The sequence below is a fragment of the Notamacropus eugenii genome, chromosome 6 (assembly GCF_028372415.1).
Source record: "Notamacropus eugenii isolate mMacEug1 chromosome 6, mMacEug1.pri_v2, whole genome shotgun sequence".
NCBI lineage: Eukaryota > Metazoa > Chordata > Mammalia > Diprotodontia > Macropodidae > Notamacropus > Notamacropus eugenii.
This window is the reverse complement of record NC_092877.1, coordinates 71,911,645-71,983,733: the sequence shown is the minus strand read 5'-3', so window position 1 is coordinate 71,983,733 and position 72,089 is coordinate 71,911,645. Positions and strand designations below refer to the sequence as shown.

Below are 72,089 nucleotides of genomic sequence, written 5' to 3'. Positions count from 1 at the left end.
ATTTGCTTTTCTTTTATTTCAAAAATATATTTAGAATCCCCTGGAGCAGACTCTCAACTTCTGGAAAGCAGGAATTGTATCTTTATACCATTTGTATTCCCTACAGCTCATAGAAGATGCTCAAAGAAATTTTGTTTAACTGGACTAAATTTTACTTCTTTTTTCCCCCCAGAAATCGGGCAACCTTGGTATAAAAAAAATCTTTTCACTCCAGTTAAAGTATTTTTGCTTTACTGTTTCCATAGCACAGTTCACATGGATAGATATGGCTTGTTTGAATAGGATTGTCAACTCATATTTGTTACCATGGAATTTCCCCCCTTTCAGCTTACATTTCTTGAACTCTGTGTTTAACTATGAGAGAGTGGGAAGGAACACATTCCACCCTCTTTTGCTTAAAGTGCCTCTTCATTCTTTCAACGTTCCTTTAATCGCAAGTATTGGAGTGCCTATTATTTTTGGCTGGTTCATTAAAGTCCTTTTTACGATGCCTCATTATGACAGAGCTGACCCCAGGTTCTCCAAGGCTTGACCAGTGGAGCTCAAACTCTTGCGGTTCCTCCCACCCTAGAAAACTTTCAAGTAGGGGCTGGGTAAATAACCTATCTATTGTCCAAGAACCAGTCAGGCAGGTTGCAGACTTAGGGGTGTGTGTGTGTGTGTGTGTGTGTGTGTGTGTGTGTGTGTGTGTGTGTGTGTGTGTGTGTGTGTGTGCCACATTGGGCGAGCATCAATTAAATTACAGAAGCCTTGTGATCTGAATTGGTGGAGATGTGCCCCACAATAATGTCATCCTCAAGGCACTGGATCAAAGAGCACTGTGGAGACATTGTGAGAAGCACTGGGAACTGGAAGCAGAGCAACCAGGTTCTGGGCTATCTCTTCTGCTAACTGGGTGATCTTGAGTAAGTGAGTTAAACCCTTCGGCTCTCAGTTTCTTTACCAATAAAATGAGGTAGCTAATTTGATAATCTTTTATTCCTTTTTTTATTTGGTGCTTTAACCTTTTAAAGCATTTTGTATCTAATATTTCTCTGAAGCTCATGATAGAAAACCTATATGGTAGGTTGTATCGGGATTATTAGCACCATTTTATAGATGAGGCTCTGATTTCTCTATGACCACAAGACTAACATCACTGGCAAGATTTGAAGTCACTTTGTCCTGACTCCAGGTCTATCCATTATGCTGTACTGTCTCTCATGGAAGGGGGCCTGCCTTCTTAGCAATTTATTGTGTAGTGGTAGAGACAAGATACAGGCATATGAAGCTGATGAAACAGGACAGGCTCTAATTGAATGATAATATGAATGACACAAGCAATAACTATTTTAAGAGTTTAGAAAAGAAAGCCCTGTAGTGTTCCGAGAATACTACAATCATATCACTGAGAATTAGAAGTGGCATGAGAGATCTAGTCCAAAATCTTTATATTTCACAAGGAAGAAACTGAGATCCAGAAAGTTATGTACAATGTATGGGAAAGTTTCCTTACCACCAGAACTAGGTGACTTTGGCATTGTTTATGTTGGTGGGTAATGAATTCTTCATCATTGGAGATTTTTAATAAAAGCAGAATGATCACTTGCCTCATGTGTTCCAACCAGGAAGAATTTTTCCAGGTGTGGTTGGATTAGTTGACCACTAAGAGCCCTTTCAATTGTGAAAAATCTGGATGGAAATAGTAAAGAAAAAGAAAATGAAATGGGGAGGTGGGTATTGTGGAATGGAGTAGAATGCTTTACAGAGATCATAACCCATGTTACAGATTTGACTTTAAAAGCCAGTGTCAATTCAATACTCCTCCACATAATGCCCATACAAGCAATAACACAATTTGAGGTAGTCTTCATTGTCTATAGTACCCCTATTAAGGGAACCAATTTCTGACCCAGACACATCAGAATTTTGTTATTTCATATATTCTGCGGGGGGGGAGGGGTACAACAGTTCAGAAAAAAAAAAGAAAGAAGAGGAGGGCCTGCTGGCTTCCGAGTGGGGGGCATTGAGCCAAACACAAAAGCATCCATTGCTAGATGTCAAAACATGCAGTTTTACTAGTTGAGACTTTGGATAGTTGTATATCAATGGCAACGAATTATAGGATGTGATTTTGAAATTCTTTGACTATGTGGAGGACTTTGGTACAGCTAAAATCCCTGTAAAGTGCTTCCCCATTGACTAAATCATTTTATAGGCCTTATTAAATATGCATGATTTTATAAAATGTTCTCAACTGGAGAAACTGGAGGCCCAAAAACCACCTAAGCATATTATGACCACCGGGTGGTCCCATGATTAAGTGTGGGTGGCAAAGCCAGCAAGATGGTCCCAAATCCCCCTTAATTGACCAGCTGCCACTGGTTTTGAAGAAGATTAGATATAAAATGGGGGAAAATGTTTAAATAGCAGTCTATGTTTCAGGAAGAGCACTGAAATTACATCCCTTGCTAATTAACTCCTGTAGGAAATAACTACTTGGTTTCCATTTAACAACTGTGTTAAAAGAAGTATCTGCTGGCATTTATCAAAAATGTGCCCTATTGGCTCTTGTGTTCAGGTACATTATGACACTGGAAAATTGACCTCCCATTTTATCTTTCATTTATGAGACTGAAGTTCATTACTTTACAAAGAATCAGTGAAAAAGTAAAAAAAAAATAACAAATATCAATTTAAAACCAATTTTAAAAAATTAAATTGAAAATAAAACCTTGTTGCTGTAGACATACAGTGTGAATAAGAGTTTGAAGTATTACTGTTTTTCACCGAACCACTTACAAAGGCTAAAACCATGTCCAGAGTCAATGACTATTTCATGTGGCTTTGCAGAAAAAAAAATCCCATTTCCAAGTCTCTTGACATAAACCTTATACATTCCAGACTTCTGAAATTTTCCACCTACTTCTATCACTCCCTCTTACACGTATCATTAATCCATCAATAACTCTTGGGATTGCAACAGCTGAATGGAAAAATAGCCAGAGCTCACTGATTTCATAAATCTCAAAGTCCTTGTGATTCTAAAAACTACTACACATATTTTTATTTGCAGTTTCAAACATGATTGAAATAATTTAGAAACAGATACTCTTGACTGGTGAGTGATTTAGTCTGGAGCTAGAATTAGAATTCCATATTTTTCTCCTTTTTGGACAGAGAACTATTTACTAAAAACAGTTCAGCCACAGGGGGATTACTGCCCCCTCTTTATGTTGACTTTAAACCTGAATGTTCAAAAAGAAAGCACATATTGGGGGAAAATATGATTTCATATTTAACCAGTATGGGCCCATATATGTGTAAAGAAAAAAAGTTTTCCCTAGGATAAAATAGCAATGTTGTAAGGGTGTTAAAAGACCGTTACTGTAATGCTGAATATATTTGGCAGTTTCCATACCTAAGATCATATTACAATTGAGTGGTCACTTTACTAATAGAACCAGATACAGAAGAAGAAATAAAACAAATGGCTCAAGACTGTCAAACTGAAAATTGAAATTGATTTGAAAATTGAGGGAGATCTTAAATTATTCTAATGAATCATCAGTTTGAAAGCCTGAAGGCAGAGAATTCCACCCAATGGGAACATGAACAACAAATATCCAGTGTCTGGAGAAAATAATAGAAAGCCACTGCAAGAGGGGAAGGCATTATTATGCCACTGAGGCAAAGACAACTAAATTTTCCCACACTGGGAGAGGAAATTCTCTGGGTCTCAGAGGCGAAGAGTTTAATGTGTAGTATATGAAGAGGGAAGCACATTCATTCTTTGATGCTTAACAGATCCATGATTGTATCAGGGTGGATACTTCATCCCCTGAAGCAGACTCTAAGTGAACCTGAAGTAATTTGTTACCAGATGACCAGAACTTCTCGTTGTAAAAAGTTTCTCCCAAAACTTAAAAAGAATATTCTTGGGAAGACATTCAACCACATAGCAATGCTCTAGTGCTCTGACGTTTATAAAGCACATTACAAATAATCTCTCATTTTACCCTAACAATTATCCTGTAAGACTGGCGCTGTTATTATCTTCATTTTGTTGTTGAGGAAACAGATACAGAAAATTTAACTGACTTCCCCAGGTCAAGCAGTTACAAGTGCCATGGGCATTATTTGAACTCGTCTTCCTGACCCAAGGCCCACCCTATACTCATCATACAAACAAGGTGCTTTAGAAATTCTTACAAAATTAAAAAAGGAAGGGTAGAAAAAAGTGAGAACAATACCAAATTTTATGAACCTGGATCTATCCCAGTTATGCTCTGGGGAAAAGAGGAATTGGGAATTAAAAAGGAGAACCTAGGAGGGATGCTACCACCCAAGCTCCCCCTCTAATTATCCTGCTGATAATTAAGAGCAGCAAATTTGGATAGAGAGAACATGGGATCAAGTCCAGAAATAACATGATGCCAATGCAAATGATTTTGGATCTGTAGCTATAGGACCTAGGCAGCTAGGTGGCAAAATGCATGGTGTGCTAGACCTGGAGTCAGGGAGACCTGAGTTCAAATTCTTCCTCAGATATTTGATATCACTTAACTTCTTTCAAGCCTCAGTTGCCTCATCTATAAAATGGGGATAATAATTAAAATCAGTTTATAAAGGTTGTGTCTAAAATAAAATAAAACATGGAAAGCTCTTTGCAAACCTTCAAATGCTAGACAAATTCTGACTCTTTTCCCAGCGGTACCTCTGCTATTTACTACTTGTAAACATAGTATGGCCTTGTGCAAATCATTTTTCTTCTCCGGTTTTCAGTTTCTTCATCCATAAAGTCAGAGAATTCCATAAAATGACTTCTAACATTCCTTCATGGTTTTAAGTCACAAAGCATGATTTTAAGTAATTTAGCAGATCCGAGCTACAACTTCCTCATATATAAAAGGAGGCTAACATTTTATTACCAGTCTCACAGGGTCATTATTAGGATCAAATAAGATAATTTTATCAATTACTTATTAAATTTGTAAATTGCTGCAAAGGTGAGTTATTGTCAGCTTTATAAGTGCACAAAGCACAATAAGTACATGTCTTCTCAGGCATGGGTTTCTGGGGCACTTGCTTGAAGTTCGTGTTTGCGTTTCCTTGTGTATCCCAAAGGAGACTGATTCACTGTGAATTTCCCAAAGCTCTCTTGTTATAATCAGAATTTCTGATATCAAATGATTCTTCTGCACTACACCCAGTTTTTCTTAAGATCCTTGTGCCCATAATGGAGCTTTGTGATTATTTTTATATTTTGTTTTTGTTATCATTCAGTTGTTTTAGTCATATCTGATTCTTTGTGACCCTCATCTGGGTCATGAAGAAACAGGCACAGAAAACTTTCAATGACTCACCCAGGTCTCACAGTTACAAGTGCCAGAGGCAATATTTGAACTCAGGTCTTCCTGAATCCGAGGTCCACACTATATTCCCTATAACAACAAGCTTTCTCAGAAATATGGACAAATTTTTTAAAAATTAGTATAGAGAAATGAGGCAAAAATGGGTTAGTGACTTGCCCAAGGTCACACGGCTGGTCTAAGACCAGATTTGAATTCAAGAAATGGAGTCTTCCTGACTTCAGGCCCTGTACTCTATCCACTGTACCACCTAGATACCCTACTTTTATGTTAGTTATATAGAACATATATTGTATTGAGTGTTGGGGTTAGACTTAGGAAGGACCTTGGTTCAAATATAATCTCTAATATATACTACCCACATGGCCGTGGGCAAGCTGCTTACCCAATCTAATCCTCCTCTGCAAAATGGGCATGAAACTAGTACCTGTAGAGCCTACCACTCAGGTCTGCTATAATAATCCAATTAGATATTATATGCAAAGCAGCAAATACGTCTTGCACATTTCTTCTTAACATAAGCAGTTCTGACTTCCACTGAGCTTTCTACTCTGTCTTTTTTTCTTATTCTGGCCTTTCTTGCTTTTTCATCTGGCAAATTTACAGTTCCCTTTTCAACCCCCTGGAAATGAGGTCAAATCACCTTTTCATACTGCTAGACCCTCTTGAAGCTCTGTTCATACTAGACAAAGTACAATTGATCTTTCCACATTGTTATTTTCCCCATAAAAATGAAGAGGCAGTTTGTTTTTTATACAGACTTATGATTTTATTGGTTATAGAGAAATTCCAGTGAAGAAAGTCCCTGGGCCCATAACTGGCCAAGATCTGAAATTTATAGTATCAAGAGAGTTGCCAGGGGCACTGACAGATCAAGAGACTTGCCCAGGGTCCCACAGCAAAGAGTGTCAAAGTCAGAACTGGAATCCAGTTTTTCCTGGCTGAAAAGCTAATTCTTTATGCACTGCAGCTCTCTGTCTCTCAAAGGGAAGCCATACTTAGGAAATCAAAGAGGTTGAGTTTGGGTAGTAGTTTCCAACAGAGTTCGTTTTATTATTCTACTGCAGAAATATCCCCAGATAAGTAAATATTGGTGGTTAAAGTAAGAGGAGGTAGTAAAAATATTTAGGTAAAACAATGTTGCTTTGGTATGCAGAAAGAATGCTAAACCCCACAGGAAAGACTCAAACTTCAGAATGAACCAAGACCAAGTTGCAAAGTTTTCTTGTTAAACAAACTTGTATGTGTGTGAACCAATACCTATGCAAACACACATAAACATATGTAAGTGTATATTTGTGTGTACATGTGTATACATATATGCATACATACATATACATACACAAAAATGTATGTGGAAATAGCATATACACGTACACACAGACACATGTGGATACATATATACTTATATGTATATAGAAAAAATACAGATAGTTTATAAGTATGTACATGTAGACATACATGTACACAAATACATTGTGTGCATATACACATAAACACAGGTATGTGCATATGCACACATGTACATACATGTAGATGAATATATACATATACATCCTTGTATATGTATGTGTATGTGTTTTTGTGTGTATATATTTTTAAGGTAGGTCATGTCACCTCTCACTGTCTCAGGTTAAGTCCCGAAGATTACAAGTTACAAAGCAGGTTCTTATTTTCACTGGTTGAAAACAGAAAAAGAAAAAAAGCTTAAATATTGCTACCTCCTACATGTGCCAGGAGCTGTACTAATCACTTTACAAATATCTCATTTGATACTTACAACCACCCTGGAAGAGAAATACTAATTATCATCCCCATTTTACAATTGAGGAAACTGAGGAAAACATAGGTTAAGTGACATTCCCAAAACACACAGCTAGTATCTGAGGCTGGATTTAAATTTGTCTTCCTGACTAAAATGATATATTGGCAAAGTGATTAGCACAGTGCCTGGCCCATAGTAGATACCATAAAAATGCTAATTACTGTTTGTTGTTGTTATTTCCACGCTCAGTGATCTTTCCACTTTGCCACCTAGCTGCAAGAAAGCTCCTCACTGAAAATCCCTAATCGTGATCTTTCCATCCTTTCTCTCTTCTCTCCTCCCCCAAAAAAAGAAAGAAGAGAAAAGAATGAAAGGTTGGTAAAGTTATGCTCTGTTTATTATCTCACTGGAGCCCCTCACCAGTAACAGTTGGGTGGAAAGGCATTTTAGGTATTATTAGACCTATTTTACAGGTGATAAAACTGGGACTTAGAGATTAAATGTTTTGTCCATCATACAGCTAAAGTATGCTAACACTTCAGGTCTGCAACATCACACTGCAAGACTGAATGAGTTGGAAAGCAAGCATCAGGTACAGACGAAGATTAACATGGGTATTTGTGGGGAAGGAGAGAAAGAGAGGACTGTTCAGATGAAAGAGCAATTATTTCTGGGCTGAAAAAATCAGGTAAAACAGTATGAAAGGAAAAACATTTGAACTTGACCTTGGAAGATGGGTAAGATTGACAACTGAAAGGGAGGTGAGGAAGAGGTGTCCTAACCATTCAGGTGGGAAGAGCCTCAGCTGCTCCCACAAACATATGGAAAGAATGACTCGGGGAACGTTGGTTAGTCTAGTTTGGCTGGCACATAGAGCATGTTTAGGTAAGTATTGGGGAACAAGACTAAAAAGACAGGTTGCAACCAGAGCAAGGAGGTGCACGAATGTCTAACTGGTGAGTTTGGTTCTCATATTTTCTGGCTCTTTCCCTTTGTCTTCACATATCTCAGCAGAGGAGGATGGATTTCTTGCTTTCCCTTCTTCCTGGCCTACACATGCCTCCTACCCTTGTGATGTAAATCAGAGAAATCCAACATGTACCCCACAGGCACATGTGGCCAGCACTACCAGGTGCCTCAGTCCAATATGAGACTTGTAGGGATCCATGTGTATTAAGTAGTGTCCCCCATTTCAATTTGAGTTTGACGCCACTGCTCTTCAGAAGATACTCTTTCAAAAGTCACTGATGACTTCCTGTTTCAAAACTCCACAGATTTTTAACAGGTCTCATCTTCCATGACCTTTCCCTTAACATTGCACGCTTCTGATTCTTGAATCTCTCTCCTTCTGGGATACTGAACAAGAGACAGAGTGTCAGACTTGGGAGTCAGGGAGAGCTGGGTGCAAATCCAACCTCAGACATTTACTAGATGTGTGACTCTGGATAAGTCACTTAATCTATCTGCACCTCAGTTTCCTGTCTATAAAATATGGATAATAATAACACCTACCTCCCAAGGTTCTTGTGAGGCTCAAAGGAGGTAATGTTTGTAAAGCACTTTGAATACCTGAAAGCTGCTGTAAGAATGCCATTATTATTGTAGATAGTGATCATGTTATCCTCATCATTTTTATTATTCTACAAGGACCACTGTAATTACTCCTCTTTGTTTCTGCTTATTCTAGCTCAGACTTCGGAAATCAAACGTCCCATTTCTCTGTTTTATATATGTGTGTGTGTCTGTAGATAGCTAGCTAGCTAGCAAGATGATAGATAGATAGATACATAGATAGACAGATAGATAGGTAGATACATAGATAGATAGATAGATAGATAGATAGATAGATAGATAGATAGATAGATAGATGGATAGATAGATAGATGGATGGATATGTAGGTGGGTAGGTAGGTGTGTAAGTAGGCAGATAGGTGGGTGGGTAGGTGGGTGGGTAGGTGAGTGGGTAGGTGGGTAGATAGATAGATGGTTGGATGGATGGATAGATAGATAGATATATAGACAGACAGACAGACAGACAGACAGACAGACAGACAGACAGACAGACAGACAGATAGATAGATAGATAGATAGATAGATAGATAGATAGATAGATAGATAGATAGATAGATGACAGATAGATAGATAGACTTTACCTTGGAGATCTCAGCAAGTTCCAGAAGCCTATTCGCTAATTTGATGTGCATAAGATCCAAATTGATATATCAGTCCCAAATATCTTTCTTGAACACCAGTCCCGCATTTCAAGCTGCCTTCATATCTTCACATATCCACATTTTTTTGGATATCTCATTGGCTTTTTTTAATTCAGTGAATACAAAATTGAACTCACCATCTTAGATTCCAAGCCATATGCTTTTCCTGACTTCCCTATTTTTCCTAATGTCCCCCTGTTACCCAACTTGAAATTTATGTGCTATACAATCAGATCATAGATTTAGATGTGGAAGGAACCTCAGAAACCATTTAGCCAAAGCCCTTTATTTCATAGATGAGGTTAAGGCCCAGACAGACTTATACAAGGTCACCTGCATGATAAATGATAAAAGGCAAGATTCAGACTTAGTCCCCTCCTACAGATCAGTGCGGAAGCATTTTTAGTACTTATAATCAAAATGTATCGAATTAAATGCATTGTCATAATTTGATTGGTCAAGGGGTTCTACTGATGACTCTTGAACTAGTCAATCTTGTGGTAATTAAAGACCAGTCTCATAAGGATTGGATAGAGATAAAGCAGATTTATGGTTTGGGTTGTTGATGGTTTTTGATCCCCTTTATGATAAAAGTACTAATTGTGATCTTTTCTAAACTTTTTGGAATTTTTCCCATTTAAGTACCTTTAAAACTTTATAACAGTTATAATGATAATAATAGGAGATATTTATATTATATAACACGATGTTCCAGGCATTATGCTAAGGGTTTTACAATTGTTATTCCATCCAGTCCTCATGAAAGTCCTGAGGGGTAAGTGCTTTTATCATCTTTATTTTACAGCTGAGGAAGCTGAGGCAGACATGTTAAATGACTTGCTCTGGGTCACTCAACTAGCAGGTATCTTTTGACCTCAGATGGCTCCCTCCACTGCCACCTAGTGCTTCTAAAATTAATTACATTAAATATACTTTTCTTGATGTGCTCTCTTGGGTCCAACCACTCTTCCCAACTTTAGCTTTTTAAATTCCCCTGACGTTGCCTCACATCCCACTGAGCAAGGTTCATTATTGGGGGTAACACTCTCATTGATGAGATTAGATTACTATAAAAATGCCAAAAAAATGTATTCTGCATCATGCCTTTTTATTGTTGTGGGTGCTTAATATAAGTTTGCCCGTAGATTGAAGATGTCAATGCTATTGGCATTATCTGTCTTAGCTGGGTTTCACCAAAACAGATTTGTTTTCTCCTTGACTGCTCATTATTTTGAAAGGTATTGCTGGTAATAATCTGGGACTTTCGGGGATACCTACCAGTCTCATATTCTAGACTGTGCTTTGTATATCTTCCATCAATCCTTGTGGTCATTTCCTCTCTGTCACACACATACACACACACACACACACACACACACACACACACATACACCTAGACCTATGATTTCATAAGAATGGGGAACTGCCAGTGTCAAAACTCTCTCTTCTTATGCAAATCAGCACCTCATCTGTCTTAGAGAATGGCATAATAGAGAGGTTAAGTAATGTGCCCAGAGTCACATACCTAAAATACATCAGAGAAGTCTTGATTACAAGACTGCTCCTCTAACCACAATACCAAGAAACATCTCAAATGTCCTAAATATCATCCATTTGGACTTTAATGTGAATAAAGTTAAGCCAATCTGTTTCCTCACTTAATCACAAATATGAGAGCTGCAAAAGATTTCCAGATCTTTCAGAAAGGCAATGATTTATCCCCATTTTACAAAAGTTATCACTAAGGGACAAAGAGATTAGATGATTTGCCAAAAAGAAAAAAAAATCATTTCCCCACTGTACTTATCTTTAAATTTCATCACTAATAGGAAACTTAAAAATCTATCTGGTGCTATAATATTTTCCTCTCTCAGAAAGCAAGTGGAACAAGTATGGGGGTGGAGGGGAAAGAGGCGATAGGGGACATTAGACCTCCTGAGACCATATCTAGGGTGATTTTATCTTTTCAGCCTTGGGATTCTCCCATCACTCTGGGGACATACTATTCTAATTGACTAGTCAGCCAGCCTGTCTGTATATGATCCAATGTAGTTAGCCAGCATCAGCCCATGGTTCACATCCTTCAGACTATAGACCATGCCACTTCCCTCTCCTCTCCCCTCCCCTGCTCTCCGTCTCTATTTATGGAAATAGTAATTAAATCACTCTTGCCTTTACTCCTGAATTACTTTTATTAGTGGACTCCTCTATAGCTCAATTTACTTTCTCTGTGATTTTCAAAGCCAAATCATACATTTCCTGACCGTTACTCACTTAAATTTCTTCTTCCCTTATTTGAATGCAAACTCCTCGGGGTCAGGGATTATTTCTTCTTTATCTGTATCTCCAGGATTATTAGCGGTTGGCACATTTCTTAATAAATGTCATTCATTTGCATTTCCATCTTTCTCTCTGTCATGTTGCAAATTACTTTCTTTCCTATTTGGTTTTGTAATTTTGTAATGAATTCACATTTTCATAATGTTTTAAAATTTACAAAGTTAGTCCTCACATTAATCCTGCTAGGTAGCTACTGCAAATATTCTTATATTAATTTTACTAATGGGAAAGCTGAAGCGCAGAGCTTTCTAATGATCAGACAGTTACAGAGTGACTCAAATATAATACTTCTTCTAAATGCCAGACAAGGGTTAATAACTTCTCCCTTACCTCAAGGAGCTTACACATATTTAGGAGATCAAAAAATTAACCAAAACTCATACCACAGGGAAAGAAAACTCCATCTGTCACTGTGGAAAGAGTTCTGGAGCTGAAATCAGAATATCTGGATTTGGAAATCCTTACACTTACTCACTGTGTAACTCTGGAAAAGAGAAACTTGAAAGAGACCTTGAACTCTGAGTTACAATCTCATCATCCCTAAAGTGTGGAAGTATTCTTTAAACTACTTGCCTTGGAAATTTGTTATGAGGAAAACATTTTATAAGCCTTAAAGTCCTACATAAATTTGGGCATTACAAAATTCTTCCAAGAGAGAAATTTGGAGCTATATCCAAAGGACAATCAAACTGTGCATACCTTTTGATCCAGCAATACCACTACTAGAACTACATCTTGAAGAAACCGTAAAGCAAGAGAAAAGGACCCACATGTCCAAAAATATTTATAGCATCTCTTTTTATGGTGGCAAAGAATTGGAAATTAAGAAGGCTGTCTCTTATTTGAGAAATGGGTGAACAAGTTATGGTATATGAATGGAGTGGAATACTATTGTGCTATAATAAATGATGAGCAGGCTGATTTCAGAAAAACCTAGAAAAATTTATATGAACAGATGCTGACTGAAGTAAGCAGAACCAGGAGAACATTGGACACAGCAAGAGCAACATTGTATGAAGTTTAACTATGATCCTCTTTGCTCTTCTCAGCAATACAAGGATCCAAGACAATTCCAAAAGACTCATGATGGAAAATGCTATCCAAGTCTAGAGAAAAGATTAGGAGTCTGAATGCAGGTGGAAGGATACTATTTTCACTTTTTTTCTGTGTGGTTTTTATTGTGATGGTGGTTTTTCCTTTTTTGTTCTGTTTCTTCTTTCACCACATGGATAATGTGGAAATATGTTTACATGATTACACATGTATAACCCATATCAAATTGCTTGCTGTGTTAGGAAGAGGAAATGGGAGAGAGGGAGAAGAAATTTGAAACTCAAAATCTTACAAAAATGATTGTTGAAAACTATTTTTACATATAATTGGAAAAAAATAAGATAGTATTTACCCAAAAAAAAAGTTTCTTCAAAAAATAAAGTAGTATTTACAAAAAATACTTCTTCAAACAAAATAGTATTTACAAAAAAAAAAAGACTGCTTCTTCAAATTAGAATTAAACTCACTAGAAGGATACTATATTCTCCACAAAGTACAGTTTCATATATTGGTAGCTTATCTTGAAATGTTTCAATAGTCATGTAGTTTACATTGAGATCAATTAGGGAAGACACCCCAAATTAAATATATTTATTTGTGTTTCTTTGATTTTAATATATACTTAATCCTTGGAGATTCTTTGTATGCACATGCTGTCAAATCACAGCTTGTAGAAGTTAAGGAAGTCTGGAATATATATTATCCACAAATAATCCTTGCACCTCATTTTTGGATAATAGGTTGACCTTTCTTCTCTCCTAAGCTTTCTGAATGACTAAAAGGAAGCCAAGTGGATTTGAGTCACCATTTCTGTTTGCACAAGGTTGGGTACAAAAGGGAGAGTGAGAATATGTAGAACATTCACATTCTTTACAAACTGGGTGGGCAGCCCAAGTAGAAGTAGCACAAAATTTCATGACTCAAATAATAAAATCATAGGCTCCAAGGATGTCCCTTACTAAAGCTGTGCAGTAACCATTCAGAAGAGGAATGGGCTCTCTCAATAACCATTGAGATCCTTTTCACTGAGCATCCATGTTCAGCAGAAGCTGGTGAGCATTTATCAAGCACATTGTAGAGGGTATTCATGCTCTGGTACATACTGCTGCAAATGACTCAAAATGCCTTTTAACTTTGTGATTTTAACTCCTCTACTCCTTTTTAATTTTTTCCCCCTGTTTTATGGTGACCTTCCTCTCCTGAGGCATCTAGTATTCTTCTACTCTCTCTCCCTTCCTCATTAATATTTTCTTTCCTTCCTTCTTTCCTTCTTTCCTTATTCTTTTCTTCCTCTTCTCTGTCTTTCTCTCTCTCTCTCTCTCTGTCACACACACACATACACACTTGCACCTAGATCTATGATTTCCTAAGTGTGGGGAACTTACAGTGTCAAAACTCCCTCTTCTTATGCAAATCAGCACCTCATCTGTCTTAGAGAATGAAGTAATTGAGATGTTAAGTATTGTGTCCACAGACATATGCTTAAAAAACTTCAGAGAAAAAACTTAATTGCAAGGCTGGCTCTCTAACCACAGTACCATGATACATCTCAAATACCCTAAATATCATTCATTTGAACTTTAGTGTGAATAAAGTTAAACCAATCTGTTTCCTCACTTAATCACAAATATGGGAGTTGTAAGGGATCTCAAGATCATCTATTCCATTTCCTTGCTTTCAGAAAGGCAATGATTTATCCCCATTTTACAGAAACTATCACTGAGGGACTGAGAGATTAGATAATTTGCCAAAAATAAAAAAAAACCCTCATTTCCCCAATGTATTTCTCTTTAAATCTAATCACTAATTGGGAATTTAAAAATATATCTGGGGCTATAATAATTTCCTGTCTCAGAAAAGCAAGTGGAATAAGTATGGGGTGGAGGGGCAGGAGAGGCAGCAAGGCAAAGGGACCTTCCCAGTGGCTGGGAAAGATTGCTATTTCCCCATTAGTAAAACTGATTTCAACTGGATTAAAATTGAGTTTTAGGATATTTATAGAATATGTGTCCTCTGAGATCTCATTACCACAAGAACTATGGACTAGAAACATTCGTCATTGTTTTCTTGTCTAAAATTTCAGTCTCCTTAAATGTAGAGAGGTTGCCTGTCATTTCTAGGGCAACAATTTATTTTGATATTGAACTCATGATACATTGGTTAGAGAGCTGTCCTCAGAGCCAGGAAGATCTGGGTTCAAGTCTCACCACTGACAAATACTGAATCTCATGTTGTTCTGGCCAAAGTTCTAAGACTGTTATGTTCTGAATTGGTAGATGGAGTTGCCCCACTGGCTGTTCTATGTCAATGAAATAAAAAAATCCACCTCCCTATTCTTATGCATATTAGGTTTTGGAAAGTTTCTACAAATAAATGAAGAATTTTTTTTTCCAGGTAGGACACAACTGTTTCCCAAGATGTAACAAATATATCTTAATTCTACTTTTGGCTAGCCCAGCCAAGAGAAAAGAGAGATTCTATCAGACCACTCTAGTCTTCTTTCTTTTTTTTGTTGTTTTTCTGCTGTTTTCCAACAAAGGTTTCATAGTGAACTTTAAAGCTGGTCCTGAGACCAGTGGTTACAGAATCAATGCAGGGAACAAGGTCCTAACACTTGAATGAACAGCTATCAGGGGGTAATGACCTTCAATTACAATTTGTACTAAATTCAATGCCATGCTTCAGCTGTAGAGTCTTTTACCAATTTTCTGAGCCCTTCAATTCTATTACCAATTTAACTCCTTGAAAGCCCTCCCACTCTTTTTACTTTCTTTCTTTCTTTTTATAGCTGTGTTTTGAACTCTGCCCAAACAGGAACTGCTCGACCCCCAAATGACTGTTCTAACAGCACCTGTGTTTGCAGGCATATGGCTCAGGTCTGGTGATGCCATAATGGGAGGATTTGCTACAATTATACACAATCATGTAAATGCACCATTTTGTCCAGATTTCAGGATGGCTGAATTCCAAAATCTGTCCCTTCCCTCAGTACTTACCCTTACATGTCCACATGTAAACATGCACACACATATGCACACATTAATCCCACAGATAGAGGAAGGGAGGGGAGGGAAATCTGCCAGTGTGTCTTCACATGTTCTCATGAAGAATAAATCAAAATCATCCCTCCTCATCACCAATAAGTATAATATATTAATAAGCAACAAAAGAGCAGAAAAGAAAACCACAGACATTTTTTAAAAAGTTAAACATATAACAAATGCTGCAGTATTCCTAAGGCTCCATGTGCATATTACTAAAAATTTCTTAATGATTCATGGGATCAATAAGGATCTTTACAGATCCACTAGTTTCTTATACTTCTACTACTTTGAGGCAGAGTTGCCCAGTGGATAGCATAACTTGGTAGCCTTGGAGCCTAGAAGAGCTGAGTTTAAATCCTGTCCCTGATACTTACTAGCTGTGTGATCCTGAGCAAGTTACTTAACTTTTCTGAAGCTCAGTTTCTTCCTCTGTAAAATGGGGATAATAAAATCAATAAAATCACAGAGTTGTTCTGCGAGCCAAATGAGATAATGCATGTGTAATGCATGCAGGGTCCCTGCATCCCCTAACACATGGGTAGCTTCCTTTGTTTGGCAGCATAGCTGAAAAGGCTGTGTCTTTTAAACTGTCCAAACCAGGACAATGTCTCCCTTTTCCTGTGGAGTCTTCTTGCTGCTTTCAGGTTGTGAAAATCACTATTCACCTACAGGTACCATGAACTGGAACTGGCTGAAAGAGAAAATCTTAAACACTCTTACATATATAAAGAGTTTTGCAAAAAAAGGTTTGTAATAACTAAATAAATAAAAAGTCTATTGACTTTAAAACTGAAAAGGATCATTAAGATAATCAAGTTTGACCTCTTCATTTTAGTATTCTTTTACAACTGAATAATCTTAGACAGACAGGAGAAGAAATCAAAGTCAAAGAGTAGAAATTCAAGCTAAGAACTTTGCTCTTTCACTGTACCAAACTCAAAGCATAACAGTGAGGATATTCCTACAGCGGAATTTAAAACCAAAATCTCCTGGACACACTTCTCATAGGTGCCCACTAAATACTGGCCAACATGATTAGACTTGACCAACCAGCCTGGCACAGCAGTGACAGAGGCCAGTTGGCATTACTGCTTAACTCTGGATGTGATGATGCCTGCAGCCCTGGATGATTCTTTTTCCCATTTCATACTGTCTAGATGAAAGTAGGTCCCTAAAGATATCCCCAATGACAATGAATCCAAACCAAAGAGACAACTTTTCATTATCGCTCCCTTTTCGCTACTTCACATATAATCCCAGCCTCATTTAACCTGTCTCTTATTTATTTAAACTGTTTTCCACTGTTCTAAGTGGAACTTGTAATGCTTCTTTTACTTGAGAAGTTTTGTTTTGTTTTGTTTTTTTCCCTTTAACATCTTTTCATTTTGATTCATTTTTGATTCAGTAGCTTATTTGACTTGCTTTCTTTGACTTCCATAATGTAGTCACCTTTATTTCACCATGACTATTAGTCATCTTTTAGCCTAAGTCAAGCAGTTCATTGGACCACAAAATAGCAGCCCAGACTAGTTTCCCTTTTGAGCATTTTCATCACCTTGAAAGCAATAATAAAACCTTTTCATCACAATGGTCTTTTATTCTAGAATCATCCCTTTTGTTCTTTAAATTCTTTTAGCTTTGACTACTCCTAGGGATTGTAAACTCCTCCAAGGCAGGGCCAGAGTCACCTACCTCTCCAAGGTCACTTGCCAGCATCTGACATAGCACTAGGCATGTAATAGGAGCTCAGGAACAGTATGAAGAGCAACGCTTCCCCATTCACAAGTCTCTTTCGACTTGACCTGATTTACTATGAGACTATTATCCCCAATTATAGGCAGAACAAGTGAGGCATGAGAGGCAAAGTTAGTGACTCAAAGGAGAGTTTCATATTGGAAGACTGTCAGAAATTACATCTTGGGTCCTATCTGCCAGGAGAGGGTAAGGTTCATTTCAGTATAATTGATTCTTAATGCTTGATTTCCATTCAGAGGAAGGGATGGAAATTCCAGTTTCTTTGCCTCTCATCATGTGGTGGAGTAGAAAGAGAACAGCGCTTGGAGTCACTGAGTCTGGATTCAAATCCAAGCCCTTTCACACACTAGCTGGAGAACCTTGAAGAAATGTCTTAACTTCTCTAGTTCCTTTATCTGTAAAATGAAGAAGTAGAAGTAGGTGGCCTTGCAGGCCCCTTCCAGCTCCAAATCTAGGATTTCATGAAACATGATGTCACAAGATGTTAAAAGGGATATTTACAAAATATCCCTCCATTTTCTATCCATCCTTAGATATCTCAAATCAAATGCTACTTCTTCTAGTCAATCTTCTCTACCTGGATTGGAAATGATTTGCAACCATACTCACACCACTCCTTGGATATACCACATTTCACTTTGTACCTTTCCATTGCATTTATAATGAAATATTTCGTACTGTAGTTATTTATGGTATCAATCTTCCTATTAAAATGTTATCTTCATGAGGAAAGAGACTGTGTTTTAGCTAGGTTTTTTTGTCCCCACCCACATCCCCAACTAGGCACATTGCTCTTTGAATAATACTTAAATGTTTGTTGGAGTAAATTGAATTTCACTTCTAAAGAAAGTGAAAAAAAGTTCAATCATTACTTTTGGATCTCCAATTCCTTCCCTCAATTGCTTTATCACTTGCATAATAAAGCTATTTTGTTATGAGGGTGACAAAGAAAACTTTATAATTAGGGTAGATTGTAGAATCCTTGAGGAAAAGGGCTAGTAGGAACTTGGAAAACTTACCAAAAAATTCCTTATCATTCCAGCCATGTAGTAGAATAGGACCTTGGCTAAATTCATAATCAGAAGACTTGGTTTTGCTTTTTGGCTCTGCTAAAGATTACATGGAAAAAGGCACTAAAAATGAGAAGGTTAGACTAAATAACACTAAGAGTATCTACCAATTTCTATGTCATATGATGTGTGACATGTTCAGGTATGGAGTCAATCTTCCCATGTAAACTTGTTGTATGCTGAACAATACATAAGGCTCAAAAGTTCTTCCTACCGTCATTCCAATTCCCTCTTGCTGCCATTTTTTTTTTCTCAATCCTGCCTTAATGAGGTGGGAGAACAGCTGGTCACCATCCTCCATATATAATCACATTTCTTGTAATTGAAGGTGGTTATTGAATCACATCAGCAATCCCCAGTTCATTTAACCTTACTGCACAGTTCCATTTGGTATGTGGTTGAGAAAGATGGTAACAGGGGAAAACATATTTATAGCAAATGTGTGCCTAGTGAAATCCTGATTCGGAAAGTGTTTTAGGCTTAGAATATCAGAACCTCATTATCCTAATACAGGTTTACTTTTTGCTATTGTTTTAAATCCATAGCCCATCCAGTAACAGTTAATGATATATAAAAATGGTTTGTCATACAATTTGGATTTGGTTTTATCTGGGCTTGCAGTAATTAAGTAAAGCAATCCAAGGTAATAAGCTCTGGTAAGGGGCCAGTAGGATATCTGATCCAAGGCACATGTGTCTGAAATTAAATTTAGGAGTTAGAATGTGCTTTTTTTCAAGTCAGAACGACAAATGAAGGCAAATGTTTTGTATGCTAAGAAAAAGAAATGGATAGGTTGTTGCCTTACAAGAATTATAGGGGACAGGGATAATTTCCAGAAAATATATAGACTAGATGGTAGTTGGCATTCCAGAAAAGGTGAAATAGGAATGGACCTTTCAATTTAATTACCTTATTCCAGTTACCTCAGAGGTTGCCTCTGTCCCTAGCTCACTCTGGCATTATAAAGAGGAACCCTTGGCAGCTGACTACATGGTATGATTTTGGAGGGAGTTCAATTGGGGTCAGACAGGGCACCTGCCTCAAAATATCAGACTTATGGTTTATTACTACATTCTTATAGGAAACTTCATTCCTTTGGCTCTTACTTTATTTTTTTAAGTCTTCCAAGAGCTGGATATTGAGTCACAAACACCCCTTGAGAAGTATCATCAGCTAACACCTTACTTGAATACTTTGTGCCCTGAAAACGCAACATAGAATAGGGACCTGATTGATGGGGAAGGGATACGGAGAAAAAGAAGCTGATACTAGAGGAAGGACAACAGCTCTGCTAAAGAAGGTGGAAAGATGGACAAGACAAACTTCATCTACTTCCTCCATGAAGCTTGTCCCTTAACCAGGCACAATTAGAATTCTATTGTCAGTTGTGAGATGCTAATAAACAGAATGAAACTGGAGGCAAAGTATTCCCCTCAAAGACCTATTGTTTTTTTCCAGTCATCTTACAAAATGAAGGCATGTTGACCTTCCATCCAAGGCAAAGGAATGACCCCTTTTTTTGGCTGACCTTTTCAATTCAAGTCGACGGACATGTATAAATGACTAAACACACACACATATGCTGTTAGGTTCCCTTTAGACATTTTAATCAATAATTGGAAGATCTACACAAATAAAATCTTGGATATCATTATGAGAAGCCCCAATTTTCCTAGAGGTTGTAGGCAGGAAAGATTCATCTTTACATGCTTTACTTTGTATATCTCAGATTTGAACAAGATGTTCAGAGAAGTTAGAAGGAGTGACACATCTCTGAGGACAGATATACACATTCAGCAAACACTTATTGAGTTTCTGTTCTACACAGGATATGGGACTAGATACAATGATGAGTAAGACAGAGTCACACCCTTGAGGGGTTTAGTAGTGGGGTGATGATACATAAAGTAAGAACATGCATAAAAATTAGTAAGAGTATAATGTCATGAGAGAGATTATTTCTGGATAAGGAAATTAATGAAAGCAACTTCATAGGTATGTGAAGGATAGAGTGAAAGAGGGAGAGAGTGGAGGCAAAATCAGTTAGGAGATATTGCAATGATCCAAATAAGTAGTGAGAAAGGTTCAAATTAAAATGAGGGCAGGAGAAATACAGAGGAGGGTGCTTATCAGTCAGTCAAGTTAGTCAAGAAACGTTTATGAAATGCCTAGAATATGTCAGGCACTGTGCTAAGTACTGAAGATACAAAAAGAGGGAAAAGAGAATCCTTGCCCTCAAACTCACAACCTAGAGTGGGGACAGCAAAAAGGTCAACTTGTACACACAAACGATATACAAGATCAATAGAAAATCAATAAAAGGGGCAAGGCACTAGAATTAAGAGGAGGTGGGAAAGATTTCCTAATAGAAGATACTGTAAAGGGAGACTCCACAGGACTTGATTTGGTGACTAGTTGGATAAGAGAGCTGAGGAGGAAGGTAAAGTCAAAGAAAGGTACACAATGTTTTGAAACTTTGGAGTCTCGTTTTGTACTAGGACATAGAGAAACAGTAAAATCAGAAGGGTGAATAATATTTTGAGGTAGATGATAATTTTGGCTTGAGGCATTTCAAGGTACGGGTAGGATAGAAAATGAAAATGGCTTATAAACAGTTGGAGATATATCTATATGTAAGAGATTTTCTTTTTTGAAGAATTAGAATTGTACTAAACTGGACTGGGCTTTCTAGGCATAATATTCAGGTCTCTATGACTAGAAATTTTGAGCCTGAGGCTAGATCATCACCTACCAAACACAGCAGTGTGGGGTATAGTGGACAGAGCTCTGGATTTGGGGTCATATAAACTTGATTCCAAACCTGGCTCAGCTCTTTATGCACAGTGGGAAAAACCATGTAACATCTCTAGCCTTTAGTTCCCTCATCTATAAAATCAGGAGGTTAAATGATAATATTTCTAAAGTATCTTCCAGTTCTAAATCTATGACCATCTGTTTGTTTTTTATTTTTTTTTTATTTTTTATTTATTTTTTTTGGGGGGAAAACAATGGTAAATTTATTTGACCATTGATCTTGGAGCAAGGGGTGGGTGAAGTAATGGCTTACGAGGTGGCAAAAAGATAGAGTGGAACATGGTATAGAGCAAGTCCAATCATGTCATTTTGCTTTCATTAACTCCAGTGGTTCCTTGTTGTCTTTACAAAATGCTCTGTTTAACATTCAGAATTTTTTGTACCTAACACTGCAAAGTCTCAAAAATGTTTAATAAATTTTAACTGAATTGATTAATTTTTAGTCAAAATGACAAGACTACAGGATGAAATATTAAACTGTTCGTCAAAAATATTCTTAGCTCTCTAGTACAAATGGCTAGAACACATTAGTATTAATAAATTGACTCTTTCCAACAGTTCCAGAGTGGATATGGATAATAATCGTGTCCATACCAGGCAAACTCATGAACATATCATAAAACATGTATGATCGTTAAATACCTAAATAAATAAAGCATGGGGTGCAAGGCCACTGGGCTATCTTGTAAGAACAAATTCTACTTATTTAGACTTTCAAAAACCTTTTGACAAGATTCTTCAGCAAAGGATATTAAAATCAAATCACCATGGAACTGGTTTTCATTATTTTGTGAGAGATAAAGTATGTCCAGAAAAATAATGCCAATGAGCTAAGGGAACCATCTGTTTTAAAAGGGATTTCTGTCTTATATGAAAGGTTGGACTAGGTTATGTGTAAGATCTCTTCCAGTTAAGACTGTATATTAGTAGAAGATTCTATTTGGAATGATAGTTGTGTTCAGGTATTGGCTTGAAGAGTGGATAGTTCTGTGACTCTGAATGGATCATATATGAGCCTCAGCTGCCTCATATGAATAGCAACAGGGGTAGGAAATGGTTCTATGATTCCACTGGATAAATATTAATTGTTCATGGGTGGGCAGGGCAATACAACATTTTTTTTCCTTTGGTGTAGGAAGCTCTCAGATGAGGAAAATCCCTTTACCATACACACACACACACACACACACACACACATATGTATGTATATATTTGCATATATATGTGTGTAACTGTATATATATATATATATGTATATATATATATATACTCACTTCTGAGATAGATAGATGATAGATAGATAGATAGATAGATAGATAGATAGATAGATAGATAGATAGATATCTCAGAAGTGAGACGAATTCAGATTATCTTTGCTTTGAGTCTGGTTCTTTAATGACTAAACTACACTGTCTTTTTCTTCATCTGGAAAATGAAGGTAATACTACTTTCACTACCTCCCAAAATGTATTGTGAGGACAGTGCAGCTAGGAGGCACATAGGAGGTGGAGAGGTTAGAATATTAGACCTGGAGTCAGAAAGACCTCAGTTGGAATCCTGCCTCAGTCACTTACTTTGTTATGAGCCCCTGAGCAAATCGCTGAGCCCCCTTCAAGTAAAAGGGCCTATTTCCCTTGGTTGTTGTGAGGATCAAATGAAATGACATAACATGTAGACAACATGTAAAATGCTATACAAATCTTAAAACATTATTGAATGCTAGCGATTATTAAATCATGCAGTTTCATATAAATGCATTATTCATTCTTTACCCTTGACATTGTCATGTGGCATTTGTCAGGGACTGTGAGGTCAAAGGATGTAGCCACTGCAAATCTAATATGTGAAATAAAGCTAACGTTAATCTCAAGCAAATCCTACTTCCTATGGAGAAGTGGTTTGCATAGAATTAAAAATGGAATAGAAAATAAAAACGAAACCTTCTCCCAAATCTATGACTGCTTGGTAGGGAGAGAATTTCCCCTGAATTTTTGCCAGAATCTTTCTGTTGTTTTCTAAGCAGATAAGGCTCCCCAGGGCAGGTCTAGTATAGAAGAGTACTGAAGCAAACAGAATTGAACTCTGGAACTTCTTTCACCCTACCAGTTCCCAAAAGATTCAAGTCCAGACCGACTTGCATCCCAGAACCCAGAGGAGGCTCCCGTCCCACAGCCGTGTTTGATGATGGTGCTTCTGACACTGTCTGGAATCCAGTCCAAGTTTTGGCAGCAGACGGACATAAAGGCTCCAGGGATAGGCCTTTGGTCTCTTGCAAAAAAGCACCCAACGCAGCAGCACTCTGGTAAATCATCTCCAAACAAACATTTTTATTCCAGTTTGACAAGTTTGCACACTGCACTGTGTAAATAGTTCTAATTTATGTTTTACATGGATGCTGACTGGATTACATCATTCTGGTAATTTTCCCTCTAAATACTGAGCATTTGAGATGGAAGCCACCACCTAGCAGGCAGTGATTGAGTTAGGGTAACTTACCAATGAAGTACTGGATATTACTTGTAGCCCAAACTGATGTCTTCCTTGTCTGAGCTCCTACAGCACCAAATCCTTCAGGTACCCAATGGAAACCTTCATTATATGCAGTTGTTGAATGTAATAAGAAATCTGATCTTTTCAGTGTCAGCTTACCATCACCATCTAGCTTCTCATGATCTCTTTGGAGACTAATGGTTCCAGAATATTCCAGAATTTAAGCCCTAAAATTTTAAAATATCAAAATACTTTAAGTACCTAGTCAAAAATGAAGGCAATTTCAAATCACGTTGAGAGAAGAGCTCAGTTTTACTCCATAAGAAATTGGTAATCAATCAACTAGTGTTTAGTAAGCACTTACTATGTGCACAAAGACAAAAGCTTTATAACTCAGCCCAAGGAGATTTACATATATTGATATACATAGAAAATGTATACAAGACATCTCCTTTGAACGATATTATGGAACTGGCTTCATTTCTGCCATCACCGAACACAAAGTTGTGCACACAGTTGACATTTAATAGATGTTTCCTGAATAAATAAATGTATGATGAAATAACATAGTACTTTGGGCTTTACTAGCAAAAGGTATCATAAATTTCCCAGATTTTTCTCTCTTTTCTTCAGCTGAAGGCCTGGGGACCTTTTCATGACTTGCAGTTGACCCTGAAGTTGGAAGGCTAAACCAGTGAAATGTGTACTTTTCTCCACCCTATCAAACCAGAAAGGCTCTGAGCAATGGCCTGGTGTGAACATGGACCTATATACCTATTGTTGTCTCAGAGCTATCCAGGTTAACAGGCTCATCAATAGGTAAGCTACAGGAAATGAGTTTCTCAGCTTTCAGAACTTCCAAAATTGTCAACAAAGGTGCAAGGGAGGGTGTGATCTGCAATAATTGAGGAAGAGTCTATACTAGAGATGTTTGTAGTATTTAAGCAATTTTTCTATTTTAGCATCATACTATTAGGCCAGATAGAGTATCTTATACATAATAGAACAACAATTAATTGTTTAATTTATGATCTTATGTATAGTCCTATGGAACACAGAAAAGTTGCATGTCATCTTAACTAGGTTTCAATTCATCTGAGGAAAAAAATCTTGGTGTTTTAATGGATTGTAAACTCCATATATGTTGTCAACATGATGTAGCAGGCATAAAAACTAATTCTTTCTTAGGCTACATTAGAGAGAAGCATTCATCCAGGACTAGGAAGGTGATGATCTATCCTCCGCTGTTCTGGTCAGACCACATCCTGAATTGTTGCTTGTTTGTTCAGTTTTACACATCACCCTTTACAAAAGACATTGGGCAATGGGGAGAGGGTCTAAAGGAGGGCCACCAGGCAGTGAGGTTCTCAAGATCATGCCATATGAAGAGCAGCTGAAAGAATTGGGATTGTTTAGCATGGAGAAGTAGAGACTTGGGAAGGGCATGATATCTGTCTTCAGATATTTGAAAGGCTGGCCATGTGAAAGAAGGACTGGATGTGTGCTTCTTGGACAAAGAATAAAGGACTAAGAGCAATGGAAGTTAAAAAGTGACAGACTTAGGTTTTCTGTAAGGAATCAACTTCCTAAGGAATCAACATTCCCCAAAAGGGGAATGGGCTGCTTCACTGGAAGACTTTAAGCTAAATGAGCCCTTGTCATATATGCTATAGAGGAGACACGTTTAGGTAGGTTGGACTATTTGATTTTTGTAGGTACCTTCCAATTGTTAAGATTCATGACTTTGGGAAAATAGAACCACTCCTTTTATGCTGATTTGAATTATCCATGCTACAAATAGTTGGTAATGACAACAGGAAATGCAATTTAGATGTCATCGGTGTGTGGGCAGTCAAAGGCAGAAGGGAGATGTAGAAGCCCAGCTTCGTACTATACTACCGAACATGTTTAAAATAATAATAACAAGTGAGTCAGTTTCTGGAGAGTCCATGTCCCAGCTGAGAGAATACCCATTTCTGTGATTGTGGCAATCCATTCCTCATTCTGATTTCTCTTATTGGATCTTCCACTCACATCCTTACTTGGTCACAGTGGTTTCTAGGACAAATTTTAGAGCAACTTCATTTATATTTCAAATCACACTTGTCTCTTTCCCCTTGGGATTCTGAACTGTCCACTATCCCTCAGCTCTAAATGAACTTTAACCTCATCTTTCCAAGACTCCATGAGGCACCTATGTGGCAAAGTGGATAGAGCTCTGGGCCTGAAGTCAGAAAGACCTTAATTCAAATCCATCCCCAAACACTTAGTACCTCCCGAATAGTAAGTAAGTAAGAAAATAAGGAAAACTTTGCATTTAACCTCGCCCTGCTTCAGTTCCCTCAACTGTAAAATAGGGATAACAATAGCACCTGCTCTCCAGGGTTGTTTGAAGATCAAATGAGATAACATTTGTAAAGTTCTTAGCATGGCCCTGGCACATAATAGACACTTAATAGATGCTTGGTTTCTTCCTTCCATGATACTTTCTTGCTACCTCCTAACCATGTCTACATGTATCTACCCTTCGTTTCGAGAGAAATAATTATTTCTCTCTTTTATTAACTAATTATTGACTCCAGCCTAAGATTTTCCTCCTTCAGGAGTCAACTAGCGTAGGAAATCTTTATCAAAGATTTACCCAGAGGAAAAAAAATTTCTAAGTTTAGGTTAATGTGTGGATTCCTGCTTGTTGTGTTTATTCAGACAGATCTGGGAAAATGTGGATTCTCCTTTTTGTCAGACAGCTGACATGGAAATTGATAAGCCTCTTTGAACAAAACTTGAGTGATCCAAGTCACATGACCTCAAGACCCTCATTATGATATAGACCACCTCTCATAATGATTCATTCTGTCATTAATTGTTAACCAATCAGAGTTGATTTCCACTCTCAGGAGCTCCCACTCTTCTAAGGGCATATAAACTGTGAGCCCCTTACCATGAAGTGTCTTTGGCATTTGAAAGTGCCACTTTTATTAATAACATGACAGCCTGACTAATAAAATGATTAAATTATCCAGAAATTATGTCTCTTGAACTTTTTAAACATCACAATTTCTGAAACATATCTTTATGTATTATCTCCCCAAATTAGAATACAATCTTCTTGAAGACAGGAATTATATGGTGTGCCTATATTTGCATCACCAGCACTTGTCACAGAACTGGTATAGAGTAAGCACTATATGTATATATATATATATATATATATATATATATATATATATATATATATATATATATATATATATATATATATATATATGTGTGTGTGTGTATATATATGTGTATATATATGTGTATATATATGTGTATATATATGTGTATATATATATATGTAGGTATATACATATATCTGCATATATGTATTGCATACAGAAAGAGTACTCACTAAACATATTTATAAATTTACATACACAAGTGTGTGTATATTTATATATGTATGTGTGTGTATTTTTTTCTCTATCTGAACTCAAGTGACTTGAAGCAGGAGAAAAATAACTTTTAAGTTTGCTAAACAGAAAACAAAACCTAAAGTACCAAAGCAGAAAATATAGGGCAATTGTGGTTCTTCCATTTCATTTCCTATTGTAGAGACATCCTGCCACTCTAATGGCACATTAGATTTAGAGTTGGTGCCATGTCATCCTGATTATTCTGTGTCCCAGCCAAGCCCTGTCCTCAAACCCTTCTCTGTTGAATATTCCAATAGAAAGCAACTGAGTTTTGTAGTTAAATATGGGTTCTGACCACTGCTGTCACTGACTTCACAAGATAGCTGAGAGATTTGTAGTTTTGAGATCCAATCCCATAATTATCATTTTTGAGCATTAAAATGTCATTTTATGATTAAACTAAAAATATTTTAGCTCTTATCATACACAGAAGTGTTTACACCTAAAGCTTCATATCACAATTTAGAGTTTGTACTCAGGTTCAATTTCTCCATTTCAGAAACCACTTAAAACGCCTTTCAAGGTCTTTCACACATACATCTCCCTGGGACATATGTATAACTTCCCACTTGCTTGAATAAATTGATTAATTTTAGTCCAATTATATCCTTCATACTTCAATGCTTCTGTGATCTAATTGATGTAGGTACACCCTCTGGTAATGCTGATCAGTTTCAAGGTTCTGTCATTCTCCATAGCTCTCATACATTGTCCTTCTGTCCATCCTCCATGGGGCATCCACCAGGGTCTTGGGGACCTTCTGCTCAGTATTTGAACATGACAAAGCTATAATTATATCATTCAAGTGCATGTCAGTTAGTCTTTCTTTTTTATCGTATCATAAGACCTACCTCCCTTCTCATCTCTAGACCTTTTCGATGCTATCTTTTAGAGGAAAAGGAAAAGAGAGGGGAACAAACATTTATTAAGCCCCTACTAAATGCCAGGCACTGTGCTAAATGTTTTACAAATTTATCTCAGTTAATATTCACAAAAACCCTGCGAGGAGCTACTATTATCTCAGTTTTACAATTGAGAAAACTGAGACCAGCAGTTGTGACTTACCTAAAGTGTCATAGTTAGTAAATATCAGAATCCCCATTTGAACTCAGGTTTTCCTGACTCCGGTCCAAGAACTCTCTCCATTGCTCCAGCTATGCTGCTTCTTGCACAATTCTTCCCTGATAAGATATCATAGCTTTTTGGGTCCAGCATATGTGCAGTCAATACTTTTTGGGTAAGCTGTAATTTCCGTCCTTCAGGGACTATCATATTCCATGTGGCAGTCCCATAACATTACTTGAGGACTATTTGCATTCAAAAATGTGTCTCTGTTTCAATGAGAAACTTGAGATAATCAAACACATGGGAAAATTTTCCAAATGCTTTCCAATTGCTCTCATTCTCCTATCCTTTCTGGATCTAGTTTCTTGTCCACCTACTGTCTTCTCAAGATAGATGGGCTGATAAGCATCTCTATGAGCTCTCCATTGAATGGTATATCCCAGTCTGGGCAACACATGTCATTTTTTCCTGCTTTCTCCTTTGTGAAGACAGACTACATTCTTTTGGGGGTGATTATGATCTCATGTAGGATGTCTTGGACTTGATGGATCTTTACCCAGGGGCTACTACTGAAGTCCTGTACATGAAAGATAAGATGGTTTAGTAATGTACATATTCTCAGCACTCAGGACTGTCTTATATGCATCTTCCATACCCCTTCCCCTTCAGGAAAGGGAGAGAATGAATCACTGTACAGGAGTGGAAAGCAGAAGAGAAGTCCTCACTGCAAACACACAAGGATACTCTTCTGCCCTTTCATTGGAAGGGTTCAAGAACTAAATTTTGTCTTTAGTATATTTGTTTTTCCTGATAGCATAGGTGGACTGGAGAGTACTATTGCCTCCATGATCACACAGAACAGAGTAGGGTAGAGCAAAAGAACTGGAATGCTCACTATGGAAAAGTTGACAAATTAACACCATAATTAAGAGCTAGATGTAGAATCAGGGAAAACAAAACTGGGAACTACATAATATAGCAGACATGAAGAAAGTAAGACAAATGCCTTCTAAAATAGAGTGAGTCTTTTGGAACTCATCTCGAGTCTTAGAGAGTTCATTTCTTAAACTACACTTGTAAAGTGAAAGAGGTAGGCATTCAGGAATGCACTGAGATTATTTTCTGCTTCATTAATAGTCATTTCTGTTGGGAAAACAAAATTTCATCAATATTCTTCATCTTCATGTTAGCAAGGAGTGCAACTGAATACTTAGATCTGAGTTGAATTCATACAGTCATTCTTTTTTAGGACATTATGGATCATACTATTACTGATTAAGAAAAGCTCCAGGGGCCTCTTGCCTCAAGGATAAAATACAAATTCCTTGGTCTCATGATCTCCACTACCTTTCCAAGCTTTCAAAACACAACTAGATTCCACATATCCTTATGATTTGATTGAACTGTCTTACTTGTTCTTGTACTCAGTGTTCTATGTTCCGTCTCCATGACTTTGCACAGACTGTGCTGCTCTCCTGAAATTTACTCCCTTCTTACATCTACCTCAGAAAATTCCCAGCTTTCTTCAAAACTCAGCTCAAGTTCCAGTCACCTCCTAACAGGAGCTTGTATTGATTTTCCTGGTTTCTAGTTCCCTCTACACTCAAAATTGCTTTGAGTCCACTTTGTAGTTACCTTTCATTGTAAGTTATCCTTCTCCTTCCTCAAAATACTGAAGTTAAACCTAAATTCCTTGAGGGTAAATTTTGGTCTTTGTTTTTGCATGCCCAATGCTCAACATACTGGCTGACCCATAGGAGATGCCTCATAAGTGCTTCTTTAATAAGTAAAGGAATGAAACCAGGATCAACAAATTACGATTAAGTTTCTATGATCCAAATCTGAGTTGATAAGAGTGTAGAGATTATTGAACTCCACAAGATGCATAGGGAATTTTTTTAATTTGAATTTTGTACAGGATGACGCTATGAAAATGAAAAAAATGTCAGCATTTAAAATTCTCACTATTGATATAAATCTTTATTGTTCTGCCAATATGTATTTCTGTTGGGAAAACAAAATTTCATCAATATCCTTCATCTTCGTGTTAGCAAGGAGTGCAACTGAATGCTTAGATCTGAGCTGAATTCATACAGTCACTTTTTTATATGCATTTTTAGTTCACACTGAATTGGATGAAACTTTTCACCACCATCATTTTTTTTATCCAACAAGTCATATCAGTAAATCCTAATCTATTATTCCCACATATGGGCCAGGGTACAAAATATTAGGCACAGCTTAATTTTAAATTTAAAACATTTAAATTTAAAACAAGTAATAAGCCAAGTATATTGTCATAACTCTAAACCCTGACTGACACATTGGCATTCATATGTGGATCTAATGTTTATATCTGATGTTATCTTCTCTTTTTTGCTTTTCTTTCATAGATGCAACTGCTATTGGCCTTGATCATGAGATTTCAGGGCTGTAGTTATGACCATGTCTCTCTTTTCTCTGTATCTCTAAATTGTTTGGCTTTCTCTAGTTTTGGTTCCTGCATCATTCTTGGGATTCAAGAATCAATAGAAAGCATCTCTCCACACCTTGGAAGTACTCACTCATATAAGTGGTCACTTGCTGAGTTAACACACCTTAATTGCAAGGGAATGACTTAGGTAAATGGATCAGGTTTGACAAATAGTCACTGACAACAAAATGATAGAGTTGTTATGTTAGGGGTATGATATGCTATGTCAGGAATCAATGAGCCATTCAGCTTCAGCTCAAATTAGAGAGTGATAAAAGGGAATTGTCAGACCTACCCATTTGTCATCCTTCTGTCCCTCACATCTCTCTCTGTCTCTTTTTGTCTCTGTCTCTCTCTGTTTCTCTCACATGTACACACACACATACGGGGGGGGAGGGGAGAGAGACAGAGAGACAGAGAGAGACAGAGAGAGAGAGAGAGAGAGAGAGAGAGAGAGAGAGAGAGAGAGAGAGAGAGAGAGCTCCTCTACAATTCTTTGCCCTCTCTAATTTCTCATACCCTCAATCTTTACAAGAATCAACCCAAAGTCCCAAGGGTGAGACTTGGCCATTTGTCAGCTCCTAGTGTTTGTTCCATCTTTTGTTCCTTCTGGAGACATCTCTTTATGCCTCAGCCTAGTCTTCTTCTATTGTCTTATTGTAAGCTCCTCAAAGACAAGGATGGTTTAATTTTTGTCTTTACACCTCCAGTGCCTAATGCCATACTCAATGTATAACTAAGTCTTTAATGGATATCCATTCACGTGAACTGGAGAAATGAGAAACATGGTATCAATCAAGAAAAAATAAAATATTAAGGGCTACTATGTGCCAGTTGTGGTACTAAGCAATGTGGACACCAATATAAAAAAAAAGTTCTTGCTCTTTTGTTTCCTTATATGACACTTCTAGGGAAGAGTCATCTTAATCAGAGAATCTTCGACTTGGACTTGACCACAAAGGTAATGTGTCTGTGTATATATAGACAGATAGATAGATAGATATAGATATAGATATATAGACACTTGTGTGTTTTTATGTGTGTGTATGTATATATAAATATGTATATGTGTATATAGATATGTGTGTGCATGTGTATGTATATAGTTCCAACACTATATGAATGAGAAGTGCTTCCATGATATAGATAATTTTTTCTTGAATGCTCCCAGTGAGGGTGATACCCTACTGTACATAGTAACCTACTTACTTTTGTCCAACTCTAGAAGGGGTGTGTGTGTGTGTGTGATTTTCCCTGATATGCAAACTAAATTGGCTTCTTCAGAAGTTCTAATCAATCCTTCTAGTTTAATGCTGTGGGACCAGACAGCACAAGATGAATCGCCGCTTTATGTGCCAGCCCTTCTAATGCTTGAAGACGGATATCTCCATGAATCTTCTGATCCTCATATGACATGATTTTAAGGTTCTTCACCATCCTCGTTGTGTCCAGTGTGGAGTGTCTCCTGTGAACTTAGTACAGAAAATTGGGAATTTGAAAGCTCTTATCTATAGGAATTGATATAGATATTTATTGATTCATATTGGCATCTCTATCGATAGATCTACCTATATATACATATGGGAATATCAATATTTACACAGCTTTATTTAGTCAAGGAGCTTATAGTATGGTCTAGGGGACAAAACTTACACCTAGAAAATAGCACAATAGAAAGTGGTCTGTAATAAAATACTAGATTGTTTACTAAGTATGGATAATAAACACTGTGGGAATTTTGAACAAGAAGAGATCAGATATATCGGTGTAATAATCAGGACATGTTTCATAAAGGAGGTAGGATGTGAAACTGGTTTTTGAAGAATGAGAAGGATTTAAATAGTTTCATGAGATGGCTGGGGTGGAGGGGGAAGATTCCAGAAAGGAAAATCAAAGTGTAAATTTATGTGAACTTGTCAAATCACTTCATCTCTTTGGGGCATCCATTTCCTTTTTCATTAATTCAGCCAATTTGACTTCTTTTACTTACACACGACACTTCATCTTCTATCTTTAATATGTATGTATATGAATATACATATATAATATATGTGTATATGCATATATAATTTATTATTAACATTCTTTGTTTTTAATTTGAGTTCTGAATTCTCTCCCTCTCTCTATCCCCTCCCTCACCTGCTGAGAAGATAAGCAATATGACATAAATTACACATGTGAAATCATGAAAAACACATTTCTGTATTAACCATGCTGCAAAAAAGCAAAAAAAAAAAAGTGAAAAAATTATTTCTCAGTCTGAACTCAAAATTCATCAATTCTCTCTGGTGGAGGACAACAATTTTTCACCATGAGTCCTTGGGAATTGTCTTGGATCACTGCATTAATCAGAGTAGCTAAGTCTTTCACAGCTGATCATCTCCTCTCTTCATACTTTTAGTGATCATCTTTCATACTTCACCTTTTAGAGTCCATTATCTTTTTCAAGATTCAACTCAATCACCACCTTCTATGTATAGACATTTAATAACTGTGTTGTCCTGGGCAAGTTCCTTACCCCTGTTTGCCTCAATTCCTTCTCTGTAAAATGAGCTGGAGAAGGAAATGGCAAACCATTCTGGTATCTGAAGAGAAAATCCCAAATAGAGTCATGAAGAGTTGGACACGACTGAAAATGACTCAACAACAGGAATTTAACAAACAATGGCAGGGAAACAGGGCACTGTGAAATAATTTTTTAAAAAAAGAAAAACTTTCCTTACCCCCTAAATGGTTTGTTCTCCCTCACTAACTTCTTTTTTAAACTACATTGTGTTTCAGGTTGGCTAAAATGATTGAAGGGAAAAGCAACAAATGTCAGAGGGCATATGGAAAAATTAGGACACTAATTCACTGTTGGTGAAACTGTGAACAGATCCAAACATTTTGGAAAGCAACCTAGAATTATGGCCAAATAGATATTAAACTGCTTACACCACTACTCAGCATGTTTCCAAAGATGATGAGGGAAAAAAGGAAAAGAACCTATATGTTCCAAAATATTTATAGCAGCTTTTTGTGGTGGCAAAGAACTAGAAGTTGTAAGGATGCCTGTCAAACCATTCCTGGTTGAACAATTGGTGGTGTATGATTGTGATGGAATGGTCTTAGAAATGATCTCAGAAAAATATGGATGGATTTGCATGGAATAATGAAGAGTGAAATGAGTGGAATGTTTTATATAGTTACAGAAGTATCATCTTAAGGACTACTTTGAGCAGCTAAATAATTTTGACTATTATAAATACCAAAATTAACTAAAAAGGACCTTTGAAGGAAGACACTGTCTGCATTCCAATAAAGAATTGATAAATAGAAGTATGTATAGAATGATTTTACATATTTATGTGATATACTCACATATCTACATACACATATTTTGTGTCTAATGGTAGTTATCTCAAAGGTGGGGGGGGTAGGAGATGAAAAAAATTACATAATAACTTTATTATATATTTTAAAAGAATAGCAAGTTATATAAAATAAATTTGTATTTTCATGGGCAATCACCTTTTCCTCCCCTATTCTACTATGTTATGGAAATTCTTGCTTTATTTCTTATGTTCAGAATGAAATAACATTTTGAAAAAAACAACTCCATTATGAGTGAGGTTGTACGAATGTACAAAGGTGCCCTTTTATTTGGGGGAGGGAGAACATTCCTTTTTACTGAAAAGTGCAAAACAAGAGGGGAAAAGGACATTCCTAAGAAACACTAATGAAGTAGTCTTTCAATAAATGTGTAAAAACTGAGATCTGAGAAGGAAGATCTGAGAAGGAAGATCTCAGAGGAATGCCTGTGAGAAGGGAGCCCCACGGAATCTACTGATAAGAAAGTGGACTGCAATGTCTTGTTTCTCAGCAGCTCATTTACATATGACTGCTCTGCAAGGTCTTTGAGAGTGACAACTAGAAAACCCTGATAACTACACTTTTTTTTTCTAACTATAGCACATTTGGATATTGCCTAGTTATGGTATTTGTGACAGAACTGTGAATTATCTTAAGGTAAATATAAGTCACTTAACATCAGGAGATTGTTTAGAGGCAGGATTTAGTAAATGACCAGAGATAAAACAAAAATCAGAGAAAACAGAAGCAGAGGAAGGATAAAAGCTCTGGTATTCCAAAAACAGAGGAAAAGAGAATCCTGTGGAATTTGAAAATTTGCCTGAGATATTTGCAATTTGCCTGAGAAAAGAAAAACGAAGGGAAGACTACACTGCAGTAATATTTATTACTGTTTTTCTGAATGAATACATATTAACAAATATGTATTGGGTATTTTGGTATGTGTAGGACACTGTATAAGGCAACCAGAGAGATACAAAGATGAATAAAATATTTTTTGCCCAAGCAGAACTATTTATTTCATTGGGTTTCATTTTTGTTATTTGTTTCGGGGTTTTTTGCATTAAAAATAGATGGTTGAATCAATCAATCGATTAGTCACATTTTGGATATTGTATAAATCATGCCCTGCCTAAATGCAATGTAGACCATAACAATTTTCCTAAGATAATAACAAATTGCTTGAGAATAAAGTATTGGTGTTTATTAAGTTCTTGATGGATAATGTATCTTTTTTCTATGGTGGAGAATTTGTCTCTTGTTATGACATTGGCATGTACATCCAGATGGGCTTAGAGATATCTAAACCCCATCAGAGGTCTAATTCAACAGTTTGACTGTCACTTAGTAGTTTTTGGCAAAACCCTGGAAACAGAAACTTAATAGGCAAGTAGAGTAGGTGAGCCAGTTGGTCAACTTCAATAGTCTTCTCTTCCCTGTTTTTATTCGTCTGTATTATGACAGTATTTTGTCTGCATATTCAAATTAGACTATAGCTGCTCACTGCTTCATTGCGTCCAGACTGAGAATTTATATTGTGTGAAGGACCTAATGCTGTTGGTGTTTACTGAATTAGTAATCACTTGTAACAAGAGTGGAGGAGTTCTTACAATTCAGGTAAATCCAATCTCAGAGGTTTCATTCCTTGCTAACCTAGACAAAGTTGTAAGGTAGGTGAACTTTATTTTGGGGACTCTCCATTTTCCCCCTGAGGGACCAGCATAATGCCCTCTTCCCCTGTCTCTTTTTCAAGTCCAAAGTCTTACCAACCTTGAATTCATTGACTGATTATGGTGTAAAGGAAAGTATGCATAATCTCCATTGAGATGTTCTCTGATAATAAGGTATATAAATTGGCAGCACTTTTAGGGGTTTTTCGTTTAAACTGGGTATTTGAGAAAGTCTAAATCCTTGAAATCAGAAGAATGAAACTGTGGATTTTCAGCCTCTATGAAGATATTTTGGGGACCTACTCAGGGACTTTCAAATCATAGAAGGAAAACAGCCATCTATTGGTTCTAAATATCAACTAACCACTTATCAGTTCACCCTCAGTGGTAAATAAAGCCTCTATATTAAATGAATGATTATGAAGAAAGCATTAAAGGAAATAAAACAATTCACACTTTTAATTGAAATAACTAGTTGCCAACTATCAGTTTGACAGAATTACTTAGTGACCAGTCGGTATATAGTTAGCATCCTGTTACTTCAGTACAAAGGTTGACGCTTTGTGTCAATTTTTTTTGGTTCAGTAAATATTTGCTCCGTGCTTGAGGAAGACAGGAGAAGATATGGTCTTCTCCTCAAGGATCCCATAGTGAGGTAAATCATGTACACACAATGAAAAAGAATGGGGTAAAATTTAAAACAAAAACAACTATTTTGCATTATTAGAGTTATACCGATTGGTAGAAGTAGAACACATGAGTGGCAGAGCAAATGACTGTGGAAACTTAACAGAAAAGGACTCCTAGAGCAAGGTTACAATGCATGGAAATCATTTTAGGGGAGAACTGTTTTGTTTTTATCCATTACAAAGCTTTGCATGTAGTTGTTAGATTGCTTTTTATTGAATGAATGAGTGATGAAATAGAAACCCCTTGGGGGTAAGAACTGATTTTTTTTCTTCCTATCCACAGTGCCTAGTACAATGCCTTGTACAGAGTAGGCTCTTTAAAAACATTTGCTTTATTAATCTACATGAATTTTACAGTTATGAGTTTACCATTTTCAGAGGTTGCATTTTATCATGGTAAATTACACATGAATTATGTCGTGTTTCTAAAACTAAGGGCATAGAATTTTAAAGCTGAGGGGTAACTTCGGCATCTTGTAGTGTGACCCTTCATTTTATGGATGAAGAGGCTGAGATAATATACTGAGACATATTGTCAGCATTTTTTTTTTGGTATATTGTATTCAATAGATTGAAGAGATACAAACTAATTCTGAGATGGGGGCAGCCATATGGAAGAGAGAATGAAGAAAGTTGGGTTTTTTTCCTGTATGTGTATCATATATATAAATATATATACACACATACATATACATATACTTATATATGTACATGTATATATACATATATACACACATACATAGGCACACACATAGGCACACACATACACATACATATTTCTCTGATATCAGGGTCTTCTTCCAAAACAAAGGATGCACACAACCTGTGAGTAGACAGAGTTGCCTGAGTGGGGACCCAGCCAACTGGGTAACCCAGCTCATCCTCTCCTTCTGTCTCCTTCCCTTCCTTTGGCATTTACTGGCTAGATGTCCTTTCCTTCCTTCCTGTTCCCCAAACCTTAAATCCAGTACACTCTGAAGCCCATAGGTTGGACAACAATAGGTCCCTGCCCAAGCTCCACTTAATGGCTGGCTTAGAGTGATTATCAATAGTAACAAGTTTCTCTTTCCCTCCCAGTTTGATTTAGTTATTTTTTTTCTTTCACTCATCAAAAGGGCCATTCCCTGACTACTTCTTAAAGAGGCCTATTCATTCAATTGGCATTACCTCCCTCAAAATGAGTACATCAAAAGGCCTAGCCTAAAAAGGTCAAGATCTCCCACTGCTTCCTGGGCCATCTCTAGTCATGCTGATGAATATCTGGTCATTGGATCCAGATGGTTCAGGAGGGGAAAGTGAGGTTGGTGACTTGCACAGCCTTCCCTCACTCAAATCAAAGTCAAGGGCAAGTCATGTCATCATTTCTCTGATGTCATGGTCTTCTTCAAAAATAAAGGATGAACATAATAACAACTACGCACACACACACACACACACACACACACACACACACACCAAATCAACACATAGTTGCCCACAAGTTTAAAAAGAAGTTGAGGAATTATGGCCACCTTGTACTGAGATGGTGGCACTGGGAGACTGGGTCAATTCAGACTAAGCAACAAGAAGCCCTGAATTCAATTTGATCTAGCAAACATTTACTAAGTCATTATTCTGTGGACTATGTTAGACACAAAATTCGCAAAAATAAATATGATGCAGGCAGTCCCTATCCTCAATGTACTTAAATTTTAATAGGAGGAGCAAGGGGGAAGAAATGTACAAATTCTATTAATAAAAGAGATTAGGAGACAGATGTACATCAGGAAGTCTTGAACAGTGGTACTTGAGAAATGAGATCACTTTCTTCTGATGCAGGAGGCTTCTAGGAGGAGGTGTCATTTGAGTTAGGCTTTGAAGGACAGGGGGAATAACAACAAAATGGGGGTGGAATGAAGCCTCTTCTATGTATGGGACATAGCGTAAGCAAAAGCACATAAATAAGGGAGAGCAAGGTGAGGACAAAAGGATAAAGAATGGACTTATTTAATGACTAGTAGTATGAAATGTGACTAGATTTAGAGCTCACCAAACTGTGGCTGGCAATGGATGCTAGGAATAAGCGTGTACCTAATTCAGGAGACAACAGGTAACTCCTGACAGATTTCAAATAGAGAAGTAATACAGTCAGAGGAATGTGTTAGGAATATTAATCAACAGTTCTGTGTGGGGTGGGTTGGAGAAAAGATGTCCTGGAGCCTGGCACACTGAATATAAGATATGAAGTATCCTAGGCAAAAATTGTTGAGGAGAGAGCCTGAACTACAATGGGTGCTATAGGAAAGGGCAGGTAATAACAAATTTAAGAAAATTACAGAGAAAAAAATGACAGGTCTGGTAGCTGACTGAGCTTACAGAGTAAAGGAATGAATTCAGAGACACAGGCAAAGTCTTGCATGAACTAACACAGAATAAAGTGAAAAGAAACAAGAGAACAATTTAATATTTTAAAGACAAACAGCTTGGATAAACTTGTGAATACTGAACAACTCAATGACCAATCTAACTCCAGTGGAATCATGATGAAACCTTCTACCTACCTCCTGACTGAGAGGTGATGGAAACTGAGACACATGAGATTATGTATATGTGTGTATACATACACACATATACGTACATGTCCATGCTGTTGTATTTGATAATTATTGAACACTATATCATAATTATTTATTAATTCTCTTTTACTATTCTTTTCTTTAATAATATATGAGGTCCTTATAATCAGGGATTGCTTTATTCATCCTTGGATGTCTTTCTTAATGCTCTACACATAATGATCACTTATCAACTGTTTACCATTTCTTTTTCAAATTATAAAGTCACACTGATCCCATTTAATTTTATATAACAGCATCTTCTGTGTATAACAAATATTCACCCTTTTCACCAAATGAACCTTTCTTTGCAAAAAAAGAAAAACTTTACGCAAAATGAATGAATATGACAACCATGCCTGAGAGCATATGCAGATTTTATAACCATTTTACCACCCCTTCTCCAAAGAATGAAGTTGCATTTGTTTTTCTATTGTTTACCACTAACATTAGGCAACACATTTATATTACATTTGGCTTTATTTTAGTCAAAAATGATTAATTCTAATTGCAGTATGGAGAAGTGATCCCAAGCTTTGTGATAGATGGAGGACATAATTTAGGATGCCATTGGAGGATGCTATTGTCATCATTCATTCTCATGAGGCAGGCAGACAGATAGAACTTGGAAGGAATTAAGTCAATTCCATGTCTAAGACAGCATGAAGAAAAGGACCGATTAGAAAGAGTAGAATGATGATGTAGAAATGGAAAATACCTTTACAAGAAAGTAGACTCTGTGACTGTAACATGAACTTAGGTGCCAGATTCAAGAGTTTATACTTTATTCAAATGGCAATAGGGAGTCACTAATGGGTTGTGGTAGGAGTATTTATCAGAATTAGGGTGATAGGAGTGGAAATGGATTAAAAGGTTAGATCCAAATGGTATCAAAGACTTAGAAAATGAAACTGAATGAATGAATGAATGAATGAATGAATGTGAAATGTGAGGGAGAGATGGAAAAATCAAAGATGACTATTATCTTCGCTACCTATGCCTAAAGTTGGACTCAAACAAATTTAAAACACAACTAAACACAGGTTTACTTCCTTTTAGATTTACTTGACATGTTAAAAAATATCCTGCTTACGCAGCTAAGAAATGAATTTCATACACAATACCTGAACAGTTGGCTTTGTTTGGATGTTCAAGTCTGATCTGCTTCAGGTTTTAGAAAATTAGCTTAGTTGGGTTGTGTTACTGAGCAATTGTATTCATTGTTTCTATTCTGTCTGTCCCTTTTTCACAGAGTATGGAGCACAGAGCAAACTATTCATTTGTAAATGCCAGGAGTTCCTGAAAAATACTGAAAATCTGCTGCTGAGCCACTAAAGAGTTCTGTATTCTCCTAATATTGATTAGCAGGAGGAAGTCTTCCCAAAAGCTGAGGGACTTCCAGGTGATTAAGTGATTTGGTTTTGGCCAGTATTTTCCTCTTTCTCAGCCTCAAATTCTTTTTCTAGAAAATAAAATGGATTAACTAATTGATTTTTAAGATCTCTTTCAGCTCGTACAGCCAATAATCCTGAGAGTCTTTTCTCTGGTGATTATTGGGTTGTCAAGTAAAACATAAACATGACCTTAAGTTTAACTTTGCATTGATCAATTTTGTGACTGTTTTTGAGTCTTTATTTTAATTTTTTTTCAGAAAATCATGAATATGAAAGTCATGCTAAATACAGAATTGTAATTTTGTATATTGGAGCAAAAATATTAGAATATCGTATTTTGCATTATTAAATGAAAACCTGAAAACATAGATATTTGATTTAAAAACTTATTCAGAAGATTATTTATTTATTAATTACTATTAATTATTTATTAATTTTCATTTTCTCCCTTCCCCTCCTAACTACATCCCTCTGTTCTAGGGGTTCTTAAACATGTTTTTTGTTTGTATCATGAATCCCTTGCACAGTGTGGCAAAGCCTATTTATCTCTTTTCATAATGATATTTTTAAGTGAATAATATAAAACATGTAGGATTACAGAAGAAAGTAATTATATTAAAATACAATTTTAAAAAAAAATTCACTCATCCCATGTTAAGAACTCTCACATTCTATAACAAAGTATAATGATACCACCAAAGCATATACGTTTCCAGTGTTTCAGGGTTTCAGATCTTTTGAGAATGAGTTCTCCCTCTTCTGGCACAGATTACAACTCTTCTACATCTCAGTAGATGATATGAATGAGTTACTTTGTCAAAATAAATAAGCTGGTCTTCAGATGAGAAATATTTTGATAAATATTGGCCTTATACTCAAAGGTTTAGCTTGGTATGATCTGTTTATAATATGTTATTTTGTATAATAAATCATATAGTATAAGAATAAATGATATCATATATATCATATAATTATATAATATACTGTATATTTATATAGCATATATAAGAATATGCTAATTATACATAATTCATAGCATGGCATGTTACATGTTGTCTTTGTGTACATTCTACATGCATGTTGCTTATATAGTATACGTAATCAAGACATGTTTTCTGATGGTTATGGAATTACTTTAAAAGAAACACACCAAAAACAAGTTTATTTTTCTCTCTTCCTATGAAACATACATAGTTTAAAACAATTCCCAATGGCCCTAAATTTCACTGTTCCAGGACACTGCATAGGTCATTGTCAATGTAGTTTCTTAAAACTTATTTCTGAATAGGCCAGGTACTTTCTCTGAGGACAGTGAGAATATGATGTCAAATAAATGAGATGCCTGTTGGAGGTGCAATAGAGATTGGGAGCTGGCTTATGGTTTGTGCTCAGTGTCAAAGATGTTAGCTGACTTCCAAAATTATCTCCACATTTTACGGTCATTCAGCAAATCTTTCTCCACAATTGAGAACTCTCCTGTGCTGCTTAAAAAGGCCGTGGCATTCATTTCATTTCACGGAGCACAAGCAGCTTGTTATTTGGACTGCCAAGAAGTTAGGACTCCTATTGGCTTCTGCATTCTCCCATTTATCACTTGATCTGGAGATTCAGAGTAATGATTTTGTGCGTGAGTGTGTGTGTGTGTGTGTGTGTGTGTGTGTGCTTCTTCTAATATGACTTTTAAAATCTACCAGATAACAATTCTTTCCTTCAAGAAAATCAGTTTGGGATAGTTGTTCACCATGGAACACACACCAAGCTTTGTTTGAAAGTCCTTCCAAAGGGGCCTTTCAAGCTTCCCTCTTGATTTCATTTGTATAATTTTTGGTTTTGTGTGTTCGCTTTGTTTTGTTTACTTATTTTGCTTTATTTTTTTCTGGATGATTAGGCTTTCTTGCAACAGGAGATGGAACAAAGTCTTTTCCTTTCAGAATATACATGATCTTTGTCTGACATCTCATTGTTCCGTCATCATGAAACTGTCAATATTCGATTTTATCCAGCCTGACATTGCTTTCCACTTTTAACCTCTGGCTACCAATGTTCTCACCTATTTTTTTTTGAGTGAGTATCCCAAGAGCCAAGTTCTATAGCTTTGACTCTTAAACTCTTAACAAATGATCTTTATCTAAAAGAAGTGATGATTGGTCATTTTTTTCCTGCAGTTTCCATTAAAATAAATAGAAATCTTGACATCAAACATGTATATGTATATTTGCACACATGCATATGCATATACATCTATCCACCTTTATTATATGGGATATATATGTGTGTATATAGAATTTGTGTTATATGGTTCCAAGTAACACACATACACACACACACACACACACACACACACACACACATATATATATATAATTCTACCAAGTAGTCACATATAAACAACTTCTTGAACTATATATGATTAAATGCATGTGTATATATACAAGCACATGTGTGTATCATGCATGTACATATATGTATATTGTGTGTCTATACATATAGACACAAATACATTTGTTTGACAGTTCATTCCTTTGCTGACCTGTGGTTGTTGCTAATAATCTAATATCAACTAGAAAAAGATGAACTGAGCTTTAGACTGTGTGGGGAAAAATTTAGACTAAAGAGCTATTACTGGAGAGAAAAATCACTAAAAGATAAGGTGCTGAAAGAAAATTTCCTAAGTCTAGCCAGCTGCTATTTACGTCTCGTCCTCCTTGCTAATGGGAGTTGGGAGTGTGGGCATGGGGAAAGGGTTCAGTTTCCTACGGGAATAAAAGGTTTTAAGAAGGTTATTGACCTCTGGCTGCCTTTGCACAGGCAAACCCCTATGAGATATGAAACATCAACTTTGAGGCATAAAGCTCAGCTTACTTCACATAATACAGTTGAACCTCCCACCTGTACTTTGTTTGTGAACCTAAATTCTCATACCCCTTTGGGGACGGAAGGGGAAAAAAAAGAAAGAACAAAGACATAAAAATATGGTTTATGGGGAGAACTCGAGAGTACCACAGTTATCCATCTGACCCTACACAGGATGGCGGGGAAGCCTGAGGTGTGTCTATACATATAAACTGTTTTCAGTGAATTCAAGCAGCATAACTCCAGCTGGCTAAGGTTGTCTTCCAAACTATAGTGGCTGCTCTGATTGTTTAGGAAGGAAAGCAGATAATTGTGTGTCTGTGTGTTGTGTGTGTTTATGTGTGTGTGTGTGAATCTTGCCCAGATAATTAGTGTTAATTTTTGCCTTTCAAAAGTTGTCGGAAAGCTATTAATGGTAAAGAGGTAAACTCAAGTTCTCAAAGGATATACTGGTGAAATGTCAGCTCTAGCAGTCACTTAATCCCTGAAGGACTCCAAGGGTCATCCAAGAATTGACACAACTAAAATTTGGAAAGATTCATCATTAGATTGGTTTTAAGCTTCTTTGGTGAGGGAGGTCAAGGATCTCTGAAAGACTACATATTCGCTTATCCTACAGTTGTTCTCTGAATAGAGGAGCCGGCTGCACTAACCATGCACCTTCCCACCCCCCAAAAAGGACCTTTAAAATAAGTATTGTTACCACACAGTCTTTGCTTCTGTTCTACTCTTAGCCATAGATTGCTGTAGAGAAGCAGTGTTGCATCATGGAGAGAAACTTGACTTTGTTATCAGGGAGACCTGAAATTCAAACCTTAGTCCTGTCACATAGTAAGTCAATTAACCTCTCTGATCACTCTTTAAGGCTATCACTTGAAAAAAAAAAGTACCTATTCACACTGGTAGGGGAATTTCCCTTTACAGATGAAAGAATATATCCAGTCCCCAGCCTTATGTAACAGGTTCTAATTTTATGTAAATTGACACTGTGGTTTAGTAGAAAGGGCATCATATTTGGAGTCAGAATATCTGGATCTGAGGCCCAGTATTTACCAGCTATTATATTATTTTCAGCTAGCTCCAATTTCCAAATCTGTTGATGGGGGATAACAATAATTACATGTTTTATTAGCATGTGATTTCTTATTAATTAGCATGTTACTTCCTCATCTCTTTTATCTGCAAAAGTAGAGCAGTCAAGTCAACAAACATGGATTATGAGCCTACCATGTGCCAAGCACTGGAATATACTGCTATGTATATTAGATAGTGTATTAAGAAGACTAGATGGCCTTAATACAATAAAAAAAAAATTTTCCCTACTCTGCTATAAATTCAATGTTACATTATTCTCCTAGGCAGTGATATATTTTTGAACTCTTTATTTATTTTGTTATTGTTCATTCATTTGAGTCATATCTAGGCTTTCCTTGGCAAAGATAGTGGAATGGTTTGTCATTGCCTTCTCCAGTTCATTTTACAGATGAGCCAACAGGGTTAAGTGACTTGCCCACAGTCATACACGTATTAAGTGTCTGGGGTCAGATGTGAACTCAGGTCCTCCTAGTACCAGGCCCAGCTCTTTATCTACTGTGTTTTCTCTATAGATCTGCAAATTTCGATTACTTATTGCTTCCCTATGTACGATGTAGATCAGGTGAACCTTAATAATGTGCCTAATGAAGGAGGCAAGCCATTATTTGAAACTTGATTCTATCTACCTCAATAAATTGTGTAGACATCTACATGGCACAGTGGATAGCACACCAGGCTTAGAATCAAGAAGACTCATCTTCATGAGTTCAAATCTGGCCTCAGACCTTAGTAGCTGTGAGACCCTGGGCAAGTCACTTAACCTTATTTGCCTCAGTTTCCTCATCTGCAAAATGAACTGAAGAAAGAAATGGCCAACCACTCCATTATTTTTGTAAAGAAATCCCCAAATGGGGTCACGAAGAATAAGACCTGACTAAAATAACTGAACAGCGGCAACATGTAACAAAACGATGCTCTTAGGGTCCCTATCCCACCACACAGATACCTTTGGAGGGCTTAGACTCCCCCAGAAGGGAAGCACATTTTAGGAATTATTGCTAGGTCACAATGTTTCCATCAGGTCTTCATTATCTGTGTGGCTCATGGTAATAGAGAAAAACAACAATAAAAGCCTTTGGTTCTCCCTCTGTCATGGCTTTAGTCCCTAGAAGCTGCTCTAGGTGTGTGGGGCAGCTTAGAGGGAAGGAGGGGCAAAGGGTAATATGTGATGACCCTCTTCTTTCTCTCATAGGCACATCGGGCTCAGGAACTTCCCTCCCTACGGAACAAAGTCTAGCTCTCTGAATTCTGAAAGTTTGGGCTACTCATGAGGCCACCCCTGAGGATGACAGTACTCAAGAAATCCTCTTTCTGACTGGCAGGTTAGATTTTAGTATTCATGAATTTAGGGTTATCCTCAAAACAACTTCTCAAATCTGGCATGGTCCAAGTACTCCCCTCATGGGAAATCAGAACAAGCTTATTCAATTCAGCATGGGCTTCTGTTGAAGGACAGTCATTAGCACTTCCTGCCAGAATGAGAAAGGTAAGGAAAAACAACTTGCTCCCCCTATTATATTCTCAGGATCTATCAAGAAGAAAAATGGGGGTAGGGGGAAGGTATTAAAAGGAAAGTAAGAGTAGTCCCGTTCCCCTTTAAAAACCAGCAAAGAGGGGAAGGGGGTGAGAGTGGGAAACTCCTCTCACAAGTGACCATCCTCCAAAAAGTTTGAAGTACTAGTTTGTTTTGGATAATCCCTACGTGAGTGAGGACAATCTCCTAGGATGCACTAATGAGCAACTCCAAACCAACAAATTCTTTTGAAGAGTCAATCCAGTCCCTGAAACTTCTTTTATAAAGGGTATCAAAGGGCACCAGCACCCCTGTAGAGTGCCCAAAAATGGCTCACCCCCTGTAAGTTCATAAAATTCATTGGGAGAGACCCCCTGATCAACTCTCCTGAAATTTTTTGACTCATTCTCACCTCACTGAGGATGAGTGATTGCCTCTCAGCATCTGGGTCTGATTTGATTAGTTCCGGTTATTGTAAATGTCAATCATGGGGCTGAAGACATCCAGAGAGGGAGTTTGAACAGTTGGACAAAGAGATCAAAATCAGAACTGAGAGAACACTGATAGGAGTGGGGACAGTGGGGACAACTGTAAATCTGTATAACCTCCCTTCGGCTTAACTAATGGTAACCTTAGAGAGTCCTGGGTAGAAACAAGTTATTGTTGACTACATTTTCAATCTCACAACCCCAAAGTGACAAGCAATATGGCAGAGTGTCTCAAACATGTGGACCAATAAGAGTAAAGGACCCTAAAATCTAGCCTACTATCACTTTCCTGATCACACCCCTCCCCCGCATTAATACCAAAACCCAGCATCAAAAACCTAATAACTGAAGTCAAATGGACCATCAATTGTAATTTCACAGTCTTAGGCAAGCTAAAAACTTCATGTTGTCTAGAAGACAAAATGAGCTCAGAGACCTGCCCCATTTGAAGGCAGGAATGTAGCTAATTTCACTTGTTCCTATTAATATAGGAATACTCAAACACAGATCCATATTGGCCCAACACACCTTGATTTAGCAGAGTTCCCAGCAAGTTGCTAATGCCTATATTGGTTCCTGCCAGGAAGATGCCATCAATTTGTACCTTCTGTGTCACTTAGCCTCCTCTGTTGACTTAGCATTTCCTGAAATACAGTCTTCACTGACCTAGTCCTCCAGGAAACACCAATTTAGCATGGCAAATTATCATTTTCGTTGCTGCATCAGCGTTTCCAGCAAATACCAAGTTGTGTGTGTGTCTGTGTGTGTCTGTGTGTGCCTGTGTGTATTTGAGCTCTACAATTATGAAGTAGATTTAGATGCGCAGACCTATTACAGAACATAATGACAGGATGCCCTCAAGTGGCAAAAATCAAACTCCACCCAAGAAGATCCTAAGTGGTTTCTTACATAAATATGCCACAATGCCAAATAATTTCCTCGCAGAAATGGTTGCTGAGAATAGAAGGCAAATGGAGTTCTCGGTGGAAAATTGAAGAGGGCTTCCCCACCCTTTTGAGTTATCTGGTTCTCTCTGTCATGAAAGGGTCTGTTCTGACAACATTTATGGAAATGCCACAGACGGGCTCAGCAACCGAAATAATAGCATCCATCTGGTTATGCAACTTGTCAGCTAGATACATTTTCTAAGAATGATGACTCTTAGAAAGTTGCATGCTTAGAGAAGCACTCAGCCCCAGTGTAAGAGTGTTGGTCTTGGTGCTATGAGATGGCAAAGTTTGAAATCTGTTACTAGACACATACTAGTGACATTGGGAAAATCACTTTAATTTTCTAATTAGCATTCCTTATCAGTAAAATGGGATGAACGATATCCATACTACTCATGTCATAAGGTTATTGTGAAGATCAGTAAAATATATCATCTTTCTTAAATTTAATATTTATGGCAGCTATTATTACCCAAGTGAATCTATATGGTCCAAAGTCGTGATCAAAAACCACTCCTTAGCTCTCTATTTCAAATTTATCCCAATAAGACGGACTAGTTTATTATGGATGAATCCACATAAATCCCTCCCTGCTCAGTGAAAATAACTCTAAGAGCATCACATATGAATGATGAGGTCTGCCCTCTAGCCTTGAATAAAGAACAGAGCAGTCAGCAGAACTATTATATTCTTCTTCACCATTATCTTTCTGTCTTGAGAGAGAATGGATTATAGAGGAAAATGCATTGAGCAAGAGGACTGTATTCAAAAGCTGGCTCAGTTATTGACAATCTATGTGATCATAGACAAATTTAATGTCTCTCAGCCCCAATATCCTTCACTGTTAAGCTGAATTTAACAAACATTTATAATGTCAAGTACTTGATTTGTACAAGGCACTATAAAACAAGAATGATGGTGTGTGATGGTCCAATGAGATAATATATGTAAAACACTTTGAAAAACTTAAAGGAAATAATAATAGCATTTCTATGTGCTATGCACAGTAGTACTAAGTGGTTTACAAATTTTGTCTCATTTGATTCTCACAACAACCCTACAAAGAAGGTGCTATTATTGCTCTCATTTTGAAGTTGAGGAAACTGAGGCAGAGAGAGCTTAAGTGACTTTTTTTAGGGTCATACATCTAATAAGCTTCTGAGGCCAGATGTGAGTTCAGATATTCTTGAATCCAGGCCCAATGCTCTAACCACTGTGCCACCTAGATGCCTAAGTATTACCATCCTCCAGGCTTCTCTCTCCACTCCAGTACATTGTCCATTCTCAGTCAAATTGATCTTTCATAAGTGCAGGTCTGACCACGAGACTAGTCCTATTCAAGAAATTCCGGGTACCCTATTACCTCCAGGGTCAAATATAAAATCCTCTGTTTGGCTTTCAAAGCTTTGTATAACTAGCCTCTTCCTATCTCTCCAATCTTTTTGCTTTCTACTTCCCTCCACGTACTGTACAATCCAGTTCCCTTGGCCTCCTTGCTATTCTCTGCACAAGAGACTGCCTCCCATTTTCCCTGTCTGTCTCGCATTCATGGTGCTCCCTCTCTGCCACCTTCTCATCACCTGCCTTCTTTGCCAAGCTTCTCCTGGCCTTCCTTAGTCTTGATACTTTCCCTCTCTTGGTTATCTCCAATGTATGCTGTCTATAGCGTATTTTTACATAGTTGTTCGCATGCTGCCTCCTCCATTAGATTGTGAATTCCTTGAGGTCAGAGGTTGGGTTTTTTTGTTTGTTTGTTTTTATCTTTTTTGTCTGTCCTCACCACTCTTGGAATGCAGTAGATGCTTAATTAATGTGTTCTGAGTTGACTTGAAGGAAAGAGATATCACTGCTTGTAAATTCAGCTGATGGGAACTAGGGATTTTTACCCTGGAAAAGTTAAAACTTGGTAGGGGGTGATTGGGTCAGTGCAGGGAAATAATCACCAGAATTTAGTATTTGAAGAGCTGCCATGGAGAAAATGGATTAGATTTATTGTGCTTGACCCAGAGTGCAGACTTAGGAGTGAAGGGTGAGAGTTACAGATGGGTAGATTTTCACCTCAATTTAAGGGAAGACTTGGTTGCAACTAGTCATCTCAAAGTTCCCCCTCTCTGGAAATATTCAAGCAAAATCTTGATGACCATTTATTGTAGTGATCTCTTATGGGTTGGATTAGATGACCTCTAAAATACCATCTAATTATAAAATGTGTGATTCTGTGAAAATGAAAGTTTTCAAAGGATTCACATGAAGTCTAGCACTTGAAATGTTTTCTAATTATTAAAGTATAGAGTGACTTGGCTATCATGTTCAGGATGGGAAAAGCGTACCTAGGTAGCAATTCATGAGGAAAAGTCCTGAAAGCTTTAAGGTAAAAATATTTAGAGCTAGAAGTGATCTTCAAGATAATCTTGTCTGATTTCCTTATTTTATACATGTGGAAACTAGGTTTCATAGAGTTTAAGTTTCTCCTAATAGGTAGTAGGACTGGGGATCCGAGTCTGGTCTTCTGAATCCAGATGCAGGCACTCTTTCAGCTACCCAGCATTTCAATTGACTACAAGCCCAGTGGAAATCAGCAGTGGCACATCTGCCAAAAATTTAATCTTGGATTGCATTCAGTGATAAATAGCAAAAGATAATTTCACTGTTTTTGCACTGGTCAGACCTACCTGGAGTATTACATTCAATTCTAGACTCTTAATTGAAGGGAGATACTGACAACACATTCAGTCTGATTCAATAAGAATTTATCGAACAGATTCAAGGAAATCCAGAAGATAACGAACAATTACAGAAACTGAAGTGTTTAACCTATATAAGAGAAGCTATGAAGTGAGCTGGAGAGAGAGGGGCAAGATAACATAGGAACATAGGAGACAACATTATGCAGTGAAAGGACCCTTATATATGGAGTCATATAGCATAAATTTATAGCGTTTGATCCTGGCACTATCAACCTACATCATACTGTGCACCTTATTTGTATCATTGTTTCCTCATACTTCAGTGCATTAAGAGTTCATGATCTCTAAAGTCCCTTCCAGTTCTCTCTCTGTCTCTCTGTGTGTCTCTCTATCATATATGTGTATATATACATATGCATATGCATATACATATATAGACACACTATTTTTGCTATACCTTGTCAATAAGTCCCCTTTTATAAAAGCCAATAGCTATCAATTGATCGATCAGCATTGGTGTTCACACCAAATAAAGGCTCATGAGGGAAAGTAATAATAGAAATTTCAACTCCTTAGAGCTTTCCCCCTAGAACTTTTAGCATAGACATGGTGTTCTTCCCTTTGGGGAATTTAAATTTGTCCAAGCAAATGGGGAGAGCACACCCAGAGGGGGGTGTCCTATCATGAGTCTTGGCCATTTTTCTGAGAAAGAATGACATGTTATAGAACATTATAAGGAGCTATCTTCTGGAACTCCCAAGCCCTTATTTTACAGCACTTCTTAGCTTTTCTTGAATTACAGGGCTCACATATCTATTTGTATTCCAGGAAATGCTCAGCAAGCATGGCAAATGAGCATTTTCATGGTTGCATCACTTTTCCTGAAAAATATCCAATTTTGGCAAAGATCCAACTGGAGAGTGGTATACTGCTGCCATTTAGGTCACATGGCTTCAAAATGGCTGTGCATTACGTCATAATTTATAGCCAAACTACCAATTCATGGCACAGTCCAGGTGGTAGCATATATATTTGTTAGCAGTGATGAAAATCTACTTCCTATCCACACACACATACACACACACACACACACACACACACACACACACACACACACACACTGTACATACCTCTCTTCTCCCTTTTTTAGCACACATTTCCTGATCTTTCTTTTCTTTCCTATTCCTTCTCCTCTCCTCTTTTATCCTCTTCTTTGTCTCTTATTTAAGTTCATTTTTTTCTTGCTTTCTTCTTTCCTTTTCTGCCTCTTAAGCTTGCTTTTAGCCATTAAATAATTTTCAAATTCCTCTAATTCTTAGCATATAGTTAGTACTTCAAATCTTGTTGGAATGATCAAAATGCTGGGAGAGATATGGAAGGAACCATTAAAAAAATTTCAAATTCAGATAATAGTGAGAATGAAAGGCTCTCCCTGTTTCCAGGTTGTTCTTTTCTAAGAGAGGCACATAGTGAGATAGAATCAAGGATAAATTTACCCACTTTGATCCCTTTGGGGCCAAGTTGGGAGTATCCTATTAACATGAGGTGCCATCAATAATGTTTCCACCCCATCTAGTCTTTCCGATTGTCATAGATTTCTACCCTTCACAGGTAAATTCCAGAGAGAGGAAAAGTCCCTTCTTGTCTCAATTTTCTCCCTTTCCACTCCCTTCTCAACTGCCTGGAATCTGAATTCAGACTTTGTTGCTTAACTGAACTACTCTCTCTAGGGTTAGTAAAGATTTCTTTATTACTAAACCCCAATTTTTTTTTCATCCATCTCATCAAATTCTCCTTTTCTTGACCTCTCCATAATTTCATGCTGTTCTCTTTCATTCCCTCCATGATCCAGCAAAACTGGTTGAGTATTCTTGGCTAAAATGTATCCTTCTACCTTTCTCATCCATGCTTTGCATAAGTGGATTCTTACCCCCATTTCATTCAGGTTGCTGGGATTTTTGTTCCCTCCATTCAAAAGGAGGGTACTTTTCATGCCATTTGTTCCAAGTAAAAATGTCAACAGCTTGATCTCTGGTTGCTCTACTGAATTTAACAAACAACATGTTCTTCTAGTCATGTGTTCTTAACTGAGAGTCTGTGAATTTTTCTTTCATATACACATATATGTCTATATATGTGTATATGTATATATGAATATGTATATATGTGTGTGTATATATATATATATATATATATATGTGTGATTTTAACATAATTGATTTGCTTTTAAAATTCTTTTGGTTTAATTTTTGCATTTGAAAACATGGTTCTGAAAAAAAGCTGATAATTTTCACCAGATGGCCCAAGGAGTCCATCATACACATACAGAAAGAGGGAGAGAGGGAATGAGAGAGAGAGAGAGAGAGAGAGAGAGAGAGAGAGAGAGAGAGAGAGAGAGAGAGAGAGAAGAATTCTGTCCTAAGTAGAATTGGATTTGGTCATCATGAATTGAAATTTTGAAGGTTCCTTTGCCTTGGTTTCATTGTTTTCATGATGAGGTCATGTAAAATAGAAAATCTCATTCTATTGTCACTGTATGTCCCACTCCATTCAACTGTGATCTTAGAGTTTGAATAGACCAAAGTTAGGTTGTATTGTGACAGTGGAAGGCCCATGTGGAAAGTATTCAGCTATCAGAGATCCTGAGGAGATCCATCAGAGAACCTACTAAGCCTCATGGCCCCAAAGGTACCACATACCTGTGCTCTGAGGTCTCTGAGACAAAAGGCTGGTGTATTGCTCCACTTGTATCGCCTGGTGCACCATCTCAGGATAAAGTGACAAAGCTATTGCAAATTGAGAATTCACCTAAATACAAAGGTCAATACTGAAGTCACTAATACTCTGCCATCTCCTTGATCTTGAATTCTGAAATTCCCCTTTAAAATGAAAATCTCCCTTCCTTCTCTTTGTTTCACTTTTCATGAGCTTATTTTCACCCTCCCGTCACATTCAGGTCTTTCATCCCTATCCTTACTCCTCCAAAACCACTGCAGTCAGTCATCACTTTCTTCTCTCCACAGTTTTGAGCCCCATCTACTACGATCACTCAAGAACGAACAGGATTTCTTTTTTCAAAGACTTCATTCACCCCTGGTCTTTCTCTTACCATAATGTCCTCAATAAGAGGACTGAATTGAGTTCAGTGACTAAGCAAGAGGATTTGTATCATTCCTTTCTTTACTTTGCTGTTTATTACTTTTCAGTAACCTTTTCCTCTAGTTTTCCTAACCTTTTTCCCCCCTCAAACAACAGCTTCATATTTAATTGCTTGGAAAATTCTTCATCCTCAAAAACATTATAAGTTCAGTTAACTCAGTCTGTTAGGCATCTCTTCCCTTCAAGGGGGTCAACATATACCTTTCTTAGTGATTGATATTGTTCAAACACACATCAGCACATTAAAAACTATCACCAGCTTAGTCTGAAAAGTCCCACATTATCCATTACCCATTGCATTTTAAAGTACAACACCACAGGTATATATTTCTCATATAAATTACTCTAGCCTACTCACATCTGTCAGGGGTCACTTCTCAATCATCAATCATTTTTTTGAAAGGGAGTTATATAACTTGTCCATTCTTATAGTAAATAAGGACTGAACTTTAACTGCAAAACAGCAGTGGGTACCCACTTCCTCACTCCATCCCTGCCAGAGAACTGCACTGGCTGTCTAAAAGAACTGTCTTCTGAGATTTTCTTTTACCTATGAGTTTCTGAAAGGAATGTTTCCAAGAAAATGGAATGAAAGCAGCCAGATAATCTTTGAATATGTTTCCTGAGTTACAAAATTAAGGATGAATGAGGTGACTGGTGAAGTCTCTTGAAGCTCTAATATGAGTTTATGACATGTGCACCATGGCTGCAAAACACAGCTTGCAAAAATAAGATCTGTGTCTTTTAGACCAGAGTTGTCACACATGTAATCTGGAATATTTCTTGGGGAACTAGATTAAAATGTTTTGGGGAAATATTTAACAAAGTAAATAAAAATACAATAGAACATAGATAATGTTAATATGGCATTTTTAAAGTTAATATACTGCCTGCCAGGTTCCTTTTGTACGTTTTAGCGGTCCCTTGCTTTTATTTGAGTTTGACACCACTGTCTTAGACCTTGAATTCACTGAGGATAGAGACCTTGACTGAATTTGACCTCCCCTCTCCATGTAGGGATATTCCACTCAATTCATCTTGATAACTTCTTCAATTTTTGGCTCTTCAAAATTTGGCTTTAAATATAATGCAAATATATTCAATAGACATTAATAAGAATCATTAATAACTAAACTATTATACATCATCAAAAACTTTAATAAGAATGATGATGAGCTCAGTTGGTAAATCACTCCTGCTTTAAATTCCCTTTACCACATGCATTTTCTTTGTTTTCTAAAATTGAAGCATGAAATAGTCATTTGATAGAATATTATGGTTAAATTATGATTCAGAAAATCTCTTGCTCACACAGTGGATTTTTATGAGAACTTTAATTGTGGAGCTAATGCAAGCTATGGATTTATACTGATTAAATCCAGATGGCTCAATTTCTTGATCCTTAAAAGTTTATATTGACACCTACCAGTTCTTTCTATCCCACTATGGGATCTCAGGAATCATTTCTCCCTTCTTTTGAAAGGATATTCCATTCTTTGCTTCAAATTTGGACCACCTTTTCAGAATTGTGGGGCTTGTAGTTTGATGAGACATTAGCCACATGAAAAATGGGCAGCATACATGTCATTTAAATATCAAAAACACCATTGTGCCCCCTGAGCTCTCATTTTCGCATAAGGTAGGATTGTTTTCATGGTGTAGTTTCATGGGGTAATTTAATTTGAAAAAGTAGGAAAAATCAACATATCTTGCTCACTAACTTCATATGAGTTTGTGTTGACAGCCTAAATCTAAGTGCTTAGCACACAGTCCCTTTCACATAGTAGGTATCTAATAAATATTTGTTCAGCTGAATAATAACTTAGGGTAAGGAGTGAGACAAAGAAGTCAGAAGTTAGTTGCTGCTGCTACTTCTGCTACTGCTGCTGCTGCTGCTGCTGCTGCGGAGAGCTGCAGACTCTCATTGGGCTGAATGAAAAGAGGATTTAAAGAACGTGTCTTGCTTCCCTTTGTTTCTGTAGGATTGTAGAGGGAGTTTGACAAATGCCGTTTAAGTTTTCTAAAATATCATTAACCCTGAAAAATATTCAAAGTCTGAACTGTCCAGGATCAATCAAATGATTATTTTCTCTCAAATGTTGAGGCTTTGGAAATATTTTTCTGCCTATTGTGTTGGAAGGTTCTGTTGTCTATGCTTTCAGAGAAGAGAGGACATTACTATGCTATTGCAAGAGCAGCTACGTGGCCAAATGGAGAGGGTGCCAGGCCAGGAGTCAGGAAGACTTATCTTCCTGAGTTCAAATCTGGCTTCAAATGACTTTGCCCATGTGACCCTAGGCAAGTTACTTAATCCTGTTTGCCTCAGTTTCCTCATCTATAAAATGAGTCCGAGAAGAAAATGGCAAACCATTCCAATATCTTTGCCATGAAAACTCCAAATAGGGTAATGAAGAGCTGGACACAACTGGATAATACTCAGCAAATAACAACAGTTTTTAAAGGTGTGGGAGGAAAATCACAGTATCATAAATCTAGAACCAGAAAGGACCATTATAGTCCAACTCCAGCACTTTACAAAAAGGAGTTAATTGTAGCCGAGGGAAAATAAGTGACTTGCAAGCATACAAACTTCTGTGCTCAGGAAATGAGTAAATAGGATATAGGGCAAAAAAAAAAAAGTCTTGTCACTTTTTTTGTACTCAACTGGGGAAAGCTTCAGATAAGGACAACACTATAGTTAACGTGTTTTCAAAAGTCCTAGGATATCATTAAGATATCAAATTTTAAAAGTACACAAAGATTTTTGGAATAAGAATATCCCAAAAATCTTTGTGCGGTTTTAAAATAGTAAATATATTCTAGATTTCATAGTTCTAGACTTCATCCAGATTCCTTTTTGACATTGAATGTAGTCTATGTTCAGACCCAGTTCTACTCATCCAATCTCATTTTCTACTGCTCTGCATGTGGTTTTCTCTAGTCTCTGACTACTCTATTATTTCTTCCCAAGAATTCCAAGTTTCCTCACCTGAGTTCCTTTGCCCATAGTCTTCCATTTATACAGAAATGACCTCTCACATACTTTCTCAGGTTCTAAAATTCTGCCTTTTATTCCAATTCTAGTTATTATTCCACTTCAACCAGGAAGATGTTACTCTCTAGTCTCCTCTGAGCTTTCCATTCTGACAAGTGTGATTACATTTAGGTTCCTGTATAATTTAGCATTTCAGTATCTGCAGACTGTTGAAGGTATGCTCATCATTTCTCCCCAAGTAGAATATAGGCTTTATGGGAGACATGACTATGCTTTGTACTTTTTAGTTTTGTCTTATATAAATAAATACCAGCTCAGTTGAGACTGATTAAGAAGAGGAAAACCACATCAATGATTATAGTGAAAGAATGCTGAATGCTAAATGCTAGTAAGAAAGTGTGAGAAGAGGTATTAACTACTGCGGTCATTATGACTCTAGAAGAAAGATAAGAGTTAAAATCGAAGAACTTTGTCTTATGTGAAAATAGAAAAACAGAGTAAAAAAAATTCTCTCTCCCTTTGTACCTCATCTCTAACCACTGAGATGTCTTTTTTTCTTTCAAAGACTGTACATTAGTCAGAGAGCATGTCTGCGTATGGGCAAAAATAAGTTTGTGTGTTTGTGTGTCTCCATTTGGCTGAAACTCACCACTGGACTTTTCTGGGATAGAGAGTATATGGATACTCTGAAACTTGTATGAGGACTCTTCTCTTGAACTGAGAGAAATAAGCTTGTTTGGTAGAGTGGTCCAATTCTACAATTTCTCTTGACATGAGAAACACCTCTTTTTGTTGGATCTATTAGCAGGTCCAGAGCTATAACTAGGATTTATTTTCTGTGGCAAGATTGACGTAATATTCCAATGGGGATGGCTATTGGGAATAATCTTGGACTTAGGGTCACAAATACTTGGATTCTCATCATAATATAGATACAAATTAGTCACATGACTATAAGGAAATTATTTAATGCCTCTGTCCTTTAATTACAAAATGGAGATGAGAGAAGCGTGTATCTCATTTTGTTGTGAGATTCAAAATCACACACACACACACATCATATATATCTTTGCAAGCCTAAAATCATTATATGTAAGGCTCAATAGTGGTGATGACAATTAGCCTGATGGTTTCTTTTTAAGTTGTTGAGGTCTTGATAAGAAAGTTACTACATCCAGTGTCCTAGCTGTCCTTGTTAGATATCTCCAACACAATACAAGAGTTAGAGTAGAATAGCTGCCCTCCAACTGAAGGAGTAGAGAGATGGAAGCATGGTGGAAAATGACACCTTGATGGATATTATCTAGGAGATAATGAACACCATGAACTCACTTGTTTTGAAAGGTAAAGTCTCTTTTAAAATTGCATCATGAAAGAATCAACCTTTAAGTAAGGAGAAGACCTCTGCATCACATCAACTGCTAAATAACTGATAAAAAAGATCAGAAAGATTGTTGAATCTTTGGTTTGTATCATTAGACTAAAAACCATGGGTTCACTGGATCTAACATAATTAAATAGCAACACGAGGACTATTTAGTATGATAATTATCAATGCCAAGGTTCCAATTACCATTCATAATGTCTTGTTTATTTTAATTAACACCCCGACAGTATACTTATCCTAGAATCATTAAAGAGTAATTCCATTTCTTAATATTTCGTAAATTTCTGCTTTATATATAATGACTCTTTACTAAAGTAGGAGCGTATGTGGGGGGGAGGAATGTCTTGTAGAGATAATGAGCAATGAGTAAAGTGAAAGGGAGCTTGAAGTTTGCTCCCTTTTACAATGAGTCCCAGGGAACTAGGAAGGTAAGATTATATTGTGTCACTCAAGATTTCCTCCTTTCCTTCTTCCTTCCTCTTCCTCACTTATGCTGCCCAATTCTACTTGTTTTTTTAGCTTTGAAGATTCCTCCATACCCTTTTGAGTGTTCAGGTCTGAATCAAGCAAAGTATTATTGCCTTGGCTTGCTGAAAGTAAAGAATGAAACCAGTGTCTGAAATTTGTCAGCCATGTCTTATAATTTATTTGAATAAGCATCCCGTGTTCCTAGGTTTTTAAGCTAAACCTTCATGTTTCCTTAATAAATTAAAACCTATCTCATTTCTAACCACTTCTAAATCCTTCACCATACTGATTAATTTTCTTTCTCTTTCTTGTTACTTTCTGAATCTAGTTTTGTGACTTCATTTTCTCATTTTGTATGTGACTTACAGCCACACCACCATGCTCTTAGAACCTGATATTAAAAGAATTTCAGTTCCGTATACATAAAATATTAAATCTGGCTCTGTTCACATCTCTTTCTCACAGAATCCAATTCACCCTTTGCCTAACCTCCTTACATATATGCTATTTTCTCCCTTTTTTGAGTGTATGTATGTGCTTATGTGTAGTGGGGGGAGTCGTGTGTAGGTAAAATCAAGAGTGTATTCAATGTTGTTTTTCTTCCCCCTTAAACTCCAAAATGGAAGGGAATTTTTTTTCCTCATTTTTACACTTTTCCAGACCTGTAAAAATCTGTTGAACTGCTAACAATAAGATAATGAGATTATACTTGCTTTTACTGCTCCCAAGAGGGGCAGTCACTACATATTGTTTTATAGTTTTCTTTCTTTAGCTTTTGTGAGCTGGGGGGAGGGAAAAGGGGAGAGAAAAAGAAAAAGAGAGAGGGGAGAGAGAGAGGGAAGGAAAGAGGGGGAGATAGAGAGAAGGAAGGAGGGGAGAGAATGGAGAGTCTTCTCAGAAAAAAGAGAGAGAGACAGAGAGATAGGGAGAGACAGAGAGAGAGACAGAGAGAGAGAGACAGAGAGAGAGTTAAGAATCAGTGGACTAGTTTTTTTTTTTTTCCAGAACCAAGGGTGGGGAGGTAGGGGGGGACCTCCAATGTATTAGTCACATTCCATTCCTTTGATTGGAATTCCCTGATTAAACAGTAGAATCCACATTAGGTGGGATGCCCTGAGGTACTTGAGATTGCAAGATGAGACTGGAAATTCTATAAGAACTGCCATTTCCCTGAGCTTTCTGATTCTTCCTGTTTTCTGTCAGTTTTAGAGCATGAAGCCCTGAAGAAAATTAAGCATTTGTTTAAGAGGTGTTCATCTCCCCTATGCCTCCTGACTAATAGTGAGCTTGCTCTGTTAGTACTCCTTCATGTGAAACTGAAGTAGGTTTTTTTTCTTCTCTGTCTCTGTCTGTCTCTTTGTCTCTCTCTCTCTCTGTCTCTCTCTCTCTCTCTCTCTCTCTCTCTCTCTCTCTCTCTCTCTCTGTCTCTCTCTCTCTCTCTGTGTGTGTGTGTGTGTGTGTGTGTGTGTGTGTGTGCAAGGCAGAGGAATCTCTTTGAAAAGGAATGTGTAGCTAGCTGTCTTCATTTTTTTTTAGTGAGGGGGGGGCAGGGAGATGGGAGGAGTTCTCACTTCTGTTCTCTTTTCTTTTCTTTAGACTAATCTCCCACCTGGAGCTCCAAGGCACCAATTGAATTCCAAGCATCTTTGGACTGAAATCTTTGCTCCTACCTCTTCTGCTCCTCTTTCTTATTATTTTGAAGATTCAGGCTAATATTTTTCATTCAAGTTTAACATAAAATCATACTTCCTACACCAGAAGTGTTGTGGTACCATATATGACCCAAAACACTCTCAAGTACTACTCAAATCAGATTCAAATGTCATTGGGAAATATTTAATAAAATAAGAAGTAATAAAAAAAGAAGCAAAGTAAACTCTAGATAACATTACATTTTAAAAGTCAGTCAATATGCTACATAAAAGGATTCTTATATATGGATTAGTGGAGTCGAAGATACAGTTTCCCCAAAACACTGGATCGGTTTCCTAGTGTAACAAGTTGTATGACTCTAGTGAAAAAACTGAATAGTTCCTTTATTTGAGGAAGCTAAGTGACTCAGTGAACTGAGCGCTGTTCTAACCCTGCCTTGGACATTTACTCACTTTGTGACTCTGATCCTATCACTTAACCTCTGTTTGCCTCAGTTTCCCTCCTTGTAAAATGGGGAAATAATATCACCGATCTCCCAGAGTTGTTGTCAGAATCAGTCAGTCAGACAAGCAACATTTCTTGAGGATGCACTCTGTGCCAGGCACCACAATAAGGCATGCAAAGTGTTTGGTAAAACTTAAAACCCTACATAAATGCTAACTATTGCTATTATTATTGTTCTGATGAAAATAATCTCTAATAATGTCAAAATGTCATTTGAATTCAACAAATGTAAAATTTTCAATAAACCCCAAATAAAAACAGAGATGGCTTTGCGGTTTGCAGCAGAATGCTGAGAAGAACCAATGAGTAAAGCTGATATTGATATCTTGGTATACTATAGGCAAGATCCATTGAAAGTAAAGTAATCAAGGAGAAAACTAGAGCTGTGGCTGTCAGAAGACTCACTGGCATCCTGAGGTCAAAGCTAAATAGGAAGAATACTTTAGGACAATTAACACTTACAGAATAATAGACTTAATGTACACTTTTTGGAATAGTAAAGTGGATGACTACTGATTTAGAAAGCATCCAAACAAAATCTTGTACACTATTACCATAATAGATGACCCACCATCCTGTGGCAGCTCTAGAAAAATTAACACTTATTTATCACAAATGAAGAAGAAGTCTGATATTCTCCGACAACATGATAAACTATTAAAACTTACAGAAATATTCCCTGAATGGATACCACTTTGCAGAAGAAAAGTTAAGGTTGATAAATTATTTATGGCAGTGGAACTTTCAAATTTCATTTATTTTGCTTTTCCATGGGTTGTAGCCTATGAGTAAATTTGGAGAATGAGATGAAGAGGATCTTGATTAGCAAAATTCACATAAGTTCAACCAACAATATGTTGAGACACACACACACACACACACATGCATACAAATTAAATATATGTTGAGTTAAATGAGTTGGTATACAAATATTGAAGGACTGGTGATAATGATACAAGAACATACACTATGGATTAATATAGATTTTGCAGGAAAATGGCATAAACTGTTAACGTATTACTGCAGTTTCAAAAAATGCAGTTATTGAATACCTAGAAAAACTTGAAGTATTTCATGTGAATTTACTTCTGTAAATTACATATGAAATTACTTGAAGTAATCAGTTATGCACCAGATACCCACTCTTCTTCATAAAATAAGAGATAATAAGTCTCCATAGTACAAATAAAACCAAGAATAAATGTATAATGGTGTAATTGAAGCATTTTACAGGAAAAAAAGTGTAGCTCACAATCAACCAGACATAGTATACCTCCAAAAAATTTATGAAACTTTAAATAGATGTTACCAAATTGAACTAGAAATGACATGGAGCAAAAGGCTCTCAAAAGATAGAGACCTACTTGATGAAATCAAATTCACATGGAATATGCAGAAATTTAAATTGTCCCCAGTCATCATTTCTGCTATTGGAGTTGTCTGAGAGATAGTCTTACTGAGCCTACAGAAACTGAGTGTACAATCCAATATTTTGTTTATTAAATTATAAAATTTATTCATTTTATCTACATGTGCAATGTAGATAACGGAACATAAACTAGGATGGTTATTTACCCTAAGGTTGTTTCTATCTGAATTTCATTGATATTAAAATAAAATGAATGATAATGATGTTGATGACCAAAACAAAAATGGCAACTGCTGACATTTATACCAAGTGCTTCTGTGTATTATCTTATCTGACCCTCTCAAAAAGCCATATTAGAAAAATACTGCATATTATGTCATTCTCATTTTGTGAATGGAAAAGCTATAAATGAGGTTTTATATATATATATATATATATATATATATATATATATATATATATATATATATATATACACACACATATATCACTTAGTACTTACCATATGAGTAGATAAGGTCTTTTAATTATATTTATGCCTTTTGCTATTTAAAATATATGTTATTAACTATTTCCCCAATACTAATAATATATTTATATATATGTATGATTCATTCACAGTTTCTATTTTCCTTCTCTGTAGAACCATCTTCTCATCTGCACAAGTATGTTTTCCAAAAGTTACTTTGCAGAAAATTATATTATTAACCAATAATTTATACTCTGTGGAGGATATTGAATTCAAATCTTTTCACCCTCCTCTCTGACTCAATAGGCTCCACTAAAAGCAACTGTCTGACTTGCTTTTGAGGTATTATTGAAACAGATCAAACTGCCTTTGAAAATAAACTCCATAAGGAAGCCACCCATGAGAAAGAGTGAAGTGCTAATGTTAGCTCCAAGGACTTGAAATGAAATTGTAGTTCAAGACAATTTTGATTTGAAGATGATGATGGTGATGAAGATGATGATAGAATCAATGTATCATCTTAAAATTAGGGGAAGGCTTTGTTATAAACAGAGTTATTGCTCTTATTTGATGTTCTGACTAACCTTGATTTAATAGTTTTATTAAAATAACAATAGCTAGAATTTACATGTCACTTTAAGATTTACAAAACCCTTTACATTGGTTATTTCTATGTTGTACTCATAAAAAAGGTATGAAGTATGTGTGTATTATTTTCTCCATTTTACAAATGAGGAAACTTAGTCTGAGAGAAGCGAAGTGACTTGCCTGGGGTCACAAAAGGAGGCTGAATTCAGATGCAGATATTCCTGATTCCAAATCCAACCGTTTATCAAATAATAACTTAGGTGGTCTACAACTCTACTTTCATAAACTATAGACATTTAGTTCTGGATCATACTGGCTTACCAATTGTTTTTTGGGGGAGAGGGAGGGGAATATTCTGTTTAGTTTGTGGATTAATTAAAAATTATATGTTGATTTGCTAAATTTTTTGGTTGGGTAAATAAAATTGTTCAAATTTGTGGGTTAGTGCTGGGTTTGGTCCAAGTACTGTCTATTGCAGATGCTTGGAGAGAGAGAGAGAGAGAGAGAGAGAGAGAGAGAGGGAGAGAGAGAGAGAGAGAGAGAGAGAGAGAGAGAGAGAGAGAGAGAGAGAGAGAAAGAGAGAGAGAGAGAGAGCTTGTCCATACCTATTAACCATATCGAAAAGTTAACCAAGATGAAGAAGAAATCAGAAAAGTTCATCTTAAAAGTTGTGGGGGTCTTGGAGAGGATCATTTAATTAGAAGATAAAGTTAACCTTCCTTTTATACCCTTATCATCCTTCTAGGATTCAGCAGCATGTCAATTTATTTACCCAGAAAGACAGATGAAACCACAGCCTTCAAAGCAAACAGCAGCAGCTATTTATAAAAGCTAGAGAGGAAAAGGACAGCCTTATCACTGTCTGCATCAGTTCAGCTGCACTGAGGTTCTATATTCATGGGGTATTCAACCAGCAACTATCAAGTCATGGAGTTTGATCCTGAATCCAGGTATAGACCTTTAGAGTCAAAAGACATTGTCATTCAGAATGATTGAACTAGTAATGTTGGCTGACATTGAATAAAGAACTTCACAGTTTACAAAATTCTTTATATGATCTCATTTGATCCACATGACTGCTGGGACGAACATGAAGAATCTGAGGATCTGATAAGAGTATCCGGTACTTATATTAAGGTTTTTTCAGGTTTGCAAAGTGCTTCATGTACATTATCTGATTTGATTCTCCTGACAGTCCTGTGAGTTAGGTACAAATATTATCCACATCCACATGAGAAAAATGTACGGAGCAATGAAAAAGATGGAGGCAGCTAGGTGGTTCAGTGGGTAGAATATTGGATGCACAGGCAGGAAGACTTGAGTCTGAATGCTGTCTCAGATACTTACGTGTTTGATCTTGAATATGTCACTCAGAATCCATGAAATGGGATAGTAACAGTACTTAACTCACATGTTGGGAAGATCAAATGTGATAACATTTAGAGAGTTTTGCATATTTTAAGGCATGATATAAATAAATGTTGGTTATTGTTGGAGAAATAAGGCTGAGGAGGATTGTGTTGTGCCTAAGACATATGGTTAGTAAATGACTCCATTTTTGACCCTTATTCTTAACCTGTTCTACCCTATCAGAGATTCTTAACCTGGAGGCCAAGGGCATCAAAGAGACTGTGCATATATTCCAGGTGTTTTATGAAACTGGATGAGGAAAAGATACATTTTTATCTTCAATAACTAAAATTTAGCATTTCTTTCAACCATGATTTCAAAAACATCATTCTGAGGAGGTCCATGAAAAGGGAAAAAAGGGATAAGAATCCATGCTCTACAATAAGCAGTGTCTCAGTGAAAAAGAAGTCAATTTCTCCTTTTTCTTAAATGGCATGCCAAATATACATATCTCAGTAGTTTTGTCTTTTTTTTTTTTAAAAAAAGGCATTTTTTAGAAACAAATAAATTGTGTGTCATGTATCAGTTTTGATTTTAGAATGTGAATTTGGTTTCACTTTTCCTTAGGATGCATATCTTGGGCATCTCCAGGGCAGGGGAATTAAGGTACCTCCTATGAGTCACCAAAATGGTATCTCCTCATAATTGTTCCCTCTTGGTGAATATCATGAAAAACTGCATTATTTCATAAAGGATTGTCAGTACTCAGAGAATTTAGGAGGAAGAAGTCTAGGATAATTAAGAAATTAACAATACTCTGGTAGCAAAGATAAAGCTGCCTCTTTGAATAGTGATAGCCACCCAGCTCTGCTCTCCTCCTTTTACCTTATTAATCTCAAGATAAACTTCTCCCCTAGAGGAGTACTTTTTGTCTTCTCATTTGAAAATGTCTGCTGCAGGGAGAAAATGGAAATGAGAGTTTGGAATGATAAAAAGGCTATCCCCACATGTACAGGTGCAACCCTTCCAGATTAATCTGTCCATTTAGAATGTTCACCTGCTAATCAGAATGTGACTGGAAGACCAGGAGTTTTATTATAAAATTTGAAGGACAATGAGAAGACAGCTGCTCAATAATTAATCATGAGAAGATCCAGACATTGCTAAAGGACAGATCCTATTAACTTTGTTATTGAAACAGAGTACCACAAAGGTTTTTCTCTAACAATAAGGTAATATACAAACTCTGCATCTTTGTGTGTTTATGTTGTTTGGGCAAGTAAGGAAAATTAAAAAGCTGTAAAAGAGCGCCATATGATACATGGAGCCAGGAGGAACTAAGGAGGCAAAAATTACCATTTAGATGGATAGAGAGGTAGAAAGAAGGTGGCCCTGTGTTATCTGAGAAGACTGAGAAGCAGGTGAAAGGGACTTGGCTGAGCATAGGAATCAGAAATAGAGACATGGTCACTGTATGAAGCCAAGAGTCAGAAGTTAAAAAAGAAAACCAGAAAGCCAGAGAAGAGACAGTAGAAAATAGCAGGAATGGGAGTCTAGATGTGTAGCCTGGCTCAAGTCAACAAACATTTATTAAGCATTTATTGTGTGCCAGACATTATTATGTCCACATCATATAAAAATAATAACAACAATAATTAGCATTTATATATCACTTTCAAGTTTGCAAAGCACTTTACGTAGATTATCTCATTTAATTCTCACAACTATCCTGTGTAGTAGGTGCAATTATTATCTGTAGATAATAATACAAATAAGGAAACTGAGGCTGAGAGAGGCTAACTGACTTCTTCAGGGTCACACAGCTACGTAATTGTCTGTAATTGTCAAGTTTAATGCTACATCCACCTTCTACAAAAAACCCGAGAAGCCAAAACTTTTTGAAACTGGAAAATAATATTGGGGTTAGTATATATCACTAGTTGGGCTATACCGGAAATTCACTTAAGAGAATCCCTTTGTGACATCCTTTTAAAGAGATTGTTCTTGTCAGGTATTACCAGTTGTGTGATTTATTTGCCACTTAGTATAAATTAGTGCCAACACTTGAAATCAAATCAGAGATTTAGCTAAGGTGACAAAACAGATTTTTTTTCTCCTAAATGTAGTACATGCTTACCTATACATACTGACATCTTGAAAATTATAAAATTTACTGTTATTTTCTGCCTTCCTTCACATACCAAATGCTTGTTGATTTGAGATGAAAAAAATAGTATCACTCCAAAAAAAATCAAGGAGTGGTCCTGCTACTGTTGAAGTGTTCATAACCACTAAGGAAAACTACTTATTTCATCAGACAGCTGAAAATTCCCTCAGTTTGGACTAGTGGGACTGAAGTCAGAGATAAGTCATCAAAACGCCCTGGGAGGAGGGAAAGGGAATAACTTTCAGGCATCTGTTTTCCTCATCAGTATGCAAAGATATCATTTCAATATTTCAAGGATCTAGGCTTGCATCAGCGTGGATCCTTTCCTTGTGCTAGAAAGAATACTTCACAGAATGGCATCCAGCCCTTTTCCTTCTTAGCTAGGCTGATCCTCACACAATCCACCATCAGGGTGATAATCTGGAGCCTTTCTAGCTCAGCAGAACCTACCACAATTTGTGCTGCTGGCACTGTCTTGGAGACCACGGCTATCTCCACACCATACCAAGATATAGTATCAGAATAGCACTTCAGTAAAAAATGCAAATCTAAAGCTTCTTTAAATATTGTGAACAAATAATAACAATGACTTCCAAATGATGTATGGATACATTTCATCTAATTTGTGTCTATAATCTCAAGTTTGTACTTTTAAAAGTTTGCTTAATTTCTTTCATGGCCTCTAGCCTAAAATCTTTCATATTATCCAAGTAACAACACGCTGGAACTGAAAAGCTTTAGACCAAGATCCAGAGGGAATTGAGCTGGTCACAATCAAATCTTCTACCATCAATAACCAAATTAAACCATTATACCAATTAAATATCCTTCTGAAGTAATCTTAATCAACCTAGACTTGATAGATTTCCTGAAAGAATTGCTTAATTAAACTCTTTATAGAATAAGTGATTCTGCTTAATAAACCCTATGCCTACAGGAAACAGAGGGGAAAAATTTGGAAGTTAACACATAGGAAGCCGCTAATGAGAGCTACAGAGATAGTAGCAGGAGAAATACTTAGCAAAACTCTGAAGTCAAGAAACTTTGTTTCCCTCTCTTTCTTTCTTGCTTTTTTCTCCCCCCCAACCCTGTCCCTTTCTCTCCTCCAGCAAACACAATATCCTCTCTGCCAAGGATCTGTTATCAGACTTTTTTCAATCTCACAGTGAATTTAAGTCAATATGGTATACCCAGGATAGGGACAGGGTGATGTCCATAGAATGCTGTACTTGGTGTTTGGAGAGCCATGAATGCAAATCCAGTCTTAACTTTATGACCTTTAGTCCAGGGAGCGGGAACCTGCAGTTTCAAGGTCACATGTGGCCTTCTAGGTCCTCCAGTGGAGCCTTTTGACTGAGTTCAAGTTTTATCCTTTTATGAAGAGGATTTGTTCTGTGAAGTTTAGATTCAATCAAAGAGTCACACTTAAGGACCTAGAGGGCCACATGTGACCTTGAGGCCACAGGATTCCAACCCCTGTGGCCTACTCCATTAACTACTCTGTGCCTTGACCAATTCCTTCAACTTTATTAAATCTTCCGTGAATTGTTACCTACCTAGATGGAAGAGTTCCCACTCTAATACCATCCCAGATCCTTCTTGTACCAACCTTCCATCTGGCAGGTATATTTGATTTTAAGTCATATCACATGGTGGGAAGAAAGAGTTTGTCTCAGTTAAGGGAATTTCGGACATGAGAACTGAGTGGATATTGTTTTTGAACACTGGGAATTCCAGAACCTCCCAAATCTGACTGCAATGGAAGTTGCCCACCCTTCCAATATCTAAGACCATCCTGGGTCAACAAATTAAGAATAAAATTACAGGTTATTTGGAGGTTTTGATGCCAAGTGATCACAGTAGACTAGGTTTGGTTGGGTTTTGTTTGCTTGCTTGCTTTATTTATTGACTTTTCTTTATTTATTTTAACTTCAGTTTCCTCACTGAGAAGTATGGGAAACTCATTCTGACTCCCTACCTTACTAGTAGACCATTGAGGCAGCTTTAATGAAAACATGAGGTCTTCCTAAGAAAAACAATTTTCAAGAAGTACAAATGTATGAACTCATCACCAAATGAAAATTGTTCTGGAAAATGATTGCTGTGTTTACAGTAGATAAGATTTGTGTGTGCTTGCGTGTGTGTGTGTGTGTGTGTGTGTGTGTTTTCAAAGGCTGATTTATTTGCTAGACCATGAGATGAAGATCTTACAGTATATTCCCAAATATAAAGGCATTAAAGAAACCAAAATATTAACATTTGCGTGGTTGTGTGTATACAAGCATATATCTAGTGATATACGTATATATGCTGATTTATTCTATAAATTGAATGTATGTATACCTTGTGAGGTAATATAGTATAATTGGAAAGAGGGATTGGGCTTGAATTCATTAAGACCTGGTTTAAAATGCTCTCTCTCACATTTTCTAGATATGTGATCATAGATACATCCCTTAAGATCCTATTTAGTCTGTCTATAGTTTGATATTATATATGTGTGTATGTGCATATATGTGTGTACATCAATATGTATATATAGTCTTTTGTCTCTTTTTGTATCCTTAGGGCTTAGCACAGTGCCTGGCACACAGTAGGCACATAATAAATGGTTGTTGATTGACTGATGTCATTTTCCTCATCTTTGAATCTATACGAATAATAGTACCTATGGTTAACCACCACAATTGTGCCAAGTTGTTGTCTCAAATTAGATTATACTGTCTTCTCATATTAATGTTTACTGATTGAATCAACAAGCATTTATAAAGCACCTACTGTATGCCAAGAACTATACTAGGCACTAAGTATACAAATACAAAAGTGAAGCAATACTTACTCTGGAGGAGGTTACAATTGGGGAGAGGGGACTGGGGGAAAACATAAACAAATATAGAATTATTTACAATGTGTCTGCAATAAGCGAACTGTACAGCCAGCTTCAACCATTCCTGTGTTTTCCAAAGAAGCAGAGATGTGAGCAAAAACTTCTCAAGAGCACTGCCCCTGATTGCTCCTCACCTCTGGAAATGCTCTGGAATGCAGGTCTCGCAAGAATTCTCTTCATCTCTTCACAAAATCAGAACTAAACGCAGTCCCGTGCAGTGTCTCTTGCATAATAATCATTAACCCTCTTAGTCCTTCTGCAGCTTGCTCACCAATGACAGTTAATTCCCTCAGTCCCAATGTCTCACAAAATAACAGTTAAATATTTTCAACCTCAAAAAGCATGACAGCTAACTCTCTCGTCATTTCAGACTCTTTACAGATGATAAATCTCTCAGTCTTTCTCCTCAGGATATAACAGATTAAGTTTAACCCTTTCATAGTAACTCCACAGATTCCTTGTGCCGTTATACTTAACTCTTCCAGTTGTTCAAGATAATTCTCTTCCCTTAGCATCCTCAGTTTGTGTGGAAATGGCTATTGAAGGTAGTGTTACTTTCTCTTTCTCTCTCTGTCTCTCTGTCTCTCTGTCTCTCTCTCTGTCTCTCTGTCTCTGTCTCTGTCTCTCTGTCTCTCTGTCTCTGTCTCTGTCTGTCTCTGTCTCTCTCTGTCTGTCTCTCTCTCTCTATGATTTGGGGCAGAAACAAAACCAAAAAATCTTCATGTCTCTGTGATTCATTTTTCTGATATATAAAATGAGTTGATTGAACTGGACAATCTCTTAGGTCCCTTTTACATCTAAACCTGTGATATTAATATGTTTGCTCAATTAGATATCATTCCCATATAGCTTTTAAAAGGATTCATGTTACAGAGGATCTGAGGTTATATGTACATTACATATCAGCAACTGTTTAAAAAAATGCAAAAAAATCAACTCATTTTTTCTATCTGCATTGAGCTCTTGGTATTATTCAGCCTGAGCTTTTCACTAAATTGAGATGTCAATAAGTGAAAAAAAATGTTCATATCAACTGTGGCATGTCTTAGCATACATGAATAAGGCTGGAGCAGGGGAGACACTGGCAAAATTCTATCAGACTCAGAATTATGTAGAATATAATAGTTTGAAAAAGCCTCAGAGAAATATAATCCAAAATATAGGTGAATAAGCATCCCACCTCCCCATCCCTTACAACATGGCCACCAAGTAATCATTCTTCCTTTGCTTGAGGAGTTCTATCTAAGAGGAGGAACCCACTGCCTCCCAAGGATGTCTATTCAGCTTTCAGATGAACCTATCTGTTAAGAATTATCAAACCTCACTTTTTTGGTAGATTCTACCCTTTTTTCCTGATTCCCCTTGATGGTCAAAGTCAAGCAAAGTCAACAAGTATTTATTAAGTACTTCCAGTGTTCCAAGCACTGTGCTTAGCATTGAGCCTCAAAGAATGGAAAAATAAAAGAAGAAAAGTTAGCTGAGATTTAAAGGAAACCAGGGAAGCTTAGAGGCAAAGATGAGGCAAAGGCAGTCCAAGCAAAAGGTTCAGTGAATGGAAATGGATAGAACGGGGAAACTGAATGTCTTATAGAAGGAAGAGCAAGGAGGCCAGTGTCACTGGATCACAGAAGAGCTGAAGGGGAACAAGGTGTAAGAAGACTGAAAAGGTAGGAAAGGGGTTTAAAAGACAGAGAATTTTATATTTGATCCTAAAGGTAATAGAATTTATTGAATAGGAGAGAGAAAGAAAAGAGTACCATGGTTAGTCCTGCACTTTAAGAATATGTTTGACAGCTGAGTGAAAGATGGGCTAGAGTAGGGAGGGACCTGAGGCACAGAGTCCAATCATCAGGCTATTGTACAGATGAGAGGTGATGAGGTCCTGCACCAGGGTAATGGCGGTGTCAGAGAAGAGGGCATATTCAGATGTTGTGAAGGTAGAAATAATAGGACTTGGCAGCAATGGTAAGAATTTGAAGATGGCATCTACAATATGAGCCTGGATGTCTGGGAAGGTGGTGATGTTCTCAATATTAAAAGGGAATTTAATAGGAGGGAAGGGCTTGGGGGAAAAATAATGAGTTCCATTTTGGACATGTTGAGTTTAAGATGTTTACAGGACATCCAGTTCAAGATATGCACTGGGCAGCAGAAGATGCCAGACTAGAGGTCAAAAGGGAGATTAGAGTTAGTCAAATGGAAAAGCGCAAGGGCAAAGTCTTATCTCTCCTTCATGTCTGCTGATGTGCCAAGTTTTTATTTCTCAGGTACTTATGTTTTTTTTCTTTGAATATTAAATTCCTAATTGTCCTTTTAAAGTCACCTTTTCTTTGGGGCCACGAGTTGGTAAAGAACTTTTGACTTAAATCTCTTATAACACTTTGTTTTGTATTATATTTGTTACATATGATTCCATGTTATAATTGCTTGTATCACGATTCCCATCCTCACCTCCATTCTACCGTAAACCCCAGGCAAGCATAAACAACAAATAACAAAAGGGAATTGGGGGCAGATACTGGGTCTTATCTATTTTTTTGTCTCCCCTGTGTCTAACACAATGTTAGGGACAATGAGGTATTTAATAAAGGTTTGATGATTTTGTATTTGTTTGTTTTTACTCATGAACCAAACCCCCATTTTCCCCCAAGGAATGAGGACTTTCATAGGCTTGGTTCCATTCTGGGAAACTGGCCTACAGGGGTCATGCTCTCTCTTTAGCTCTTGTCTATTCTTAAAGAGGGAAATCCAATGCTTTCATATTTAGTTGGTAAAATATATGAGTACAAAGGGAATAAAGTTTGTTGAAATATATATTTTAAAAAAACACTTCATGAGATATAGGTTAAGGACCACTAGTTTATGTATTGATCTGTCAAAGTTTCTTCAAATATCTCATCTTCCATATAGGCACTCTA

General features: G+C 36.9%; 1 long non-coding RNA gene across 2 annotated transcripts; it reads left to right on the top strand.

Moving 5' to 3' along the window:
- Positions 1-17,426: 17,426 nt before the first annotated feature.
- On the top strand, positions 17,427-64,248 carry LOC140511281 (uncharacterized). Of its 2 annotated transcripts, none has more exons than XR_011969488.1 (7): positions 17,427-17,707; positions 23,512-23,707; positions 24,529-24,714; positions 31,803-31,852; positions 40,448-40,597; positions 45,730-45,859; positions 63,513-64,248. It is a non-coding gene; the product is annotated as an uncharacterized lncRNA (long non-coding RNA). The 2 variants fall into 2 exon arrangements; XR_011969489.1 differs by lacking the exon at positions 63,513-64,248 and adding an exon at positions 59,781-60,035.
- The last annotated feature ends 7,841 nt before the right edge of the window (positions 64,249-72,089 follow it).